The 72,089-nt window shown below is 40.9% G+C and overlaps 2 protein-coding genes across 3 annotated transcripts; both read left to right on the forward strand.

Annotated features, from left to right (window-relative positions):
- The first annotated feature begins 24,634 nt into the window (after nucleotides 1-24,634).
- On the forward strand, nucleotides 24,635-34,769 carry LOC122834482. 2 transcript variants are annotated; one of them, XM_044122964.1, is made up of 13 exons: nucleotides 24,635-25,099; nucleotides 25,187-25,349; nucleotides 25,452-25,644; nucleotides 25,901-25,996; nucleotides 27,030-27,119; nucleotides 27,699-27,770; nucleotides 28,855-28,944; nucleotides 29,959-30,064; nucleotides 30,442-30,503; nucleotides 30,584-32,651; nucleotides 32,884-33,066; nucleotides 33,152-33,199; nucleotides 33,933-34,769. In XM_044122964.1, exons 1-13 carry the CDS (start codon nucleotides 24,994-24,996, stop codon nucleotides 34,175-34,177), a joined length of 3,522 nt encoding a protein of 1,173 aa, XP_043978899.1. In that variant the 5' UTR covers nucleotides 24,635-24,993; the 3' UTR covers nucleotides 34,178-34,769. The 2 variants fall into 2 exon arrangements, with proteins under 2 accessions (XP_043978899.1, XP_043978900.1); XM_044122965.1 differs by lacking the exons at nucleotides 27,030-27,119; nucleotides 27,699-27,770.
- Nucleotides 34,770-36,255: 1,486 nt separating this feature from the next.
- Nucleotides 36,256-47,945, forward strand: LOC122834481. The gene is made up of 18 exons (XM_044122963.1): nucleotides 36,256-36,961; nucleotides 37,050-37,212; nucleotides 37,315-37,507; nucleotides 37,764-37,859; nucleotides 37,980-38,069; nucleotides 38,649-38,720; nucleotides 38,892-38,981; nucleotides 40,467-40,538; nucleotides 40,710-40,799; nucleotides 41,378-41,449; nucleotides 41,621-41,710; nucleotides 42,283-42,354; nucleotides 42,936-43,041; nucleotides 43,419-43,480; nucleotides 43,561-45,628; nucleotides 45,866-46,057; nucleotides 46,146-46,193; nucleotides 46,926-47,945. The coding sequence occupies exons 1-18, from the start codon at nucleotides 36,856-36,858 to the stop codon at nucleotides 47,168-47,170; spliced, it is 3,927 nt and encodes a 1,308-aa protein (XP_043978898.1). The 5' UTR covers nucleotides 36,256-36,855; the 3' UTR covers nucleotides 47,171-47,945.
- Nucleotides 47,946-72,089: the final 24,144 nt, after the last annotated feature.

The following is a 72,089-nucleotide window of genomic DNA, read 5'->3' on the forward strand; positions in this document are numbered from 1 at the left end:
GAAGAAAATTTGATGTTTTCTAAAAACCTGTTTTCCTTTTTGACCAAATTTGATAAAATCTGCTAATAAATATCAAGAGGAAAGAAAGCAGGACGAGTCCAGAGCCGCTCTTCCTCCAAAGTGTTGAAATCGGCTCTGATGGACGCCGTTCATGTCATAAAGCTGTGATTCTGTCAATCCTGTCCGGACTCCAGGTCCGGTCCAAATGCATCACAGACTCCCTGTGAGGAGTCCTGTGTGTGACGACGCTGTCACAGCTTCCTTTAGACAGGCTCTTTATTAAACGCCATGAAAACTTTAGAAATAAAGACGAAGCTTCAGACATAAATACAGACAGACAGACAGACAGCGACTCCTGCTTTAACAAAGGTTCCCTCCTGACCTCCTGCCACTTCGGAGATCTTTCTGTCATGAGGTGGTGTGGTAGGCGGTGAGGGAAACGCAGCAGACCCAAAGTAGAAATGAATTGATGATTTTAATCCCAAACACAACGTCCAAAAACCAGGCAGAATCCAGGGCTCAACGCAGGTAGCAACTGGCTACATGAATGGACCTGAACACACGACAAGGACCCGACGAGGAACAAAGGACACAGGTGGGGTTAAACACACAGAGGGTAGTCACGGAAACGAGACACACCTGGGAAACGATCAGGGGGAGACGGGACAACAGAGAGACTCAGAGACACAGGAAACTCGAAATAAATACACAGAAAAACACGGAACATGACACTAACAGATTAAATTAACACTCTAAATTAAAATATTAAGTAATTAGAGCACCATAACCAATAAATTTACTAAATATTACTAACATAACAGCAAAATACCTTAACAGCTACAGGACACGATGCTGCTACGTGCAGCTCTGCTCCTTCTCTGTTTAATCGAGTCTTAAAAACGTGAACCAAAAACTTAAAATACATTATCCTGACTGTTAGAAATAAACCTGCATTTTTCACAACATAAATCATTTTAGTGACTCTTGCACTGTGATTGTCAGGTTTGTTCCTGTGTTTTACACACATCGTGTTGACGGTCCGTCCAGATTATCTCAGAGTCTCCAACTCAAATCAAAGTCAGGAATGTGATAACAGAGCCAGTTATACTAAAACACCTCAATAAAACTTCCCATCAAACTGTAAAAACATGAATAATGATGAGTCCTTCTTTCACATAGCAGCTCCTCCCGTGACGCTGCAGCCTCAGTCTGCTCGTCTCCTGGTGTTTGTTCTCTGGATGGCTGCTTGATTCTGGTTCTGATCCATTTTACAGATGAAAACTGCTTTGATTTTTTTCATGATATAAATTAATATTTAAGCACACAAATGTTTTCTTTCCAGTTCTATTTTTGTGTCTCTTCGTTATAGAGCTAGAGCCCTGTAGGGGGCGCCATCTGCAGATGGAGGTCCCTGAACTCGTCTTTGTTCACGTGTGTCAAACTTAAGGCCCGGGGGCCAAATCTGGGCCGCCATAGTGTTTTATGTGGCCCCCAGACTCCATGATGTTTTTCAACAGGTTGTTGAAAATTTGAATTTATTCTCATTCAACTTACCTGGTTAAGTGATAATCAAATCTAAGAAAAAACGCTTCCAGCTTTCCTCTGAGTGTTTCAGGGTGTGTGTGTGTGTGTGTGTGTGTGTGTGGGTGTGTGTGTGTGTGTGTGTGTGTGTGTGTCACACAGCAGCTGCTTTAACTCTCTCTTTTGCTGTTTGTCCGCCTGCAGTCAGAAACTGAGGTGAGACGCAGCATTAAGATGTAAAACGAGGGAAGAGGAGAGAAACCGTGGGAGCGACGGCCGGCCATCGACTTTCTGCAGCCGATGAAGGAGGGAAGAAAAAAACCTGGGAGAGAAGAGAGGAGGATAAAAGAGGGACCTCATGTTGATCAGCCTGAGCAGACATGAATACTAACGAACCAGCAGGAAAACCTGCTGCTGCTGCACAGAGCTGCAGCTGGACAGCAGGAAGTTTAACTGAAGCTTAACCTCTGACCTTCTGGCATCTCCACCGAACCGCAGGCCACGCCCACTGCACTCCGATCACAGGAACCACAGAAGAAGAACTCTGGATAAGGAAGCTTTGATTAACTGAGTTCAGTCCCAATGAGGCGAGTGAATCTGAACCAGTGGGGAAACTGGTGAACTGGGAGGGAAACTGGGGAACCGGGAGGGAAACTGGTGAACCGGGAGGGAAACTGGTGAACTGGGAGGGAAACTGGGGAACCGGGAGGGAAACTGGTGAACTGGGAGGGAAACTGGGGAACTGGGAGGGAAACTGGTGAACCGGGAGGGAAACTGGGGAACTGGGAGGAGAACTGGGGAACCGGGAGGGAAACTGGTGAACTGGGAGGGAAACTGGTGAACTGGGAGGGAAACTGGTGAACTGGGAGGGAAACTGGGGAACTGGGAGGGAAACTGGGGAACCGGGAGGGAAACTGGGGAACCGGGAGGGAAACTGGTGAACTGGGAGGGAAACTGGTGAACCGGGAGGGAAACTGGTGAACTGGGAGGGAAACTGGGGAACCGGGAGGGAAACTGGGGAACCGGGAAGGAAACTGGTGAACCGGGAGGGAAACTGGGGAACTGGGAGGAGAACTGGGGAACCGGGAGGGAAACTGGTGAACTGGGAGGGAAACTGGTGAACTGGGAGGGAAACTGGGGACCAGGGAGGGAAACTGGGGAACCGGGAGGGAAACTGGGGAACCGGGAGGGAAACTGGGGAACCAGACATGTTGGGAAGAAACCAGGAAAAACTTCAGCCTCCTGGTGACACAACAATTTTCCAAATTCAGTTCAGTAACAAGACAAACCAAGGAGTAAAGTCAAAACATAAAACATTAAAAACATAAAATCAAACAAAGAAAATAAAAATAGCTGATCATCTCTGGGACTAACGGCAGTAAAAAGAGATTAATAAACAGGAAGTGAAGATTTCCGTTTAATATTCAAAGGCAGCGAAAGGAGGCGTGTCAGAAACGTTTGATCGTTTTTCTTCTTCTTCTTCTTGAGTTTCCTCCAGAGAAAAGCTGCAGCTCCTCACATCCAGGAAGCCTAAACCGTTTCCAGGAAGTCCATGTGGAGCGGTTCTGGTCCGGAAAGGTCCAGAACTTTCTCATATAAAAGCCTTGTGGTTCACTTTGTTTCAACGTGTCTGTTATTATAATTGTTAATAATGTTGGATTGGATTAAACCGTTAGATTTTCTTTGATGTCCGCCATTTTGACTGTAAAAAAGTAAAATCCCATCATGATAAATTTTTCCCTCAATTTTTAAAATAATGATAATGACATATTCAGCTGCTTTTAACTTTCATTCAGTTTGATTAAAATTAAAAACAAGCTGACCAGAGAAACTACACAGTTCAAATCAAACCAGGAGGAATCAGTTTTTACAGTTTGTTCTTATAAACTAATAGTTTAAATGTTTGTTTTCCTGGTTTCTCTGTCATCAGCTTCCTGTTGCAGCTTTGCAGCACACAGAGCCGTTCCTCTTACAGAGCCTCACATTTAAACCTTTAAAACTGCAGAGACGGTTCATTAAGACAGAAAAGCAGCGAAGGAATGAAGCAACAAATGGAGTCGCAGACGCTGCGGCTCTCCAGGTATAATTAGCTGCATTGATTGCAGAGCACTCCACCACTCCTCCAAATGGCTCCAGCTAACATCCGTCTCTTCCTGCGACTCGCTCGCTGAAATATTTTAAACGCTCTTTGTGTTTCCTGTTTGTGTTTGCTGAGCATCGTCATTTATATCCTGACATATGGATGCAGAGAGGATCCCTGCATCAGCAGCACAGAGGTCGTCTGAGGCCAAACCTTCAGACAGAATCTTCATCGTCTCTGCCACAACAAACAAACCCACACGAAGGTCCAAAGACGACGGGTTGAACAGGAAAACTGAGTCCTGAATGTGACCAGAGTGAATTCTCAGCGCAGACAGGAGATGTTTGGGTTTCAGCTCATTATTACCAGATTTCTGTCTCTGACAGGAGTTTAATAAAAACAGTTCAGGCCGACATCTGTCTTATTATCTCTTATTTTTATTAAATCCATTTCTTAGATTCTGACTGAATATTTTTCCTGAGAAAATAAGTGGAACTAATACAATTTGTTTCAAATTGATTGTTTATTTAAATAACAGAGACAGAAGTTACATCTGTTAGGATCCTGACTGTTTTGTGGTTTTTTCATTATTTTATTTCTTTCAGTTTTTTTCTTTTATTTTTAGTTCTTCTTAGTGATTCTGGTTATGGTCTTTTCTTATTCACTGTATGTTTTATTCTGTTTCTTATGTCTAGTTATTCATTTCCCAGTCCCACTGAAACGCCTCTTTCTCAGTCACTCCTTGTTGGTTCCTCCCAAGCTCCCCCAGTTTCCTTGCATGCTCACCGTGTTTTCCTTTGTTTCTTTGTTAATTATTTTTTTGTCTGACATTGGCTTCATGTATTTTTGTAAGTTTTGTTCTTTATTTTTCTCATTAAATTTGCAACTCAACATCTTGATCCTGCTGCATTTGGATCTGTCTGTAAACACTCATCATGTCTGCACTGAGGTTTAACCAAATCACGCAGCAAAAAGTGAAAATAATATAATTTATGATAAGAATCCAGTGAAGTGCAGGTCATCATCCCTGTCCTCCGTGTTAGATGCTTCTCTACGGGCCGTTTGTAAAGTTATATATCGATATTAACGTCAGTCATTTTTGCTATTTAGCCTTAAAACAGGAAAATGGAGGTTTCACCATGATATTCATTCATTTATACATGTCAGTTTCAAACTGAACATTTAGTCCTAAATTAAGTGTTTAGCTCCAAATTCAGTATGAACTAGTTACGTATTGTCAGGACTATAAGCTGCTACTTGTTCCTCACACTCTGAACCCTGTGCGGCTCTTTTTCTTCAGCCACCAGGGGGCTCTGTAGCAGGAAGTGAATCATGGGAAGTCAAAATTGGAAATCAAAGAAGAAAGTGCTGCTTTTCATTTGGAACCAGTACATGCTAGCAGCAGGCACGACGGAGGAATGTTTTCAGACTCATCATAACACGAAGAAGTTCATATGATGCAGCGTTTAAGTTGAAGGCTGTAGATCTGGCAGGACACGTCGGCAGGCTGCAGTAAACTCGGCGTGAACAAATCCACGGTTCGGCGTTGGAGCTGCGTCGTTAAAAGCAGATTTAGTCAGGGTGGAAAACCGAGAGACCAGCAGCTTATAGCCGCTTATATATGAACGTTTCCAGTTTTAAAAAAATCTTTGTGGGTGCGACTTACAGTGAGGTGCGCTCTGTAGTCCGGAAAATACGGTAGCTAATATGAAACTCCCCTTGCTGATAACCAGAAGTGTACTATCAAAATAAAAGCTTGGTGTTGGGAACCTCTTTGTGAACTCCTGCTGAGTTTGAACCCCTCGGCGCTGATTCGCTGTAAATATCAGCGATGCCTTTAAAACGGCTCATCATTTGTTTTCAAGAAAAGAAAAGAATCGATGATGAAGAAGAGAGGAAGATTCAGCTTTTATTTTGGTAGTCCACTTCCATTTATCGGCAAATGAAATTACATATTAGCTAAATATTTAGCCAATTAAATATCTAGTTTGAAAATGAGACAACAATAAATAAATGATCAACCTGTTTCTCTTATGACTAAATAATCCAAATTATTGCCGTTAAATTATGACTGCAACTTCACAGATCATCACACCTTCCCTGTTGCTGCACGTGACAAAAATCAGATTTAAAGCATTATTTCATTTTATTTGACCAGAATTAATTTTAATGCTTTTGTTTTACTATTTGCCTTGTACTGTTGAGCTGTTTGACTCATGGTTGTTGATATTTCTGTGAATTTGACCTGGAGAAGTTTTATTTTAACATGAATTATTATTGTGTAGCCTGTCAGCTGCAGTAAGATGGGAGCTTCAGGTCCATCTGGGCTTCATGCAGAACCCTGAGCTCTCTGGTTGTCTGGCGTTTCCCTGCAGATGGTCAGGATGTTACATCACTGATTCTTTAAGCAAACTGCCTCAGCGTGAAGCTCACACCTGAGTCTGCAGCCAGGCAGCAGTTTTGTCCGATGAAAGTCCAAACTGTGTCTCTGTGTCCTGCTGGGATCAACGGCCGTCGCTCCAAACGAACGTTGAGCAGGACAGAAGAGAAGATTTTCCAACAGGAAAAGACGTTTTGATGATGCTGCGGGCCGCCAGGATTCCTCCTCACTGAGTTCAGACCCACAGACTTTCACATTGTGACCCTGAGTTTTGCAGAATGAGTTTGTGAAAGCGATGGTTCTGATGCTGCTCAGTGAAACAAAGAGCCGACCCGGTTCAGAAACAACAACATGTTAAATATTTCACAAAGCTCTGCTGGTCCTCTGCTTTTAGCAGCAGAGCTTCATCTGAGGATCACAGCTTTTAAACAGGATGTTTGTGTTTCTGATGTGAGCTGAGATCATTTGCAGCTTCTGTTTCCTCTGTAAACATCATTATCCCAACAGCTCTGAAAACAACACAGAGATGCTTCAAAATGTGTCAAACTTTACAAATATCACAACTAATCAGTGAAAATGTTCAGTTATGGTCATGTTATTATTACCCAGAGTTCCTCAGGTTTCAGGTCCAGAGTCTTTGACGTCTTCCCTCAGTGACACATGAGCAGGTTATCATGTTATCTCCATGAACAAATGGTCGGCTCCGTTTTCATCTGCAGGTGTAAGTTGTAGTTTTTTCTTAAAATATTTGAGAAAACTCAGGATCCTCGTATCTGTAACTTCTAACCTGGAAGCTGTGTTGATTTGCTGCTTCCAAATTAAAGGTATTTTAGTTCCTAACGTCCAAACATGTAGATGAACCTGACTGGATTCTGTCAGATGAATTATCTGCGGTCTGAGACCCGACTGAGGAGTTTCAGTGGGAATGAAGGAGAAACGCAGAGGAAATGAGAAATGAAAAAGCTGGAGGTGAAGAAATGAGATACAGACAAGGGAGCAAGTCTTTCTGCATTGATCCGCACACAATGATCTGGGATTTCTCATATGTACAGACATCAGATACCGTATCTCCTCTGAAAGCCAAATAATGTGTCACATGTTGGAGATACGGCCTCCAGTCAGCTGTGAATGAGAGTCAGAAAGATGAACAAGGGAAGTGAGGAGAGGAAATGAAAAACAGAGGGAGGAAGACCAAGTGTCAGAAGGAAGAAAAATGAAGCAGAAGAATAAACAAAACAATAACGGAGCGACAAAAAGGGAGAAAGTGAGAAATATGAGTCTGCTGGGAAACAAATGGGAGAACATCAGAGGTTTCTGCAGAGTTCAGATCTTAAAACTTCACAAGTTTGAAAGTTTCTAACAGAAAGGCTTCATGAGGAGGGAGTTTATTGGAGCGGCGCGTTACTGCGTCTTCATTACCAACTCTGAGTCTGGAGTGACCTCACTGGGAACCAACGGGAATCACCATGGAAACCAGAGGAAAGGTGCTTTCCGTTCCGGACGGTTGGACCTGGGAGTGCTGGGATTGGGAATGTTGGGTTTCTGCTCAAAATAGTCAGAAACAGTCGCTGTTTAAAACACAAGTTTTAAACAGCGACTGCTTTTAAACTGCTTCAAAGAGTTTCCTACTTTCTCTCTTCCGACACACAAAGGCTAAATATCTGCTATCCAAAGATATCTTAAAATATAATTATGACTGTTGGGTCATAATTATATGAACATTATATGAATTATATAAACAGAATGTTTATAATAATGTTTATATTTATATAAATATTATATATTTATATAAATATAAACATTATATGAATTATATAAACAGTAAAAGAAATGACTGCAACGTACTTTATAACTAGTCAAAATGTTATTGTTTTATCTGAAATGACCAAAATAAAACAGGAAGTGAGACAGAACCAGTAAACGGACCCAAAGTCTTTTGTTTTTATGTTAAACTCATTTTTATCTCTCTCCTAATACTCAAACTTTGATGTAACAATCCAGATTTCCTTTTTAAAAAGGGTACCAAACAGATCTACAAAATAAAAGCACCAGCAGATTAAAGCCACAGAAAACCTGAAGCCAGGACTCTACATGTATTTCTTCATTTCCTCCTGGGATCTCATGTTGCTCTGTGTTTTGTGATATTTTAAATCTACTGAGAATCTTTAATCATCTGTTTCCTTTTTCAAAAGGATACCAAACAGATCTACTGGATAAAGCTCACGCTGCAGCGTCCACAGCCACAGAAAAGATTTTAATTCTGATCATTTGTCACAGGCATGTTTTCTAATTTAGTGATGTAACGGTGCTGACTGCAGGCGAGTGGGATGCTTTTAATCTGAAACTGAAAATGACAAAAACCGACAGAGAAGACAAGAAAAATGTTTATTCTGTAGGAAAACTTCCTGGTCCATCCAGAACCTCCCAGACCGGGTCAAGCTCCGGGATTCTTCCTGTTGGGCTTCATCATCTCTCCACGGTTCTGGAGGAACGTCTTGATGCTTCCTGGTGGGAAAATCCTCTTTCAGACTCCCAAATAACGATCAATTTGATTACAACATTCCCTGCATAGATGCTGTTTATCGAGACAAAATGTGGAAGTAGGAGAAACACCTGATTATCATCACAGTTTCCTGGATTTCTGCTCATTTTATTTTTGTCTTGATGAAGGTAAAACAACAAGAGCGCACTGCAAAAACAGAAAATATAACCAAATATTTCTTCTCTTGCTTCTAAACCAAATATCTCAGCACACTTGAAGTAATAAAAACTTTTCAGAAATAAGTAGGAACTTGTTTTTAGTCAATAATTTCTTAATATTTTTGAAAAGGTTTTATTTCCAAAGCCAATAATTTCACTTAAGACATTTTCCTCATTATTGGTGAAATAATCTGCCTGTGGAACCAGAACTTTTCATCAATATTAAGGATTTATTGACTAACCAATCCTCTGTTTCTTGATGAAAAGTTCTTTCTTGTAAGTTCTTATTTAAGATACTTGCAGTAGAAACTAGACAAAAATATTTAGTAAAATTTTGTGCTTTTGCAGTGCAGGATTCTAGTCAAAGCTCAAAATGTTAAATACCTGTCATCAGACTTCAGGTGTGTAAATGAAACATTTTCTCTTCACCTCTGTGCTGCAATTATGTAGGTTTCTGCTCCTGAAGGATCAATAGTCAGTTTGGATCAATAGTTGGTTTGGATCAATAGTCAGTTTGGATCAATAGTCAGTTTGGATCAATAGTCAGTTTGGATCAATAGTCAGTTTGGATCAATAGTTGGTTTGGATCAATAGAGTCAGTTTGGACCAATAGTCAGTTTGGATCAATAGTCAGTTTGGATCAATAGAGTCAGTTTGGATCAATAGTCAGTTTGGATCAATAGTCAGTTTGGATCAATAGTTGGTTTGGATCAATAGAGTCAGTTTGGACCAATAGTCAGTTTGGATCAATAGTCAGTTTGGATCAATAGTCAGTTTGGATCAATAGTTGGTTTGGATCAATAGAGTCAGTTTGGACCAATAGTCAGTTTGGATCAATAGTCAGTTTGGATCAATAGTCAGTTTGGATCAATAGTCAGTTTGGATCAATAGTCAGTTTGGATCAATAGTCGGTTTGGATCAATAGTCAGTTTGGATCAATAGTCAGTTTGGATCAATAGTCAGTTTGGATCAATAGTCGGTTTGGATCAATAGTCAGTTTGGATCAATAGTCAGTTTGGATCAATAGAGTCAGTTTGGACCAATAGTCAGTTTGGATCAATAGTCAGTTTGGATCAATAGAGTCAGTTTGGATCAATAGTCAGTTTGGATCAATAGTCAGTTTGGATCAATAGTCAGTTTGGATCAATAGAGTCAGTTTGGACCAATAGTCAGTTTGGATCAATAGTCAGTTTGGATCAATAGTCAGTTTGGATCAATAGAGTCAGTTTGGACCAATAGTCGGTTTGGATCAATAGTCAGTTTGGATCAATAGTCAGTTTGGATCAATAGTCAGTTTGGATCAATAGAGTCGGTTTGGATCAATAGTCAGTTTGGATCAATAGTCGGTTTGGATCAATAGTCAGTTTGGATCAATAGTCAGTTTGGACCAATAGTCGGTTTGGATCAATAGTCAGTTTGGATCAATAGTCAGTTTGGATCAATAGTCGGTTTGGATCAATAGTCAGTTTGGATCAATAGTCAGTTTGGATCAATAGTCAGTTTGGATCAATAGTCAGTTTGGATCAATAGTCGGTTTGGATCTTCAGAATTTGCTGAATCAGAGAAACGTGTGAATCATGCAGAAAATGACCCAATTAAATGTTTTTCTTCTTTTCAGAAACATTTCATGAGTGAGTAACTGGAGGTCATGTGACTCGTGGGAGCGGGCTTTGACTGGTCCGGCTGGCTGTGGACGCTCGGTCTGAGCCGCACAGCGACGGCTAATGGCTCATGTAGAGGTGAATTTAGATCGACTCCAGCTATTTAATATTTCAGAAGCAGTTTTTATAGTTGTGAAAGTGTTGAGTTCAAGCTCATTATGCGCCAGCGTTTGTCTGCAGTTCTTTCTTCAGAGCTGCATTCGTTGTTGGAGGCACTTAAAGCCCATTAGTTACCTGCTGGGTCAAACATTCCTCCTAAACCAGCAGGCTTGATTAAAACGCAGAGAGCTAAAAATATTTTATTACATACTCTGCAATAACTTCAAATTAAAGAAGAAATGAAGAGATTGCCTGTGAAAGTTGGAGAGTTTAACAGAAAGGTCCAGAAGAATTTCTTCAGAACCTGCAGGTTCTGCGGTTTACTGTCCAGCTGATCCAGGAGCGAAATCATCACAGGCAGAAAATCCTGAAAAACAGAAAGAAGATTTAAAACCGGATTGTTTCTGTACTGAATGAAGAAACTGAATTTAACAGAGAAAATAACCACTAATAATAATCACCCTGTTAATAATAATAATAATAATAATAATAATAATAATAATAATAATAATAATAATAATAATAATAATAATAATAATAATAATAATAAAGTGTTATTAATAATAATCACTCTGTTAATAATAATAATAATAATAATAATAATAATAATAATAATAATAATAATAATAATAATAATAAAGTGTTATTAATAATAATCACTCTGTTAATAATAATAATAATAATAATAATAATAATAATAATAATAATAATAATAATAATAATAATAATAATAATAATAATAAAGTGTTATTAATAATAATCTCCCTGTTCAGATGTGATGTGGTTTTAGGAAAAGTTAAAAACTCATATTTCAGATATCAGCTGCTGTTTCTCCAGATTTTTGGGGCGAACTCCCAGAATCCTCCAGGACTCTGCTGAGCTGCTCCAGGGTTCGGTTCCTGACTTCATCTGTAAACTGATATAAACTGGATTTAAGAGTTTTCTGCTTGTTTCTGGTTTCTGTGAACCTGGTTGCTGCGCTGCAGCCTCTGACAGGATCTGATTTAAATATCCTGATAAACAGACCGGATGTCGCTGCAGCAGTTGCAGACGGTGATGAAGATCTGAATCTCACCTGAGGTTCTGGTGGTTCTGGACCTGAACTGAGCCGGGAGGTTCTGCCTGCTCCTTGTTCTGCTTCCCTACAGATGACTTTCATCTCTCTGATCTCCGACAGAAACAAGCCTAAAAATGCATCTGCAGATTTTTAATGAAAGCGCCGACAGATGATGCAGCAGGCGCTGGATTTACCGCCGCTCCCCAACTGTTCCTCTCTCATAAAACATGAAATATATCCTCGGTGTTCTCACTGCTAGAACAGCAGCAGGAGTCGCAGTCAATCAGCAGTGTTTACTAATGCCGATTGTTGCTGCGGGCTGCAGATAAAACTGTTTGTGTGAATCAAAGCGGAGGCTTAATTCCCCGGGTGGATCCGGTTCTGCCGGCCCGGCCGTTGAGTCGTCGCTCCAACTTGTTGCTGCTGCCCTGCAGCTTCTGGCCGACGTCCAGATCTGGGAATGAAAGGGCAGAAACTTCAAATGAAGGGAAAGTGGATGTGGGAGCGTCCTGAAGCACGGCCTCCTACGGATCAGAACCAAACAGAACCACCGCAGGCTCCCAATCTGTTTCACTTCCAAGCAACAAGGAAGCAAAAAAACCAGGCGGGTGGCTCAACTTTAAAACTAATCACTGGATTTATTTGAACTACAGCATGGACTTTAGCATGTTAGTTTCAGTTAATAATTTTCTAAAATTCTTATTGTTATTTACTTATTTATTTTACAAACAAAAGTTCCCACCAGAACCTTTATATTTGATTGTTTCTGGTACGCCCATAAATCTGACGGACAAGATTATTAAACACATCAGATTTAAACCGACTGAAACATTTCACCTCCACCTGAAGATCAGCAACCCCACAGCATGATGCTGCCCCTACCATGCACAGCCAGCCTCACGGTGTCACATGGCCGTACAGAAGAATCCTCTTGTTTACGTATTATGCAGTTACATTTGCTTTGTTTTATGTTGAAAATGTTTAGTTATGTTTTATTAGAGGAATTTGGTTGGTCCTGAGATGAATGCGGTTGTGGAGTGCGCCACCAGGGGGCAGCGTAGCATGAAGGCAGTGGGTCCGCCAGGTGGCGTTAACAGTGTTGATTATCATCATTTCTCCTGTTCGTTCAGGTAATATTGCTTGACATTCTTACAAAATCACACATAGCAGGGCTGTATGTGATTCAGATGTTTTATATTTAAGTTTTATGTGGTTTTATTAAAGTTAAACCCGGTGAACTGAACGGTTCGGCGCTGCTAATGGCGGCGCTCCACTTTAACTGATACCAGAAACTCAAACGCTGTTAAAAAGTTCAGACATCGTTTTCATTTGAAAATGGTTCTGGTTGTATTATTGGCTTTATTTTTATGTGTCGCTATTGTTTATTATTGCTTTGGGAAAACATAAAAGTATTGATCTGAAGGTTGGCTGATTATTTGAGTTGATGTCATCGCTCGGTAAGCTTCTGTTATTTTATTCTGCTCTCATGTTGAAAATAAAAATGAAAGATAATGGCTCCTCTCATGGATTGCAGAATTCCTCAGATCATTTTGTGCTTCAGTTTTTTGGACAGGATGAAAGTTTGATGTTTTTACGTCAGAATATCAGCTGATCCCGACGGTCCGTCACCCACCGTTTCCCACCAGTTTTATCTTGGGGTAAATCTTTAGTGTTCTTGTTCTGTCAGCCCGTCAGCTGACCTTTGACCCCGGTCGCTCGGATTCAGGGAGCCGTGCTGCAGACGGACGGACGGGTCCCATGTCATCCTGACCCGTCAGCAGGTTCTGGTGTCAGTGTAAAGCCGGTTCCTGGTTCTGAATGGACCTTCCACTGAGGAACCGGGTCAGCTGAACGGAACCAGAACCACTTCCTGCTGGCCTCTTTACACCAGCTTATCATGGAAAACCAGAACCTGGACTGTTTGTTTCCTGGTGAACGTTCAGTCACCTCAAGGCAGAACTTTTACCCAGAATGCACCGGTACAGAATTAAGTCTTTCTGAAATCCTGTTTACTTCGCCGTGTCGAAACAAATGTTGTGTTCAGGGTCCAGTGGGAATGTGAGCTGCCATCCGGATGTGGCGCTCCGGATTCTTTCTCTGAATCCCTTTTCGATCTGCTCGACCAAACAGGATGGATTCTGGTTTGAGGTTTCGTTCTGCAGCCGGAGCGTTTTTATCTGATTAAAAGGTCCAGTTCTGTGGAAACAGACGGTTTTACTGTTGATCAACGACAAACAACCAATTCATTTACAGGAACAAAGAGCTTCAAGCTCATCCAAAGATGTTTTCTCTCAGGAATCTGAAGGCGGTGAAGGAACGTGTCTGGAATCTGGAGAATCCCCTGCAGCTCAGCCCTTTGCTTCCCTCCTGCCTGGTTCTGGTTCTGGTTCTGTCAGCTGACCGGTGGATCAGACGGACGGGCAGGCCCTGCGGCGCCGAGGCGACCAGCGGGTCGACGACCGCAGCCAAACTTTCTGCAGGATCCAAACATGCTGGAGGATTTCAGCAGTTTGCATCAAACATGGAGGGAAAAACTCACCTGGAAAAACTTCTTCCAATTCTTTTCTATATTCACTGTTGAAGTTTAAAAAGTTTAAAATGACTGTAAATTGCTTCTGCTTACAAATCTAATTATTTTTACCCATAGAAATGGTGAAAAATAATTTTTTTGTTATAAATATTTGTAAAACATAGTTTTGAAAATAAAATCTGTATTTTAAAAACAGTTTTTAATCACCAAGAATTGTGTTTTTCTAATTTTTGAATAAAATCCTTTTTGGATTTGTTTTGCTTTGTTTTTGATGGCATTAGATAAGTTTAAATGAAATATTTTGGAGGTAGAGATGTTTTATTACTTACTGCCTGAAAGCAGAGCAGCTGTATTTAACACATAATGCAACACTGCAAAACAAACACAACAACAATAAGTTCATATTAATGATAAAATGAAAACAATCTGCTATGAACCTGATCATGTTTGATCCAGACATTCATTCAGCCTCCAGGTTGGTTTCTGTTGATCAGGAGGAAAATAATCTGCATTTTCATCATCATATCAGAGCTCATGCATGCAGAGTCCGTCCAGCCACAGAAAGGACACAAACACATTCGCCTGTTATGCTCGGCGCCTCTTTTGTTGTCTTCTCTTTGTTGGGTTTCTCATCAGTCCCGATGTGTCGTTGGTTTGCCTCACAGACTGAATGTTTAATGGACAAAAAGACGGCAGTAAAACACAAAGGCAGGCGAGTGATGGAGGAGAAACGATCCGTCCGGTCTGCAGACTGGAGCAGCACTTCCAACACGTCACTCAGGATTAATGAGGACGGGAGTCGAGTTCTGCCTGCTTTAGTTTTATTAAACCTGATTAAACCTGAAGCAGCTCCTCCACATGCTGATTGGTCCGTGTTGGTTCGATGAGGCGGCGCTGAAGGAGCTTCAGACCAAACATTAATCTCTCCTGACGTCTGATCAAAAGCTGGCTGTCTGCTGAAGCTGATCCGTCTTTTGATTCCAACTCAGGCGAAGCATTAAAGGCTGAGTGGCAACATTAGAGCGATTACAGGAACACGCTGCACAACAACAGTCAGGAGGGAAACCTGAAGCTGAGTTTTCCTTCTGTCATATGATGAGCTGGTTGCATCACCATCATCCTCTCTCCGTCTGATCAGGAGCCGTTTGCAGCACAAACGCTTCATAATAAAGTAACGCTGGATGTTTCAGAGCATTTCTCTATTTATTGATAATTAAGGATTTATTTTGAAGAAACGGTTTTCTTTCCCTCTTATGTTCTCTACATACAGAAACAGAACACAGAAAGTAGAGAACATAATATCAGCATAAATATAATATTTAGGTGACTATAGAAAAAAATTATAATGTCTGGCTGGTTGTAATCTTTCAAGAGTGAATATAATTTGAATTGAAGTTGAGGCTTTAGCATTAGCTTCCACTAAATGCCATGTTGGTGTTTCAGCCTTTTAGCGATGCTAACGTTTTGGTTAGCAGTGCTAACGTTTTGGTTAGCGATGCTAATGTTTTGGTTAGTGGTGCTAATGTTTTGGTTAGCGATGCTAATGTTTTAGTTAGCAATGCTAATGTTTTGGTTAGCGATGCTAACGTTTTGGTTAGCGATACTAATGTTTTGGTTAGCGATGCTAACGTTTTGGTTAGCGGTACTAATGTTTTGGTTAGCGGTGCTAATGTTTTGGTTAGCGGCGCTAATGTTTTGGTTAGCGGTGCTAACGTTTTGGTTAGCAATGCTAACGTTTTGGTTAGCGGTGCTAATGTTTTGGTTAGCGGTGCTAATGTTTTGGTTAGCAATGCTAATGTTTTGGTTAGCGGTGCTAACGTTTTGGTTAGCAATGCTAATGTTTTGGTTAGCAATGCTAATGTTTTGGTTAGCGGTGCTAATGTTTTGGTTAGCGGCGCTAATGTTTTGGTTAGCAGTGCCCACGGCTCCCTGCGCCCAAATCCTCCAGGAAGACGTCCAGCTGGTGCTGGTTTCCTCAAACCTCCACGGCAGCATGAACAGCTCCACCTGCAGGTCCGAGTCGGACGGAAAACAGGGAGCGAGGAGCCGGCAGGCTGCAGCAGAGAGAGCAGGAAGTTCAGACATCTAAGCTACCAGCACTGACCCAGTGAACCCATCTGGGTCACGAGAGCGACTTGCTCACACGAATCCGACCCGTCGTTTGTAAAAACCTTCTGCAGTGTTCCCTCCCTCCGCCTGCAGCTTCTCCTGGCCTTTTTCTTCCATTTTATTCTAAGAAAAAGCCCCAAAGTGAGCAGAATATTCAACAGATTGTCCTTTTTCTTTAATCATAAAACGTTTGTAATTATAACAGTGAGGAGTTTTCGGGCTGCTGACCACTTCTGCTCTGCAGCAGGTTTTACTGCAGCCATTAAACGCTTCTTTTGTTTCCGTCTGTAGAAAGTACGCCTAGCTCAGCGCTTCTGCGTTCATCTGTGTGAAACTGCTTTCATTTACTGAGCCTCATTGAAAGAGTTTTTCAGATTTTGTGTCAGAATGAGCAGATTTATCCACGACAGAGACAAAGAAACCAGGAGCGGCTAACAGACTCCATCTGTCTGCAGAACCACAGGAGACGGTTCTGAAGGATTCAGATGCGACGCGCCCACATGGTCACCCCCAGAATGTATTTCCTCTCATTTCCATTTTACCAGGCTGCACCGTCCTCGGCCGCCGCTGGAAGCCGCTTCCCTTTGCGCTCTAAATGTGAACGCATGATTCTGCTTCACACCTTCCTGCTGAGGAGGAGACTTGATGTGGCAGCGAGATGCATGAGAGCATCCTCAGTCTCACTGTGTTACCTTCATCTGGCGGTAGCCTGACACTTACCGGCTCTTTGGCCGTGTGAACAGACGTGTGATGTCTTATGGAAAGTGTCAGTGAGGAAGAAGTTTGTTGTTGACGCTCTCCAGTCGTTACATCACTTCCTCTGGTAAACAGTGAAACGTTGAGCCTCAGTCTGTTTCCTGGCTCTTCTGGAGGGATTTTCCTCCTTCCCTGCTGAAGAAGCTACATTACCTCCCACATTTCCTACATTTTGTGTGTGTTGTTCATTTTGTGTTTTCTGGTTCTCCTGAACATTTTTCCTTTCTGAGAGACAAAGAGCTTCGCTGGTTTTTACAAAGGCTAAGCAGCTGTGTTGACAGAAGAAACTGATTCTCTCTTCTCTTCTCTTCCATCCTTCTTCTTCCGTTTAGTTACACACACACACACACACACACACACACACACACACACACACACACACACACACACACACACGCACACACACACACACACACACACACACACAGCAGTGAACTCATCCACCTAAATCCCCACACACTCACCCACAAACACATTCACCAAGACTTGACAATGAATCTTGTCAGTTTTAATAAACAGTTACATCTCTCAAGCTGCTGACGTTGCAGCGAGAAGAAGATCACAGACGGAGAGAAAGGAGGCAGCAGGGAGACGATGCGACGACGACGACGCGACGACGACGCGACGGAGACGACGACGACGCGACGTCCATCGACGTCCACCATGACCTCCAGGACCAGGAGTGCCCCCCCCACAGTTGGATAAAAGGTCCATTTAAACCCAAAGATTTCCTGACTCAGTTTTATAAAAAGCAGAAATGGAGTCAACCCCAGTGTGTTTGGCAGATGAAAATCTGCTCCATCTGTTCCCAGCAGAGCGTCTTTCAGAATCAAACTGGGAATAATTCTTCAGGTTAATGGATGAGGAAGAGAAAACCTTTTCATAACAGCAGTTTGGTTTTAAAACCATCCTGGTTGTCCTGACAACCGGCTGGAAACAGGCGGTGAACTGATGGAGGCATGTCTGAAAGGCCCAAGCTGGTCCTGGCTTAAAACATCGCCATGGCAACCATTTGGCAGTAATTGGCTGTGTCCAAACAGTTTTTTACTGCATAAAATTCCACATTTACTGTCCTGAAGGGTTTAAAAGTATCAACTCAGATGTGGAAAAATGGAAAATAAAACGTTTCAACGTTCCTGTAACATTCACAGCGTCGTCTTCAGCGGGAATCCGTGGTTTTCTCTCCTTCGTTCTCTCAGGCCATCAGAGAGTAAATCTACTGCATGGATGGAAAAACGTCAGCAGCACGCATTCACTTCCTGGTCAGGGAAACGCTGACGCAGCGCCGCCAACGATGCTAACGATGCCAACGATGCTAACGATGCTAACGATGCCAACAATGCCAACGATGCTAATGATGCCAACGATGCTAACAATGCCAACGAAGCTAATGATGCCAACGATGCTATCGATGCCAATGATGCTAACGATGCCACCTATGCCAACGATGCCAACAATGCCAACGATGCTAATGATGCCAACGATGCTATCGATGCCAATGATGCTAACGATGCCACCTATGCCAACGATGCTAACGATGCCAATGATGCCAACAATGCCAACGATGCAAATGATGCCAACGATGCTAACAATGCCAACGAAGCTAACGATGCTAATGATGCCAACGATGCCAACGATGCTAACGATGCCAACGATGCTAACGCTGCTAACGATGCTAATGATGCCAACGATGCTAACGATGCTAACTATGCCAACGATGCTAACTATGCCAACGATGCTAACAATGCTAACGATGCTAATGATGCTAATGATGCCAACGATGCTATCGATGCCAACGATGCTAACGATGCTAATGATGCCAACGATGCTAACGCTGCTAACGCCGCCAACGCTCACCAGGTCACACTTCAGTGTGCAGAAACACATCGCTGTCGCTCCAAATCTTTGCTTCATATTCGTTTAAATCTTAATCTGGACTTTCCCAGATTAAGTTCTGTGAAGATCCCTCTCTTGTCTTTGTGATGCAGATTAAAATGTCCGTCTGGCAACACGCAGCATTAAACTCATGGCGTGTTTCTGCTTTGACGTGACTAAATGAACTCCTGATAAAAATGTCAGCGATCTCATCCAGTTGGAGTCTCGTCCTTCATCTCTCTCCTCTTCCTCTGGTTCGGTCTCCGCCGCCACCATCTTTCTTCTCCGTCTCTTTGAAACGACTGACCGCTCCGGCTGTAGTTATTCTTCCTCTCTCCTCCTCAGAGCCGACGTTGGGACGGATCAATAAGCCATCAGTTGCATATTGAGAGCCGATAGTTTCAGCCCTGCCCAGGAGGCGAATGCTCCTCTTCCTCAGTTTGCTCTTCTCTGCCCATATTTGTTCTGCTGTTTGGATATGAATATCGATAAATGTTCTCTATTTGTCAGCTGGATGATGGGATAATTAGTAAGTGGAAGCTGTGAAGCTCAGACTCTCAGATCTGATTGGACGGCAGCTGCAGCTGCTGCGTCACCTAAACTCAGTTCTGCAGGTTTTCAGCTAAAATATTTCTGCTTTTATGGCTCAACATGAGAGACGTTGATAAAACCAAGCAGTGGTTTTGCTTTGCTGCAGCAGTAGAGTCTCATCTAGAGGCTAATCGCTCTCAGTGCTAACGCTAACAGGGTCAGTCCAAACCTCCAGACGCTGGACGGAGGCCTTCCTCCTTCCTCCTTCCTCCTTCCTCCTCTTCCTCCTCCTCCTCTTCCTGCTTTATTCAAGCTTTAAAGTCTTCTTCCATTTTAATACTTTTTAAAGTAAAATGTAACATTGGAAATGTTCAGAACGCCATCAAACATCTGATCTGTGTAAACATCGTCCACTGATCTTCTGTATCCCAGGTCGGGTCCAGATCTGGTCGGGTCCAGATTCCAGACAGTACTCTTCATAGCAAGACATGAAAAACCGTCATGGTGAGTTTAAAGGAGATGTTAAGTTCTCCAGGACACTCCGGGTCAGGACCGGGTCAGAGGAAGAGGTCTCCTCCCTGGGTAACCGTAAAGACCGGATCAGATTCCTGAACCATCTGATCCGATTCCTTCCAATGAAAGGAGAGTCCAAGTCAGAAACAAACTTAATTCAGTTTCTGTGATCAAGGATCTGGTTCTTCTCATCACGGCCCAGTTCTGATTCTGAAAGAACAAGATGGATCATTTTTAGTGTTTTCAGGGAGAAGCTTTCAGATGTGAATACCCAGAGCAGGAGGAAGCCTCCAAAGCTTTTAACGTCGAACAAATCAACCATCAGCTGATCTGAGGTTCATTCAGCAGCAGGAAGACGCGGCGCAGCGACGCTCACTCCTCTTCCTGAAGATGCTTCGTTGCTGCTGAAATCTCCTCTGTGTTCCTCTGACGTGACGCGTCGTTCCAGAATGAAGCAGCTGAGATGAGAGCAGCTCAGATTCCTCACCCATCGTCTCAACCCAGGATGGACAAAGGCTTCAGAAAGTTTCCACAGCAGAAAAACATTGTTCTTCTCGTCTTTAATGGCTTTTGTATGATTTTGCCTCCTGTGTTGATGTCAGGAGAAAAAATCAATAAAACATGTTCGGCGAGATTTTGCACACCCGAAAGAAAATCAGTGGAGCTCCAAATCATGAACCGTGTGAAGCTTCATGGATCTTTCCTGGAAAGATGCGCCGATTTTTCTACATCACTGCTTTCTCATTTGCTTCTTAGAATATAAATGTGCCATTTCAGATGTTCTGCACTCTGTTTAAAATGGATTTTCAAGCTTCGCTCACAATGAACACTTCATCTGAAAAGTCCCCATAACAGGAACGAAACTCTGCTGTGGAGTTTCATGTTCAACACGACAGAAAAGATTTCCATGAGAAAAAAATAGATGTAGAAATGAAATGAAGTGAAGTGAATGGGAACAGCTGGGGAAGATGGTGAACTGTAAAACTGATAATCAGACAGATGTAGACGAGGAGAGAGGAGTGTGAGCGGAGTGAAGTCTGATTCCAGCCTGGCGGCGCTCGGCTGCTTTAACACACTGAACCTCACTGCTAATATGAATGCTAACAGCTGCAGGCAGGATGGAGGCCTTGTGTGCAGCTGAACGAATAATTCAATAGAGAAAAGATAGTAAGCTTTACTGAACAAGGCAGGTCAGGATTTTAACCAGCAAACACGATGTTAACAACATAATTATAAACACTGATGAGTTTCACGTTTCTACACACTGTTAATGTTTATAAAGGGACAGTATTATGCTTAAATTGACTTTCTTGAGCTTTCCATCATGTTACAAGCCCCCACGCCACTCCTTCAGACTAGCCAGCAGCAATTAGCAAACATCTGCTGAGCTGCTGCTCAGAGCAACGCTGGTAAAAACATTAAAGGGTTAATAGAGGAGCCATGTTGGGGCGACTTCCTGGAGGCGGAGCTTCAGAGAGAACAGGAGCTTCTTAAAGAGACAGAGGCCCAAATTCAAGGTGTTAAATATTGAAGTCATGTCTGATTTTCTATAAAATGTGTATGGAAAACACACGATACTGGCTCTTTAAAAAAGGCACAATTAAAAGTGTTTGTCTTAATTTGTGATGCTCCACAAAACGTGAGAAGAAAATATATGAATCAACTTCTGATAAAATATTGATGTTTGATATTTTTCTAAATTTAAAGGCATTAAGATAGAAAACATTTAAAGGTTTCTCTTGATTATCTGTCACTCATCCACAAATTATTGGTTGTCATGGAGACAAACTTACTTTATTATGCTGATGATGCTCGTCTAATAATCACTCAGCCAATCAAACTGAAACACAGAAAACCTGAAAGTTCTTCAGGTTTTCCTTTCAGTGTCATTTTCAGGTTTCATGAGAAAGATTTCAAGTTGAAAAGCACAAAAAACATTTTCTTTTTCATGTTTTGTAATAAATTAACCCTTTCCTGAGGATTTCTCCTTTCTTCCAGCGTTCCACCACACCCTGAGTCGCTGTTCAACTCGCGGCTGCAGGGTGCCTTGCTCAGAGGCACCCTGCAGGAAAACTCTGTCATGTTCTATACTAAAGTTTCCCCAGCCAATCAGCAAGGTCTGAAAACCAATTTTGGTCAACACTGCCCTCAGTGTTTAGAGCATCTAGCAGCACAAATCTGATTTGAAGAGCCTCTTCAACAGTCTGGCGGTTCTTGACCTTCCATTTCAAAGTGGCTGCAGCTGCTGCTGTGACGCCTCTCTGAGTCCAGCCGCGCCGCTGGACTCACGTTTCTGTAAATCTGTTATGACATCTCTGAATTTGTCAACAAGCAGCTTTTCCTGCATAAAAAGGAAGAAGTGTGTTCATGCTGAGGACGTTGTTCACAGGAGCAGCTTTGACTGAAGAACGGCTCCACTGCCAACAGATGTTCAACACGCCGGAGCTTCTCATGGTTAAACTTACAAGTGAGGCGAAAGAGAAGAAACCAGGAAGAAAAGGAAAGTGAAGAAATAAACTTGATTCAAGACTGGAACTGATCAGCTACTTCACCTCCTCCTGCAGCAGGTGATGCAGCCAAACTTAGTCTAACATGAACGTGTTTGAACCTCTCAGGCTGTGCAGCTCTCTGGGTAACTAGGATCCCAACCTGATCACCAATAATCGACTTTGGGGGCCCCTGGGTTAACCAGTTCTTTACACTTCCTGCTGTTTGTTTCCCTCCTTTTCTTTTTATCTCCGTCTGCCAGGAAATTTCCTTAAAAGCAGCTTAACGTAGAGTCTGATTTCAGGAAACATTTTGCTTCCTGATCTCTGCAGAAAGGTTGAGCTAAAATCTGGATCATGAGAATCTGATCCTGAGTCGGGTAACTGCTGAACACCGGAGTGTTTATCCTACAGGAAAAGGTCCAGGGATTATTCTTATCACTGTGAGGAAAACACATCCTAACTGAATCAAGCTGGATTTATTTCCACTTCACAGGCTGAAAACGACTCCTACATTTTAAAATCTCATTTGACTGTGTGTGTGTGTGTGTGTGTGTGTGTGTGTGTGTGTGTGTGTGTGTGTGTGTGTGTGTGTGTGTGTGTGTGTGTGTGTGTGTGTGTGTGTGTGTGTGTGTGTGTGTGTGTGTGTGTGTGTGTGTGTGTGTGGGTGTGTGTGTGTGTGTGTGTGTGTGTGTGTGTGTGTGTGTGTGTGTGTGTGTGTGTGTGTGTGTGTGTGTGTGTGTGTGTGTGTGTGTGTGTGTGTGTGTGTGTGTGTGTGTGTGTGTGTGTGTGTGTGTGTGTGTGTGTGTGTGTGTGTGTGTGTGTGTGTGTGTGTGTGTGTGTGTGGGTGTGTGTGTGTGTGTGTGTGTGTGTGTGTGTGTGTGTGTGTGTGTGTGTGTGTGTGTGTGTGTGTGTGTGTGTGTGTGTGTGTGTGTGTGTGTGTGTGTGTGTGTGTGTGTGCGTGTGTTGGTATATATGGTTTAGCCTGCCTTTTCACCTGAATACGCACTTACGTTACGCGGACCTAAGGGTAATACAAGGACACCTCCAATGTCCGCATAAACCAAGGAGTGTATTTTAAGTTTTGAGTATCTAAACAACATTTTTTCTCATAAATATAAAGTTTTATAGGAACTATGCCCGAGTTTGCATGATTTGGACCATGTATTTGTACTTTTCAGTGAATAAACAGCGTGATATCTCACTTTCTTTAATTGTCCTTTTATACCATGTAACCTGAGTTTTGTGTATTCCAGTGTATAACACAGCGCCTCCTGATTTCAGTGTATGAATTGCAGTTTTACACACATTTTCATACACTACCCGCGCTTTTAGCCGGTCATCATCTGATTGGCTGTAACAAAAACTGTGGGCGTGTCTTATTACCAAAACATCCCAGACGCAAGGTCTTTAAAAACTAAATCCTCATTTGAACCTGCAGCCCTCAATATGGACGTGTTGGTGGAATAAATGTGCACAGGTAAGCATTAATGGTAAATTAAAATAATTTTTGCCTAGATGAAGTTATTTACAAGTAAATAACTGCAGATGCAAGAAACGTTTTTGAGCAAAATGAAATAATTTAGATTTTAATTTAGGTGACATTAAAGCTAAGCAACTTATTTTGGATATTTGCATCAAGTAGCTTAAATATGTATGCTTTTATGACTGAAAAGACTTACCTGAAGCATTATAGTTTTTATTCCGAATGTGTTAAAGTAAGACACTAGCTTGGCTAGGAGAGCTAGCCTCCTAGCTAGTCACTGCTGTTTGACAAGTTGACGATATTTGGGGTAGGTGGTACCTGTGTGGTACCTACCCCAAATAGGTACCACCTAGCTTTTGGTGATAAGAGCTGGGTGATGAACTGTAAGGTTTTCATAATTATATTTAACAATATTGGCAAACTGCTTGCTTTATGTTAGCTAATTGCACCATAGTGACGCTTGTTAAGCTCGTTAAGCTTGATTACAAGCAGGAGATTAATAAAAGTAAACTCACAGGTTTCTGTGAAACTTGTTTATCTTTTGGAAAAAACACCAATGGTTGAAAGTTTTAATAATTGGCTGCAATAGGGCTGGTGCACCAATGACTTTAAAGCTGTGTACTGTAATCACTTACATGACTTAAATGCTGAAAGTGTAAACCAAGAGTCCTCAAATTTAGGCACATATCGGTGTCCTTCAACTTTTAAATGTGCATTTGTACCTGAATCAATTAGCTGAACAACCTCCTCATATACAGTCAAATTCTCCAGATTTCTGACCTCATTATTTGACTTAGGTGTGTTGAAGCAGAGATGCATCTAAAAGATGGAGGAGACTGTCCCTGGAAGACTGATTAAAACTGTTTAATTAAAGATGAATAGGACTTATCTAACAAAAGTCATTTGTGCAACAAACTACCATTTTTCCTTTAAGTATGGCTCAAATTTCTTGTAAGGCTGTACTACTGGCTGAACATCAATATATTGAACACTGATAACTGTATGAACTATTTGTAGATGGTAATGCACTTTTTAAAATCAGTGATTAAATAAATTATAGTGTTGGTGTTTTATCTGAGCTGTGTCTTGCATGCAAAACATGTTTCCATATTTATAATTACATTTTTAGCTTTAAAGCTTGTAGGAGCTACAAAGAGGCTTGTAATTCCTTCTTTGACTGTGTTAACTTTTCATACATGCCAGTAAAACATGCAGAGGCGAAGACGAATAAATCCAAAGGAAGATGCCAAATATTATATTGATACCAAAACAGACAAAGTGGGACTTGATGTCAAGTACATCAATGCCTTTAAAGGTATGGGAAGTTTTTGGAGTGGTTTTAATTACAATCAAGCTTTTGTACATTTTCACATTTCTACTATTATTTTGCTTTCTTCTTTAGGTCGTGGTATCTTTGCCACAACCTCTTTTCAGAAAGGGGACTTTCTGTGTGAGTATCAAGGTGAACTGATCAGTAAAGAGGAATGTGAGAGGAGACAGAAAGTTTACCATGACAAGCTTAAAGTGTTCTTGTTTGAATTCTACTTTAATGGAAAACTCTGGTGGTGAGTATGTTTGTATCAGAAGTCTAATTAGAACTAAATGGCATCTATATTATATATAAATGAATATTTTAATATGTAAAGTTAAATGTTATGTATTTGCAGTGTTGATGCAGCAAAAGAAGATTGCTCTCTTGGAAGGCTTGTAAATGATGACAATATCAGTCCGAATGCCAAAATGAAGTATCTGACCGTGCAACAGAAGCCACATTTGTGTTTATTTGCAACTCGAGATATCAATCAGGGAGAAGAGATTACGTACAATTATGGGGACTCAGACTGGCCATGGCGACTCAAGGTACTAAAAAAATAAAAATTGACAATGTTTATTTAAGAAATGCACTAATAATGAAGATTTACAACCTGAACCTTCTTTTACCATTCTTTTCACAACAATAGATGGCTGACTGTACAAGTCATTACTGGGCAAATTAACCAGTTGCCCACAAATGTATAACAAATAATTACAGTATCATAGTATTTACAGTAGTATTTTATGTATTCTCAAAACATTGTAACATCTACCTTATATTTTTATTATTTAAATTCAACAGAACTCAAGTGGGATGTCTTCAACTGGGCAAGATGTTGAGGTGCCATCCACATCACAGTTGGTTTCATACTATGGAATGGTATCAAGCAAAGACCAGGTGTGGGCAAATGATATTATTGAAAGTTTTAATAAGACAAAATCTGAATATAAGTGAGAGTATCTCTGTGAATTAGTCAAGGGCAGTATGGTGTTGACTTGTATTTATTTTCTGTTTCAGATCAGAGCTAAAAATGACCAGGATCAGATGTCAACCAATGTCCCAAATGAGACAGATCCAGTACTGGATTCACTCCCCATCAATTCAGAGGTATTTTATTTTTAAGGTGCAGCTAAATGATGTCAGTCAGCCAACCTGTTCAACTTCAGTGTGTCTGTGTGTGGACCTGAATGCCATGTGGTTTATCTGGACATTGGTTTCTAAGGACAGTCTCATGTCATGGTTTTCAGTTTGTAAGCTCAGTGTGTGTATGTGTGTGTTTCATGGTCACATGCACCAATGTGATATAGGAGGACCATATTGTATATGGGGACCTTGCGTAATTGAATTGATAAAAACATATGTTTTGGTTCTTGTGACCTTATAAATATTGGTTGGAACTCTCATAAATGTAAACTTGGCATCACAGAATATATTGGGAGAGTAAATATTGAAATTTCTTTTAGGTTACAGAAAATATATTTTGTTTTGGTGATTTTAATCTAACAGAATCAGACTTCAATTTGGTCAGTGCTGGTGAAACTCTAATAGTCATCTTGTTTCGTGGCGTTTGTCTTGCAGACTGTTTCCAGAATTCAAAACACTTGCGTTAACCACCAAATTACTTTGTTTGCTACATCAGAAAATCTTCTGTAGGAATAAAGCAATCAATCTTTCTTCTTTTTCACAGGAATTGGAAGAAGAAATGTCCCAAAGTCCTGACTGTATTCATACAACTTCTATAGCTGGCAACACAGAACAGGTACAGAGTTTGGGTTTTCATTTTGAATTTACCAAACATTTTGGCTGGATTTAAAATTAGTTTCCTTCCATGGGTGTTGGCTGTCACAGAATGCAAACATTTAAGTGAAGATATCTCTGTGAATTAGTCAAGGGCAGTATGGTGTTGACTTGTATTTATTTTCTGTTTCAGATCAGAGCTGAAAATGACCAGGATCAGATGACAAGCAATGTCCCAAACAAGACAGATCCAGTACTGGATTCACTACCCATCACTTCAGAGGTATTTTATTTTTAAGGTGCAGCTAAATGATGTCAGTCAGCCAACCTGTTCAACTTCAGTGTGTCTGTGTGTGGACCTGAATGCCATGTGGTTTATCCGGACATTGGTTTGTAAGGACAGTCTCATGTCATGGTTTTCAGTTTGTAAGCTCAGTGTGTGTATGTGTGTGTTTCATGGTCACATGCACCAATGTGATATAGGAGGACCATATTGTATATGGGGACCTTGCGTAATTGAATTGATAAAACATATGTTTTGGTTCTTGTGACCTTATGAATATTGGTTTGAACTCTCATAAATGTAAACTTGGCATCACAGAATATATTGGGAGAGTAAATATTGAAATTTCTTTTAGGTTACAGAAAATATATTCCGTTTGGTGATTTTTAATCTAACAGAATCAGACTTCAATTTGGTCAGTGCTGGTGAAACTCTAATAGTCATCTTGTTTCGTGGCGTTTGTCTTGCAGACTGTTTCCAGAATTCAAAACACTTGGGTTAACCACAAAATTACTTTGTTTGCTATGTCAGAAAATCTTCTGTAGGAATAAAACAATCAATCTTTCTTCTTTTTCACAGGAATTGGAAGAAGAAATGTCCCAAAGTCCTGACTGTATTCAAACAACTTCTATAGCTGGCAGCACAGAACAGGTACAGAGTTTGGGTTTTCATTTTGAATTTACCAAAGATTTTGGCTGGATTTAAAACTAATTTCCTTCCATGGGTGTTGGCTGTCATAGAATGCAAACATTTAAGTGAAGATATCTCTTTGAATTAGTTAAGGGTAGTATGGTGTTGACTTGTATTTATTTTCTGTTTCAGATCAGAGCTGAAAATGACCAGGATCAGATGTCAACCAATGTCTCAAATGAGACAGATCCAGTACTGGATTCACTGCCCATCACTTCAGAGGTATTTTATTTTTAAGGTGCAGCTAAATTATGTCAGTCAGCCAACCTGTTCAACTTCAGTGTGTCTGTGTGTGGACCTGAATGCCATGTGGTTTATCTGGACATTGGTTTGTCAGGACAGTCTCATGTCATGGTTTTCAGTTTGTAAGCTCAGTGTGTGTATGTGTGTGTTTCATGGTCACCAGCACCAATGTGATAGAGGAGGACCATATTGTATATGAGGACCTTGCGTTATTGAATTGATAAAAATATATGTTTTGGTTCTTGTGATCTTATGAATATTAGTATGACCTCTGATAAATGTAAACTTGGCATCAGAGAATATATTGGGAGAGTAAATATTGAAATTTCTTTGAGGTTACAGAAAATATATTTTGTTTTGGTGATTTTAATCTATCAGAATCAGATTTCAATTTGGTCAGTGCTGGTAAAACTCTAATAGTCATCTTGTTTCTTAGTGTTTGTCTTGCAGACTGTTTCCAGAATTCAAAACACTTGGGTTAACCACCAAGTTATTTTGTTTGCTACATCAGAAAATCATTTGTGGTGATAAAACAATTAATCTTTCTTCTTTTTCACAGGAATTGGAAGAAGAAATGTTCCAAAGTCCTGACTGTACTCATACAACTTCTACAGCTGGCAACACAGAAAAGGTAGAGAGTTTGGGTTTTCATTTTGAATTTACCAAACATTTTGGCTGGATTTAAAACTAGTTTCCTTCCATGGGTGTTGGCTGTCATAGAATGCAAACATTTAAGTGAAGATATTTCTGTGAATTAGTCAAGGGCAGTATGGTGTTGACTTGTATTTATTTTCTGTTTCAGATCAGAGCTGAAAATGACCAGGATCAGATGACAACCAATGTCCCAAATGAGACAGATCCAGTACTGGATTCCCTGCCCATCAATTCAGAGGTATTTTATTTTTAAGGTGCAGCTAAATGATGTCAGTCAGCCAACCTGTTCAACTTCAGTGTGTCTGTGTGTGGACCTGAATACCATGTGGTTTATCCAGACATTGGTTTGTAAGGACAGTCTCATGTCATGGTTTTCAGCTTGTAAGCTCAGTGTGTGTATGTGTGTGTTTCATGGTCACATGCACCAATGTGATATAGGAGGACCATATTGTATATGGGGACCTTGCGTTATTGAATTGATAGAAATATATGTTTTGATTCTTGTGACCTTATAAATATTAGTATGACCTCTGATAAATGTTAACTTGGCATCACAGAATATATTGGGAGAGTAAATATTGAAATTTCTTTTAGGTTACAGAAAATATATTTTGTTTTGGTGATTTTAATCTATTAGAATCAGACAGCTGGCAACACAGAACAGGTAGAGAGTTTGGGTTTTCATTTTGAATTTACCAAACATTTTTGGCTGGATTTAATACTAGTTTCCTTCCATGGGTGTTGGCTGTCATAGAATGCAAACATTTAAGGGAGAGTATCTCTGTGAATTAGTTGACCATATAGTGTATGGGGACTTTGCATTATTGAATTGATAAAAACATGTGGGTCGGTTCTAGTGAGGTTGAGAATAATGGTTTGACTTCTAGTAAATGTTGACTTGGTGCCACAGAGTATAATATTAGGGAACATTTTTAAATGTTGTCAAAGTTAAATATACATAAATTTTGTCTTCCCTTGTATTCATCTACATCTTGATCACGCAATATTTTTAATTCAACAATTTAACAATTTGCAGGAAAAGTTGTTTTTTTATGACTTTAACCCTCTTTAAATATTTTTCTCATTCATTATCCAATATAGAGTAGAATACTTGTTGATCCCCAAGGGAAAATTGCTTATTCATTGAAAAGCTACTTCATCTGAGTTAATTTATATCAAAAATACAATATGTATATATATATGTATGTATGTATATGTGTGTGTTTAAATGTGTTTAATGTGTTCTTTGTAGTGTCAAAAACATCACCTGATGTGCACAACAGTATCCTCTTTAGAGAAGTGTACTCAGTGTTTTGGACCTTCTTCTTCATTCAAGTGGGTTGGTTACCAGTGCAAAGGTAAGATATTTTATTAATTTGTACCATGAATTAATTAATTTTAATAGGATGTATGTCTTTGTTGAACTGTCCACCATGAACAAATTACAGTTTCAGAATTGAGTATATAGATTTCAATACAATGAAATTTATGTCATCATAGTGACTTTCAAAGCAGTGGAAGTTTTCAAAGTACTCTAAAGCCTTTACCTTTGATCTTTATTTAAAACAGAACATAAAATTTTATCTAGAAAGTTCAGTTTTGCACTTTTGAAAAAAAATTTGTTAATCCATATATAACTTTTCCATCTGATCTTAAAGTAAGGTGTAGTGGTTTATTTGAGATTTTGGATTTTGTTTGTCTTTTGTGGGTTTTTTACATTTAAATATTTTCACAGGTTGTTCAAAAATCTGGCATTCATACTGCCTTAAAAAAATTACAAAGGATGACAGATCTCAGGTGAATAGCCACATACGTTCTTTTCAACTTTGCCTTCTAAATCTCCATTATAACCTAAACTCTATTTCCCACAATTTCAGGCAAAAGAACTTTTTAAGTATTCGATAGCTGACTCCTCATCAGATAACAACACGTCACCTTCCAAACAATGTGAAATGTCAGATGAGGACCATGCATCTGATATTGACTACATACCAAATTCAGAAACTGCAGAAACTGATGAAGACTCAGACATTAGCATTCCCCTTCAGCCCATCAAGTCTAAAGTTGGACAAATTCAAGGAAACCCAACAATACCCGATCTCACTTCATTTTTGCCAGACTCAAGTTCCGTGGTTGAACCTTGCACATCAAATTACTGGCCTCCTTTTCACACAGATGATATGGGTGATGGCACATTCAAAACATTCAGCCCAGCCAAGTCTACCAAAGACTCAAACGATAAACCAAAATGTCAAAAGGAGCCTCACAAACAGGAATCCTCACAGCATATTATGAGTGCTAAGAACTACTGCTTTGTGTGTGGTAGGCCACAGACCAAAATTTCACGCCATTTAAAAACCCACAAGACACATGCTGAAATTGCTTATGCCTTTTCCCTTCCGGAAGACTCAAAAGAGCGCAAGGTTCTTCTAGAAAAAATGAGAAACAAGGGGAACTTCAAACATAACTGTGAGGTTTTACAAAGTGGGAAAGGATCGTTGAAAGTTAAGAGAAAGCCAAAAGCAAAGACTGGAACGTTTATACATTGTATGTACTGCCAAGGTATGTACATTCGAAAGGAACTGTGGAGACATGTCCAAAGATGCCCCTGTAAGCCACAAAATGAAGATTTGAACCAAAGACATGGGAGAACCAAAGTACTGGGTTTTGCTATGGCTCAAGAGTCTGCATTCTGTCAGGAGATTTCAAGTGGGGTTTGGAAGCTCCTTGGTCCCATGAAGCAGGATGATGTAGCCACAGTTGTGAGAAATGACCTGACCATTATTCAGTTGGCCCAGTCTCTCTACAACAGACATGGACAAGACCCTACCAAGTACGAGTACATCCGACAGAAGCTCCGTGAAATTGGACGTCTGTTAATATGTCTACGGTCTGAATTCTCTGTACATAACTTGGAGGAAGCTGTGAAACCTGCTAACTTCCAAAGAGTTGTCCAGGCAGTAAAGATTGTCTGTGGTTTTGATGAAGAAAAGCATTCATACCAAACACCAAGTCTTGCACTAAAACTGGGACATACACTTCAGAAAATCAGTGACATTATCCATTGCCGAGCACTCATGGCAGAAGATGAAGAACTGATTAAGTCAACAGACACTTTCAAAAAGCTGTATACATCCAAGTGGTCTGAGTTAGTGTCACATACTGCCTTGAACACTCTGAGTCATGCCAAATATAATAAGCCATTAACCTTACCATTCACAGAAGATGTTCAGAGTCTTCATAGGTATCTTAAGGAATCTGGAGAAAATGCATTTTCTAACTTGAAAGATGAGGTCAGCCCCCAGAATTATGCCAAACTTGCAAAAGTTACGCTTGCACAGGTCATTGTGTTCAATCGAAGACGAGCTGGAGAAGTCTCAAAGATGCATCTCAGAGGTTTCCAGCAGAGAGATGACTCAAAGCTCCATGAAGATGTTGCTGCTGGATTGTCTAAGGTTGAAAAAAAGCTCTGTAGCTACTTTAGTCGTGTTGAAATAATTGGAAAAAGAGGTCGAAAAGTTGCAGTTCTCCTTTCTCCAGATGTGGTGGATGCTCTGACTCTGCTGGTCAGCAAAAGAGAGCAATGTGGTGTTTGCTCCACAAACATCTTTCTTTTTGCTCGACCAAGATCTCAAAGTCACTACAGAGGCCAAGACTGTTTGCGTGTTTATGGAAGCCAATGTGGGGCGAAGCATCCAGAGTTCCTCAGGTCCACACAACTCAGGAAGCATGTTGCCACATTGTCACAAGTCCTTAACCTCAAAAATAATGAAATTGACCAGGTGGCTGACTTCCTGGGACATGATATTCGTGTCCACAGGGAATTTTATCGCTTACCTGTGCCAACAACACAACTGGCAAAGATTTCTAAGCTCCTTTTGTCCATGGAGAAAGGACATGTATCCACCCTGCAAGGAAAATCCCTTGATGACATCGAAATTGAAGGTTATTGCTGATTTTTTTTTTTGTGATCTTATTTCCATTAGTATGACTTGTCTGACATCACCAACATTTGTAAAACTGATGGATTTAAATAAATGATTATTATTGGAAAAACACTAGTGATTCTCTGTTAGAAATACTACTAAATACAAAATGTGTTTTAAGCCTCATTCTGGTAGTGCTTAGATATCATTATATGTATGGCATTCAGTTGTATTCTTATAATGCCTTTCAGATGAAATAGAACTAAGTGAGGATGAAGAAAAAGAAGATTTAAGTGATTTGGATGACTGTGATTCTGTGGAACCTGAGGAACCTGTGGAACCTGTTGAACCTGTGGAACCTGAGGAACCTGTGGAACCTGTTGTACCTGTGGAACCTGTGGAACCTGACCAAAGCAAGAACATGGATAATTTGTGTATGTTACTTGATCTAAAGATGCTATAACCTTTTGTCTACCTGTTTTTTTTGTTTTGTTTTTTAACTTTTGTTGTTTGTCTTAGTGGGAGCAGTGTCATCGACAGCAGAGGAAATTGTTCCTTCTGTTGAAGGCAAGTCATGTTTCCTTATGTGTTTGTGTTTTGATCCTAGCTACATTTAGTTAAAGCATATATCTACTGTGCTGATCATATTGACTAATTCATGCTTAAGGCCATGCGGTCTAGATGTCCTCAAACTATATGCCATTTGCTTGAGACGTGCCAACCTAGTGAAGAGTGTTATGACTGGCTCTTTGAGCCATAACAAAGACAGGAAGACATGGAGTTCGACAATAAATAAGCTCTTTATTGAGCACGAGCTTGAACTAAAACTAAACTGAAGCAACTTATTTTTTGTCCACATGCCTCCATTTGGGAGATTGCTTTTCTTTATGCTTGGACATTTCTCATTGTCCTTCTTCTCCACTCAATTTCCAGTAATTTCACATATTTGAAGCATTGTATTCCAAATTTTTGTCCACTTTCTCAGTTAGTTGATTAGTAGAGAAACTAACAAACATGCTTGGCCAGCAGCCATTGTGATACAACTGGCCGCTAATAATGCTCTCTATACACAGCTTATAAACCCTCTATGCTCTCTATCTAGTAGAATGTTAAGATTACTACAAATGTTGAGAGCCTTTTTCATTAATAGCTATCATGATGCTATTGCTCATTAATTACTTTACATTGTCTGGTTTCATTTCACTGCAGGTTGTTAACTTGTGTAAAGGTGGCATGTTTTAAATTTTTTGCTTTAATAAACTGTTTTAATAATTTTTTCTCTTTACTGTTTTCCCTTCAGAGACCTCCTCTGTTGCACCCAGAAGACAACCAAAAAAACCATGGTCAAGTGCTGAGATTTCTGCTGTTATGAGGCATTTTAAAGCTCACATAGGTAAAGGAAAACTTGCCACTAAAAATGAGTGCAATCACTGCAAGTTGGTGGAAGGTCCTGTGCTGGCTCAAAGAACAGCACAAAACATCAGGGACTTTGTGAGAAACCGTGGAATAACTGCTAAGAGGCAGGCACAAAAGAAAAGGCTCTAGATTTTATGTGAAGCAATTACTTGTTCAAAAGAGTTCTGTTTAGCTCATGCTACTAAAACAATTTTCTTCATTGCCTATCGAATAATATTATCTGTAAAGTTCCATGACTTAAAGGCTGTTTAAATGTAGTTGTGTTGATAGGCAGAAAAATGTTTTTCTAATGGTGAGGCATTTTTCTGTTGTCCAGCATAAAAATGATTGGAAAAGATGGCAGAATTTTAATTTAACATTCTTTTACTTATTTTTTTTTATATTTATAATACATGGCAACATTCTGCACCCTAAAGCCCTTATTTTACTTCTCTGTATGTTTTGTTGAGCCACTTAAATTTGACTTTTTTGTTTTGGTAATTTCAATTTCAGGCATACTTTTACTTTTTAAAGAAAAATAATTGAATTATTTGGTCATATTTGCCTAATAAAATATGTTCTGTTAATGCTTTGTGCTGTCAGGTTGTGTATTTATGCTAATCAGCAGGTTTTTAAATATGACGTAATTGTCCGTAATTGTCCCTTTAAAGTCCTCACAATACTTTGTTTTGTTCTTATAAACCACCTTTTGCTGATGTCCATATAAGCCACCATGATGTCAGATTGCTGTAAAAAAGGTTGTGTAGCTGCTATCTGAAGCCTAAAGGGCGCTAAATTTTTTTCAGATTTTTTGCAGTGTTTTAAACCACCTCCCATTGCTCTAGCTGCTTGGGAAAGGGTAGTCCATCTAAACCACCTTCGGGCCTGTTTGGCGAAAAAGGCAGGCTATACCCTATATACCTGTATAGGTGTGTGTGGGTGTGTGTGTGTGTGTGTGTGTGTGTGTGTGTGTGTGTGTGTGTGTGTGTGTGTGTGTGTGTGTGTGTGTGTGTGTGTGTGTGTGTGTGTGTGTGTGTGTGTGTGTGTGTGTGTGTGGGTGTGGGTGTGTGTGTGTGTGTGTGTGTGTGTGTGTGTGTGTGTTGGTATATATGGTTTAGCCTGCCTTTTCACCTGAATACGCACTTACGTTACGCGGACCTAGGGGTAATACAAGGACACCTCCAATGTCCGCATAAACCAAGGAGTGTATTTTAAGTTTTGAATATCTAAACAACATTTTTTCTCATAAATATAAAGTTTTATAGGAACTATGCCCGAGTTTGCATGATTTGGACCATGTATTTGTACTTTTCAGTGAATAAACAGCGGGATATCTCACTTTCTTTAATTGTCCTTTTATACCTGTAACCTGAGTTTTGTGTATTCCAGTGTATAACACAGCGCCTCCTGATTTCAGTGTATGAATTGCAGTTTTACACACATTTTCATACACTACGCGCGCTTTTAGCCGGTCATCATCTGATTGGCTGTAAAAAAACTGTGGGCGTGTCTTATTACCAAAACATCCCAGACGCAAGGTTTTTAAAAATTAAATCCTCATTTGAACCTGCAGCCCTCAATATGGACGTGTTGGTGGAATAACTGTGTACAGGTAAGCATTAATGGTAAATTAAAATAATTTTTGCCTAGATGAAGTTATTTACAACTAAATAACTGCAGATGCAAGAGAGGTTTTTGAGCAAAATGAAATAATTTAGATTTTAATTTAGGTGACATTAAAGCTAAGCAACTTGTTTTGGATATTTGCATCAAGTAGCTTAAATATGTATGCTTTTATGACTGAAAAGACTTACCTGAAGCATTATAGTTTTTATTCCGAATGTTTTAAAGTAAGACACTAGCTTGGCTAGGAGAGCTAGCCTCCTAGCAAGTCACAGCTGTTTGACAAATTGACGATATTTGGGGTAGGTGGTACCTGTGTGGTACCTACCCCAAACAGGTACCACCTAGCTTTTGGTGATAAAAGCTGGGTGATGAACTGTAAGGTTTTCATAATTATATTTAACAATATTGGCAAACTGCTTGCTTTATGTTAGCTAATTGCACCATTGTGACACTTGTTAAGCTCGTTAAGCTTGATTACAAGCAGGAGATTAATAAAAACTAAACTCAGAAGTTTCTGTGAAACTTGTTTATCTTTTGGAAAAACACCAAAGGTTGAAAGTTTTAATAATTGGCTGCAATAGGACTGGTGCACCAATGACTTTAAAGCTGTGTACTGTAATCACTTACATGACTTAAATGCTGAAAGTGTAAACCAAGAGTCCTCAAATTTAGGCAAATATCGATGTCCTTCAACTTTTAAATGTGCATTTGTACCTGAATCAATTAGCTGAATAACCTCCTCAAATACAGTCAAATTCTCCAGATTTCTGACCTCATTATTTGACTTAGGTGTGTTGAAGCAGAGATGCATCTAAAAGTTGGAGGAGACTGTCCCTGGAAGACTGATTAAAACTGTTTAATTAAAGATCAATAGGACTTATCTAACAAAAGTCATTTGTGCAACAAACTACCCTTTTTCCTTAAAGTATGGCTCAAATGTTCTTGTAAGGCTGTACTACTGGCTGAACATCAATATATTGAACACTGATCATTGTATGAACTATTTGTAGATGGTAATGCACTTTTTAAAATCAGTGATTAAATAAATTATAGTGTTGGTGTTTTATCTGAGCTGTGTCTTGCATGCAAAACATGTTTCCATATTTATAATTAAATTTTTAGCTTTAAAGCTTGTAGGAGTTACAAAGAGGCTTGTAATTCCTTCTTTGACTGTATTAACTTTTCATACATGCCAGTAAAACATGCAGAGGCGAAGACGAATAAATCCAAAGGAAGATGCCAAATATTATATTGATACCAAAACAGACAAAGTGGGACTTGATGTCAAGTACATCAATGCCTTTAAAGGTATGGGAATTTTTTTGGAGTGGTTTTAATTACAATCAAGCTTTTGTACATTTACACATTTCTACTATTATTTTGCTTTCTTCTTTAGGTCGTGGTATCTTTGCCACAACCTCTTTTCAGAAAGGGGACTTTCTGTGTGAGTATCAAGGTGAACTGATCAGTAAAGAGGAATGTGAGAGGAGACAGAAAGTTTACCATGACAAGCTTAAAGTGTTCTTGTTTGAATTCTACTTTAATGGAAAACTCTGGTGGTGAGTATGTTTGTATCAGAAGTCTAATTAGAACTAAATGGCATCTATATTATATATAAATGAATATTTTAATATGTAAAGTTAAATGTTATGTATTTGCAGTGTTGATGCAGCAAAAGAAGATTGCTCTCTTGGAAGGCTTGTAAATGATGACAATATCAGTCCGAATGCCAAAATGAAGTATCTGACCGTGCAACAGAAGCCACATTTGTGTTTATTTGCAACTCGAGATATCAATCAGGGAGAAGAGATTACATACAATTATGGGGACTCAGACTGGCCATGGCGACTCAAGGTACTAAAAAAATAAAAATTGACAATGTTTATTTAAGAAATGCACTAATAATGAAGATTTACAACCTGAACCTTCTTTTACCATTCTTTTCACAACAATAGATGGCTGACTGTACAAGTCATTACTGGGCAAATTAACCAGTTGCCCACAAATGTATAACAAATAATTACAGTATCATAGTATTTACAGTAGTATTTTATGTATTCTCAAAACATTGTAACATCTACCTTATATTTTTATTATTTAAATTCAACAGAACTCAAGTGGGATGTCTTCAACTGGGCAAGATGTTGAGGTGCCATCCACATCACAGTTGGTTTCATACTATGGAATGGTATCAAGCAAAGACCAGGTGTGGGCAAATGATATTATTGAAAGTTTTAATAAGACAAAATCTGAATATAAGTGAGAGTATCTCTGTGAATTAGTCAAGGGCAGTATGGTGTTGACTTGTATTTATTTTCTGTTTCAGATCAGAGCTAAAAATGACCAGGATCAGATGTCAACCAATGTCCCAAATGAGACAGATCCAGTACTGGATTCACTCCCCATCAATTCAGAGGTATTTTATTTTTAAGGTGCAGCTAAATGATGTCAGTCAGCCAACCTGTTCAACTTCAGTGTGTCTGTGTGTGGACCTGAATGCCATGTGGTTTATCTGGACATTGGTTTGTCAGGACAGTCTCATGTCATGGTTTTCAGTTTGTAAGCTCAGTGTGTGTATGTGTGTGTTTCATGGTCACCTGCACCAATGTGATATAGGAGGACCATATTGTATATGAGGACCTTGCGTTATTGAATTGATAAAAATATATGTTTTGATTCTTGTGACCTTATAAATATTGGTTTGAACTCTCATAAATGTTAACTTGGCATCACAGAATATATAGGGAAATTAAATATTGAAATTTCATTTAGGTTACAGAAAATATATTACGTTTGGTGATTTTAATCTAACAGAATCAGACTTCAATTTGGTCAGTACTGGTAAAACTCTAATAGTCATCTTGTTTCGTGGCGTTTGTCTTGCAGACTGTTTCCAGAATTCAAAACACTTGGGTTAACCACCAAAATACTTTGTTTGCTACATCAGAAAATCTTCCGTAGGAATAAAGCAATCAATCTTTCTTCTTTTTCACAGGAATTGGAAGAAGAAAGGTCCCAAAGTCCTGACTGTACTCATACAACTTCTACAGCTGGCAACACAGAAAAGGTAGAGAGTTTGGGTTTTCATTTTGAATTTACCAAACATTTTGGCTGGATTTAAAACTAGTTTCCTTCCACGGGTGTTGGCTGTCATAGAATGCAAACATTTAAGTGAAGATATCTCTGTGAATTAGTCAAGGGAAGTATGTTGTTGACTTGTATTTATTTTCTGTTTCAGATCAGAGCTGAAAATGACCAGGATCAGATGACAACCAATGTCCCAAACAAGACAGATCCAGTCCTGGATTCACTGCCCATCACTTCAGAGGTATTTTATTTTTAAGGTGCAGCTAAATGATGTCAGTCAGCCAATTTGTTCAACTTCAGTGTGTCTGTGTGTGGACCTGAATGCCATGTGGTTTATCTGGACATTGGTTTGTAAGGACGGTCTCATGTCATGGTTTTCAGTTTGTAAGCTCAGTGTGTGTATGTGTGTGTTTCATGGTCACCTGCAGCAATGTGATATAGGAGGACCATATTGTATATGGGGACCTTGCGTAATTGAATTGATAAAAACATATGTTTTTGTTCTTGTGACCTTATGAATATTAGTATGATCTCTGATAAATGTTAACTTGGCATCAGAGAATATATAGGGAAATTTAATATTGAAATTTCATTTAGGTTACAGAAAATATATTACGTTTGGTGATTTTAATCTAACAGAATTAGACTTCAATTTGGTCAGTGCTGGTGAAACTCTAATAGTCATCTTGTTTCGTGGCGTTTGTCTTGCAGACTGTTTCCAGAATTCAAAACACTTGGGTTAACCACCAAATTACTTTGTTTGCTACATCAGAAAATCTTCTGTGGGGATAAAACAATCAATCTTTCTTCTTTTTCACAGGAATTGGAAGAAGAAAGGTCCCAAAGTCCTGACTGTATTCATACAACTTCCACAGCTGGCAACACAGAACAGGTTTGGGTTTTCATTTTGAATTTACCAAACATTTTGGCTGGATTTAAAACTAATTTCCTTCCATGAGTGTTGGCTGTCATAGAATGCAAACATTTAAGTGAAGATATCTCTGTGAATTAGTTAAGGGTAGTATGGTGTTGACTTGTATTTATTTTCTGTTTCAGATCAGAGCTGAAAATGACCAGGATGAGATGACAACCAATGTCTATAATGAGACAGATCCAGTACTGGATTCACTGCCCATCACTTCAGAGGTATTTTATTTTTAAGGTGCAGCTAAATTATGTCAGTCAGCCAACCTGTTCAACTTCAGTGTGTCTGTGTGTGGACCTGAATGCCATGTGGTTTATCTGGACATTGGTTTGTCAGGACAGTCTCATGTCATGGTTTTCAGTTTGTAAGCTCAGTGTGTGTATGTGTGTGTTTCATGGTCACCAGCACCAATGTGATAGAGGAGGACCATATTGTATATGAGGACCTTGCGTTATTGAATTGATAAAAATATATGTTTTGGTTCTTGTGATCTTATGAATATTAGTATGACCCCTGATAAATTTAAACGTGACATCAAGGAATATATTGGGAGAGTAAATATTGAAATTTCCTTGAGGTTACAGAAAATATATTTTGTTTTGGTGATTTTAATCTATCAGAATCAGATTTCAATTTGGTCAGTGCTGGTAAAACTCTAATAGTCATCTTGTTTCTTAGTGTTTGTCTTGCAGACTGTTTCCAGAATTCAAAACACTTGGGTTAACCACCAAGTTATTTTGTTTGCTACATCAGAAAATCCTTTGTGGTGATAAAACAATTAATCTTTCTTCTTTTTCACAGGAATTGGAAGAAGAAATGTTCCAAAGTCCTGACTGTACTCATACAACTTCTACAGCTGGCAACACAGAAAAGGTAGAGAGTTTGGGTTTTCATTTTGAATTTACCAAACATTTTGGCTGGATTTAAAACTAGTTTCCTTCCACGGGTGTTGGCTGTCATAGAATGCAAACATTTAAGTGAAGATATCTCTGGGAATTAGTCAAGGGAAGTATGTTGTTGACTTGTATTTATTTTCTGTTTCAGATCAGAGCTGAAAATGACCAGGATCAAATGACAACCAATGTCCCAAACAAGACAGATCCAGTCCTGGATTCACTGCCCATCACTTCAGAGGTATTTTATTTTTAAGGTGCAGCTAAATTATGTCAGTCAGCCAATTTGTTCAACTTCAGTGTGTCTGTGTGTGGACCTGAATGCCATGTGGTTTATCTGGACATTGGTTTGTAAGGACGGTCTCATGTCATGGTTTTCAGTTTGTAAGCTCAGTGTGTGTATGTGTGTGTTTCATGGTCACATGCACCAATGTGATATAGGAGGACCATATTGTATATGGGGACCTTGCGTTATTGAATTGATAAAAACATATGTTTTGGATCTGGTGACCTTATGAATATTAGTATGATCTCTGATAAATGTTAACTTGGCATCAGAGAATATATAGGGAAATTTAATATTGAAATTTCATTTAGGTTACAGAAAATATATTACGTTTGGTGATTTTAATCTAACAGAATCAGACTTCAATTTGGTCAGTGCTGGTGAAACTTAATAGTCATCTTGTTTCATGGCGTTTGTCTTGCAGACTGTTTCCAGAATTCAAAACACTTGGGTTAACCACCAAATTACTTTGTTTGCTACATCAGAAAATCTTCTGTGGGGATAAAACAATCAATCTTTCTTCTTTTTCACAGGAATTGGAAGAAGAAAGGTCCCAAAGTCCTGACTGTATTCATACAACTTCCACAGCTGGCAACACAGAACAGGTACAGAGTTTGGGTTTTCATTTTGAATTTACCAAACATTTTGGCTGGATTTAAAACTAGTTTCCTTCCATGGGTGTTGGCTGTCATAGAATGCAAACATTTAAGTGAAGATATCTCTTTGAATTAGTTAAGGGCAGTATGGTGTTGACTTGTATTTATTTTCTGTTTCAGATCAGAGCTGAAAATGACCAGGATGAGATGACAACCAATGTCTCAAATGAGACAGATCCAGTCCTGGATTCACTGCCCATCACTTCAGAGGTATTTTATTTTTAAGGTGCAGCTAAATGATGTTAGTCAGCCAACCTGTTCAACTTCAGTGTGTCTGTGTGTGGACCTGAATGCCATGTGGTTTATCTGGACATTGGTTTGTCAGGACAGTCTCATGTCATGGTTTTCAGTTTGTAAGCTCAGTGTGTGTATTTCATGGTCACCTGCACCAATGTGATATAGGAGGACCATATTGTATATGAGGACCTTGCGTTATTGAATTGATAAAAATATATGTTTTGATTCTTGTGACCTTATGAATATTAGTATGATCTCTGATAAATGTTAACTTGGCATCAGAGAATATATAGGGAAATTTAATATTGAAATTTCTTTTAGGTTACAAAAAATATATTTTGTTTTGTTCATTTCAATCTATTAGAATCAGACTTCAATTTGGTCAGTGCTGGTAAAACTCTAATAGTCATCTTGTTTCTTAGCGTTTGTCTTGCAGACTGTTTCCAAAATTCAAAACACATGGGTTAACCACCAAATTATTTTGTTTGCTACATCAGAAAATCTTTTGTGGGGATAAAACAATTAATCTTTCTTCTTTTTCACAGGAATTGAAAGAAGAAATGTCCCAAAGACCTTACTGTACTCCTACAACTTCTACAGCTGGCAACACAGAACAGGTAGAGAGTTTGGGTTTTCATTTTGAATGTACCAAACGTTTTTGGCTGGATTTAAAACTAGTTTCCTTCCATGGGTGTTGGCTCTCATAGAATGCAAACATTTAAGTGAGAGTATCTCTGTGAATAAGTTGATCATATAGTGTATGGGAAGTTTGCGTTATTGAATTGATAAAAACATGTGGGTTGGTTCTAGTGAGGTTGAGAATATTGGTTTGACTTCTGGTAAATGTTGACTTGGTGCCACAGAGTATAATATCAGGGAACATTTTTAAATGTTGTCAAAGTTAAATATATATAAATTTTGTCTTCCCTTGTAATTTATCTACATCTTGATCATGCAATATTTTTAATTCAACAATTTAACAATTTGCAGGAAAAGTTGTTTTTATGACTTTAACCCTCTTTAAATATTTTTCTCATTCATTATCCAATAAAGAGTAGAATATACTTGTTGATCCCCAAGGGGAAATTGCTTATTCATTGAAAAGCTACTTCATCTGAGTTAATTTATATCAAAAATACAATATATATATATATGTGTGTGTGTGTGTGTTTAAATGTGTTTAATGTGTTCTTTGTAGTGTCAAAAACATCACCTGATGTGCACAACAGTATCCTCTTTGGAGAAGTGTACTCAGTGTTTTGGACCTTGTTCTTCATTCAAGTGGGTTGGTTACCAGTGCAAAGGTAAGATATTTTATTAATTTGTACCATGAATTAATTAATTTTAATAGGATGTATGTCTTTGTTGAACTGTCCACCATGAACAAATTACAGTTTCAGAATTGAGCATATAGATTTCAATACAATGAAATTTATGTCATCATAGTGACTTTCAAAGCAGTGGAAGTTTTCAAAGTACCTTAAAGCTTTTACCCTTGATCTTTATTTAAAACAGAACATAAAATTTTATCGAGAAAGTTCAATTTTGCACTTTCGAAAAAAAAATTGTTAATCCACATATAACTTTTCCATCTGATCTTAAAGTAAGGTGTAGTGGTTTATTTGAGATTTTGGATTTTGTTTGTCTTTTGTGGGTTTTTTACATTTAAATTTTTTCACAGGTTGTTCAAAAATCTGGCATTCATACTGCCTTAAAAAAATTACAAAGGATGACGGATCTCAGGTGAATAGCCACATACGTTCTTTTCAGCTTTGCCTTCTAAATCTCCATTATAACCTAAACTCTATTTCCCACAATTTCAGGGAAAAGAACTTTTTAAGTATTCGATACCTGACTCCTTATCAGATAACAACACGTCACCTTCCAAACAATGTGAAATGTCAGATGAGGACCATGCATCTGATATTGACTACATACCAAATTCAGAATCTGCAGAAACTGATGAAGACTCAGACGTTAGCATTCCCCTTCAGCCCATCAAGTCTAAAGTTGGACAAATTCAAAGAAACCCAACAATACCCGATCTCACTTCATTTTTGCCAGACTCAAGTTCCGTGGTTGAGCCTTGCACATCAAATTACTGGCCTCCTTTTCACACAGATGATATGGGTGATGGCACATTCGAAACATTCAGCCCAGCCAAGTCTACCAAAGACTCAAATGATAAACCAAAATGTCAAAAGGAGCCTCACAAACAGGAATCCTCACAGCATATTATGAGTGCCAAGAACTACTGCTTTGTGTGTGGTAGGCCACAGAGCAAAATTTCACGCCATTTAAAAACCCACAAGACACATGCTGAAATTGCTTATGCCTTTTCCCTTCCGGAAGACTCAAAAGAGCGCAAGGTTCTTCTAGAAAAAATGAGAAACAAGGGGAACTTCAAACATAACTGTGAGGTTTTACAAAGTGGGAATGGATCGTTGAAAGTTAAGAGAAAGCCGAAAGGAAAGATTGGAACGTTTATACATTGTATGTACTGCCAAGGGATGTACATTCGAAAGGAACTGTGGAGACATGTCCAAAGATGCCCCTGTAAGCCAGAAAATGAAGATTTGAACCAAAGACATGGGAGAACCAAAGTACTGGGTTTTGCTATGGCTCAAGAGTCTGCATTCTGTCAGGAGATTTCAAGTGGGGTTTGGAAGCTCCTTGGTCCCATGAAGCAGGATGATGTAGCCACAGTTGTGAGAAATGACCTGACCATTATTCAGTTGGCCCAGTCTCTCTACAACAGACATGGACAAGACCCTACCAAGTACGAGTACATCCGACAGAAGCTCCGTGAAATTGGACGTCTGTTAATATGTCTACGGTCTGAATTCTCTGTACATAACTTGGAGGAAGCTGTGAAACCTGCTAACTTCCAAAGAGTTGTCCAGGCAGTAAAGATTGTCTGTGGTTTTGATGAAGAAAAGCATTCATACCAAACACCAAGTCTTGCACTAAAACTGGGACATACACTTCAGAAAATCAGTGACATTATCCATTGCCGAGCGCTCATGGCAGAAGATGAAGAACTGATTAAGTCAACAGACACTTTCAAAAAGCTGTATACATCCAAGTGGTCTGAGTTAGTGTCACATACTGCCTTGAACACTCTGAGTCATGCCAAATATAATAAGCCATTAACCTTACCATTCACAGAAGATGTTCAGAGTCTTCATAGGTATCTTAAGGAATCTGGAGAAAATGCATTTTCTATCTTGAAAGATGAGGTCAGCCCCCAGAATTATGCCAAACTTGCAAAAGTTACTCTTGCACAGGTCATTGTGTTCAATCGAAGACGAGCTGGAGAAGTCTCAAAGATGCATCTCAGAGGTTTCCAGCAGAGAGATGACTCAAAGCTCCATGAAGATGTTGCTGCTGGATTGTCCAAGGTTGAAAAAAAGCTCTGTAGCTACTTTAGTCGTGTTGAAATAATTGGGAAAAGAGGTCGAAAAGTTGCAGTTCTCCTTTCTCCTGATGTGGTGGATGCTCTGACTCTGCTGGTCAGCAAAAGAGAGCAATGTGGTGTTTGCTCCACAAACATCTTTCTTTTTGCTCGACCAAGATCTCAAAGTCACTACAGAGGCCAAGACTGTTTGCGTGTTTATGGAAGCCAATGTGGGGCGAAGCATCCAGAGTTCCTCAGGTCCACACAACTCAGGAAGCATGTTGCCACATTGTCACAAGTCCTTAACCTCAAAAATAATGAAATTGACCAGGTGGCTGACTTCCTGGGACATGATATTCGTGTCCACAGGGAATTTTATCGCTTACCTGTGCCAACAACACAACTGGCAAAGATTTCTAAGCTCCTTTTGTCCATGGAGAAAGGACACGTATCTACCCTGCAAGGAAAATCCCTTGATGACATCGAAATTGAAGGTTATTGCTGATTTTTTTTTCCGTGATCTTATTTCCATTAGTAGGACTTGTCTGACATCACCAACATTTGTAAAACTGATGGATTTAAATAAATGATTATTATTGGAAAAACACTAGTGATTCTCTGTTAGAAAATACTACTAAATACAAAATGTGTTTTAAGCCTCATTCTGGTAGTGCTTAGATATCATTTTATGTATGGCATTCAGTCAGTTGTATTCTAATAATGCCTTTCAGATGAAATAGAACTAAGTGAGGATGAAGAAAAAGAAGATTTAAGTGATTTGGATGACTGTGATTCTGAGGAACCTGAGGAACCTGAGGAACCTGTTGAACCTGTTGAACCTGTGGAACCTGTGGAACCTGAGGAACCTGTGGAACCTGAGGAATCTGTGGAACCTGACCAAAGCAAGAATATGGATGATTTGTGTATGTTACTTGATCTAAAGATGCTATAACCTTTTGTCTACCTGTTTTTTTTTGTTTTTGTTTTTTAAACTTTTGTTATTTGTCTTAGTGGGAGCAGTGTCATCGGCAGCAGAGGAAATTGTTCCTTCTGTTGAAGGCAAGTCATGTTTCCTTATGAGTTTGTGTTTTGATCCTAGCTACATTTAGTTAAAGCATATATCTACTGTGCTGATCATATTAACTAATTCATGCTTAAGGCCATGGGGTCTAGATGTCCTCAAACTATATGCCATTTGCTTGAGACATGTGCCAACCTAGTGAAGAGTGTTATGACCGGCTCTTTGAGCCATAACAAAGACAGGAAAACACGGAGTTCGACAATAAATAAGCTCTTTATTGAGCACGAGCTTGAAATAAAATTAAACTGAAGCAACTTATTTTTGTCCACATGCCTCCATTTGGGAGATTGCTTTTATTTATGCTTGGACATTTCTCATTGTCCTTCTTCTCCACTCAATTTCCAGTAATTTCACATATTTGAAGCATTGTATTCCAAATTTTTGTCCACTTTCTCAGTTAGTTGATTAGTAGAGAAACTAACAAACATGCTTGGCCAGCAGCCATCATGATACAACTGGCCACTAATAATGCTCTCTATACACAGCTTATAAACCCTCTATGCTCCCTATCTAGTAGAATGTTAAGGTTACTACAAATTTTGAGAGCCTTTTTCATTGATAGCTATCATGATGCTATTGCATATTAATTTCTTTACATTGTCTGGTTTCATTTCGCTGCAGGTTGTCAACTTGTGTAAAGGTAGTATGTTTTAAATATTTTGTTTTAATAAACTGTTTTAATAATTTTCTCTTTACTGTTTTTCCTTCAGAGACCTCCTCTGTTGCACCCAGAAGACAACCAAAAAAACCATGGTCAAGTGCTGAGATTTCTGCTGTTATGAGGCATTTTAAAGCTCACATAGGTAAAGGAAAACTTGCCACTAAAAGTGAGTGCAATCATTGCAAGTTGGTGGAAGGTCCTGTGCTGGCTCAAAGAACAGCACAAAACATCAGGGACTTTGTGAGAAACCGTGGAATAACTGCTAAGAGGCAGGCACAAAAGAAAAGGCTCTAGATTTTATGTGAAGCAATTACTTGTTCAAAAGTGTTCTCATGCTACTAAAACAATTTTTTTCATTGCCTATCAAATAATATTATCTGTAAAGTCCCATGACTTAAAGGCTGTTTAAATGTAGTTGTGTTGATAGGCAGAAAAATGTTTTTCTAATGCTGAGGCATTTTTCTATTGTCCAGCATAAAAATGATTGGAAAAGATGGCAGAATTTTAATTTAACATTCTTTTACTTATTTTTTTATACTCATAATACATGGCAACATTCTGTACCCTAAATCCCTTATTTTACTTCTCTGTATGTTTTGTTGAATCACTTAAATTGGACTTTTTTGTTTTGGTAATTTCAATTTCAGGCATACTTTTATTTTTTTAAAGAAAAATAATTGAATTATTTGGTCATATTTGCCTAATAAAATATGTTCTGTTAATGCTTTGTGCTGTCAGGTTGTGTATTTATGCTAATCAGCAGGTTTTTAAAAATGACGTAATTGTCCCTTTAAAGTCCTCACAATACTTTGTTTTGTTCTCATAAACCACCTTTTGCTGATGTCCTAATAAGCCACCATGATGTCAGATTGCTGTAAAAAAGGCTGTGTAGCTGCTATCTGAAGTCTAAAGGGCGCTAAATTTTTTTCAGATTTTTTGCAGTGTTTTAAACTACCTCCCATTGCTCTAGCTGCTTGGGAAAGGGTAGTCCATCTAAACCACCTTCGGGCCTGTTTGGCGAAAAAGGCAGGCTATACCCTATATACCTGTATAGGTGTGTGTGTGTGTGTGTGTGTGTGTGTGTGTGTGTGTGTGTGTGTGTGTGTGTGTATTAGCCCTGCACGGCGGCAGCTGCAGGACGGATAATGTGCGGAGCGCGGAGCCGGCTGGCCCTCCTCCAGATAAACTGCTGGCTTCAGAGACACTTTGCAGGTTTCCTGCTTCTTCCTGCTGGTCCTGAAATCACAGCTCAGAAAATCTAAATCATATATTCCTGGAATTATTCTCAAAGTTTTCTCATTTGAAAGAGATAGAAAAGTTGTTAGAATGAGATTTTTATCTCATTAAAGCTGAAATATTTCCACAGTAAAACAGCAAAACCTTTAAAGAATCTAAAAGAACCAAGTTGACAGAAAGGAAAACATGAAAACATGAATCTCTGTTTTAAAACTCAATCTGTCAGATTAGCGTAATTTCATAACTTGTAACAAGAAAATGTCTACAATGAGATAAAACTTCTTGTTTTATTATTAGCAATTAACTAATAAAATGTTGCCTCCATTCTGAATAATCTCCTTTTTTTAACCAGTTTTATTTCTCAGTCAGGTGAAGAAGTTTCTGGTTCCAGATATAAAACGTCTCGTATTTCATCTCTACAACGATTTTCTGCTCCTCAATTCATTTCCAGCCTCCGTATGATTGTGATTTTAAAGCCTGAATATTTTGAACTTCTCTCAGTTGTTGGTATCTGTGTTGTTTTCAGTGACGATCAGATTTTGTCTGGTTTGGTTCCAGTTCAATAACTGATGATCTGCTGAATAAAACCTGAACCTGCAGAGCAGTTTGGACTGAGAGGCTTTTATCAGCTTTGGTATTTCTGTGTGTGTGTAGGGGTGTGTGTGTGTGTGTGTGTGTGTGTTGGTGTGTGCGTGTGCGTGTGTGTGTGTGTGTGTGTGTGTGTGTGTGTGTGTGTGTGTGTGTGTGCTCTTTAGCACGTCCCTGACTGCTTGTTAATTCATAACGAGAGTGTTTGGCTGCAGAAAGCCCGTTTCTACTCCATCATCTCAGCAGGGTTATCATTCTCGCTCCTCTTCCTCACACATGGCTGCTGCGCCTGGGGAGCAGCTGCTCAGCGCTCTCCGCCTCTCTGAGCGCCGCGCCTGCTTCGCATTCAGGCGGCGGCACCTGGGAGCGTCCCGCTGCAGATCGTCGCGCTGCAGCTCGGCTCTCCGTGTCGTTTGTGGCCCCATCGAGGATAACGGCTCCTTAAGCAAAGCCTCTTCTTGACTTTCACTCACAGAAGAAATTAACTGGCAGCGCTTCCCTCACTTTGCATCCTGCAGGGCTGGAATAAACGAATCAGAGATGTGACAGGCTCTCCAGGTTTACCGTGTTAAAATATCAGGCTGAAGTTGAGCAGATACTCTATAAGAAAGTAAACAGTAAAACCGTGAAGTAACACTGGAGTTGAGTCTCAGTCAAACACAAGCAAGGAGCTGTTGACACTCTGCAGGTCATGGAGGCTTTCAGCGTCTTTAAGGATGTAATAAAACACAATCTGACATCAGAACCGAGAGGTTCTGATGGACAGAAATGAACACCAGATGGAACTGATGTGTCTTCTCAATTTGTTTCTGCTTTAATTGTTTGATTTATATCTTAAAACTGTTTTGTCTCTGACTCCTGGTTGTCATGAATATCTTCCAGACTTTTGATTCCTCAGAAGGTCAGATGAAAAGATTTTAGACATTAAGGGACTTTCAAACACAGCAGGTGTTTGTATAGCTGTAATGTGTTTTCCCACTGATGGACCCGGTTCTACTGGAACCAGAACATCTGCTCCACCTGCAGCTGCTGTGGTTCTGAGTCAAACCAACCTGTTCCCCTCCTGGCCTGTGGGGGCGCTGCACCAACAACCACTGAAGGAAACGACACAAAAACCTCTGAAGACACTGAGAGCAACTTCCTTCTTCACCAGATGGAAACAAAATGGAGGCGTCAGATTTTAGTGTTGGAGGATTTCTCTTTAGTCTTTGGCTGAAGACCAGGAGACATTTCTGCTGCTAGCGCTAGGCTAACATGTTAGCTTTGGTTGGATTTACCCAGAATGCCCTGCGCTGTAGTCCACTTATAGCATATATTTGAGATTTTGCTTGCATGTTATTTAAAGTATGCTGCACAGGAAGCTTGTTTTTCCTCATGCTGCTCTGCTGCTGATCATTTTGAAGTGAAGAAATAAAAACTGATGTTTATTACTTATAAAATGAAAGTTTATTTGATCAGATGTAGCTGGTAGAAATCCTGGTTCAGTCCAAACAAGCAGAACCAAGCAGGCTGTCCATGTCTGGAGGTGATTATTTTTGGTGTGGAACCGTTTCAGGTGTTGCGTTTAAACTTGGCATTTGAAGCGTTTGAGTCCAAATCCAGAATCTATTTTAAATCTCCACTGAACAAAAGGCTGCTGCTGATTGGCTGGCAGCTCCATGTGATGACAGAGCGCCATCTGTTCTGATCCACTTCCTCCTACTTTTCCCTCTGATTACAACTTTCAAGCTGCTTTACAGCAAAGTTGCATCATGAAGGTTTTATCACTGGGATCAGATTTTCATGATGCAACAAGAAGACACGGGGAGCAGAGGGAGGAGTGCTGCAGCCGCCTGCTGCAGCCGCCTGATGCAGCAGGCGGCTGCAGCCTTTCATAACTGTTTCCATGCAAAGGAAAGACCAGCCTCAGCTCTGACCTTTGACCTGTGCAGCTACTGCATCAGGGTTTCATCAGAGGAAATCAAAACGGTGCATCTTTAGGTTGTTTTATCTGTTTTAAACCTGTTGAACTGTGGAGTTCAATATTCAGTTCAGCTTAGAACGAAAAATAATTTAATAATGTCACAGAAAAAATAGATTTTGTTGTAACTGACATTAAATAATTATCTTAGTTTCCTCCAGCAGTCCAGTCTGCTGTCCAGATGAACAACAAGGTGTTTCTATTCTTCTGTCATTCTGAATGTTTGACCTTTGACCCTGTTTCTCCTGACGAATGTTCCCAAAGCTCAGCTTCTTGTTCATCTCTAATCCGCCCGACGACTGCTGAGTCATTACAGTATTTCTGTGGATGACAGAAGTTGAATTTGAAAGGAGAGGAGAGAGCAGAGCCCTGAGGAACACCCCCTGCTGTGCTGCTGACCGCCTGCCTGGACGCTCATCAACGCGCTGGTTTCCATTTGGATTGTGGGAAATGTAAACTATCTGTACTCTGGGCCTCATTAGATCTGATTCCTGTCCAGACAGAGAAAATGTCTCTTCTGCACAAGTTGGAAAGGTGAGTTAGTTTCAGAGACTTTAATGTTTTGTGTTTCCAGAGTTTAGGAAACGTTCACTTCAGCTTCTTTAAACACAACTTTTAGAAATCTGGTTTGTAATCAGAAACAGGAAACATAAAAGAGCTGGAGCTCCAGTAAACGGGATTGAACAGGACTGGGTGAACTGGGTCCCACGTTGGGACGGTTTGACCTGCAGAGCGTTGGACAGCGCCACCACCTGCCTGCCTGAGGCAGTACAGGTTGAGCTGCCTTCAACCCGGAGAGGCAAAGAAACCAGACGAGGCTTTTACTTCTCGGTTGTTTCTTAGATCTTCTCTTCCTGTGAACTTAACAAAGCCTAAAACAATTAAATTCATCCGTCAGATTCCTGACTCCTTCACGTCTCTTCAGTCTTCAGGGTCTGGAATCCAATTTTTGGTTTTTGCAGCAGAAGAAAATCTATTGTTGAATTTTGGAGGCGATGTGAAAATGTTCCCTCTGGAGGAGGAATTAGCTGCAGAGTGAAAGATTGAGGACAAACTGTCAGAATCTCAGCTAATCTTTAGAAGTTCCTCCGTGAAGCCGTCCGTCCCGTTCCTGTGGAGGACACGTCTTCTGTCCTGCTGCCTGGTTTCTGCTAATAAACCATTTTACACTCCACTGAACAGCCGGGTAATAACTCGTCTCTTCATTTCTGGGATGAGAACAAAAACCTCCCAGTTGTGCTCATTAATGTGCAACAATGAGAAAAATCCAAAGTGTGACAGCGAGCCTCCGGCGTTCTGCAACTGGACCCAGAAATGATTTCTGGTTTAGTCCGGCACGTTTTCACTGGGCAGAGCAGAAACTGGACCAACGTATCGACTGCTGTTAAAACCTCAAGGTAATAAAATCATTTCCTAAGATTATTCTTTAACTTTACTGGATACAGCAGCTAGGCTAGCTAGCCAAACGCGATGCTATTTAGCCTCGCTAGCTTGAACATTGGCTAATCTGTTTGGCTGCTTGTTTCTTGTAAAGCTGCAGATGCATTTATTCTGCTTTTTGTCTTGTTGTTTGTTGTTGCAGTTTATTAATGTGTGTAAAGTTCAAACTAATAAAACAGGTCGACTGCAAACAGTCAACAGGATTATTATTATTGCACTCTCATATTTTATTGCCTTGATGGATTTTGCATTTACTGTGATGATTTTAATCTGTTTTAAATTGCCTCTGAAAATATATTGTGTGTTTTATCTCTATAGTAAAGTGAACATTAAATATTTTATGCCTCATTTTGACACATTTAATCCCTAAATTCTCCACCGAGCATCAAACACTTGTTAAGGTTTTGAGGAAAATAAAATCTGAAGGCAGAAAGTTGTCAGACTGTTAACCTTAATGAGCGTTAAGAGTTTCAGGTCTTTGTTTCGCACCTCGATCCTTCGTGCTTTGTCGTGTTTTCGGCGTTGCAGCGAACCGTTTGGAGACAGGATATCTGACAGGTTGCATAAAATACGAACCTTAAGGCTCTGCTGCAGTCTGGTTCTGATCCAGCAGCGCAGCTTGAGAATACCAGAGATTTCTAACTACTTTTAGTCAGGAGTGTTTGTGGCCCAGCTGGTATTTGGAGCGACGCTCCAGTGAAGACGTCTCATTTAAATCCTGTAAACTCAGTAATGAGCTGCTGAGCTGAAGCATCGTCTGACCTCTGCTGGAAAAACACTCATTTTCCTCCATAAACTTTCTGATTCAGATCGTTGCTGCTTCATTAGAATAATCACCTATAATCTCAGCTCATTTTGATAATGGCATGCATCATTTTTCCTATTATTCTGCATTGTTGTGCTGTTATATTTGTACCTTCTTCTGTGTGAAACACCTTGTGATTAGAAAGGTAGGCAACTAAAAGGTTTAAAGCTTTATTATTATCTAAATATCAGAATGAGACATGAGGGTTAGGATTAGCATCATTACGCTCGATTCAACATCCTCTAAAGATTTAATCTGGACCGGCGCTGGTCTCAGTCAACCATGACATTATTCTTCACATTATTCATCTAAATCAAATAGTTCCAGTTTAGCAGAATGAGGAAAATCCTTCCTGTTGAAGCTCATCAAACAAACAAAGAGTTTATTTTAATGAAAAGATCGACCAGCATTCTGCTGTTCATCATGGAGGCTTCATGTGAAAGACGTTAAAAATAATCTTCAGCTTGGTGACAGAAATCCTCCTTAAAACGAGGATGTGAGGTTCGGGACTCAAGTGTCCATCAAAGGCTTATCGGTCCAAGAGAAGATGGTTCCGACACGGAGCCGGCCGGAAATGTTCCAGATTCCACGATGAGATACAGGAGAACACAGAGAGGAGAGGAAATGATGGAGAATTACAGAGAGGAGAGAGAAAACATCCAATTCCTGTCATTTAAAAATGACTGACAGGAAGTGACAGAACACAGTGATTCCCTTTCCATCCACAAAAGCTTCATTATTCCTCCAGGCTGCGCTTGGCGCTGCAGGTTCTGCATCGTCTCCTGTGTCGAACTGCGACTGTTTGATCAAAATCATCAGAATGCAAACCCCTGTGATCAGATGAGACACTTCATTAATCCTTGACATTACAAAAACATCCAGAACGATATGACAGCAAGAAACAGATTAAAGATTAAAAGAGGATTTTTCCATTAAAGGGGCAGCATCGTATAAAATCACTTTATTGTTAGCTTCCCATCATGTTATCATGTTAATCCCTCATCAGAAACTCACCTGGATTCTTTCATTCGTGGTTGAGAAATCCTGTAATCGCCATGGCAACCATTCAGCGGTGCAAAACGTCTGGGTGGGCCTGGCCCCGCCTTTTAAATGCAGAGCTTCAGCCTCACAGAGCAGCTCCTTCAGACTAGCCAGCAGCAATTAGCAAGCAGTTGATGTAACAGTAAGTAACTAGCTACTTTATTGAGCTATGAAATGACACTAAATGGGTCGGGTCGGTCCCAGTTGGTTCTGAAGTACTGGGGTGACCCAGAAGCCTTACATACAAGGAATCAAGAACAGAGCAACAATGATGATGATGATGATGATGAGGATGATTATGATGAGGAGGATGATAATAATGATGATGATGAGGATGATGATAATGAGGATGATGATGAAGATGATGATGATAATGAGGATGACGATGATGAGGATGATGAGGATGAGGATGATGATGAAGATGAGGATTAAGATGAGGATGATAATGAGGATGACGATGATGAGGATGATGATGATAATGATGATGATGATAATGATGAGGATGAGGATGAGGATGATGATGAGGATGACGATGATGAGGATGATGATGATAATGATGATGATGATAATGATGAGGATGAGGATGATGAGGATGAGGATGATGAGGATGAGGATGATGATGATGATGATGATGATGATGATAATGATGATGAGGATGAGGATGATGTTAATGAGGATAATGAGGATGATGATGATGATGATTATGATGATGATGATGAGGATAATGAGGATGATGATGATGATGATGATAATGATGATGAGGATGAGGATGATGTTAATGAGGATGAGGAGGATGATGGTGAGGATGATGATGATGAGGATGATGATGGTGATGATGATGATTATGAGGATGATGATGGTGATGATGATGATGATGATGGTGATGATGATGAGGATGATGATAATGAGGATGATGATGATGATGATGATGATGATGATGAGGATGATGATGGTGATGATGATGAGGATGATGGGGATGATGAGGATGATCAGGATGATGATAATGAGGATGATGATGGTGATGATGATGATGATGATGAGGATGATGAGGATGATGATGGTGAGGATGATGGGGATGATGATGGTGATGATGGGGATGATGATGATGATGAGGATGATGATGGTGATGATGATGATGATGATGAGGATGATGATGGTGATGATGATGATGAGGATGATGATGGTGAGGATGAGGATGATGAGGATGATGATGAGGATGATGATGGTGATGATGATGATTATGAGGATGATGATTATATTTCTATATAATCTATACATCTCTGTTCTCAGAGATAATTTCATTCTAGATGTCACAGCTCAACCAATAAATGAATAAAAATGCTAAAAATTAAAAACACTAATGCAAAACTAGAGAAGAGTTTTTATTCTAAAAGTAAATTTGCATGTTTGATTTGCATCAGCAGATGGAAACAACCTGCAGACCTGAACGGCTGCTGCAGGTCCAGAGAGACAGAAAAGGTTCTGGACAGAAAACATCATTCAGCTGTTCAGCACCGATTCTTTCTGGCCGCCATCGGATTTTTAAATTTGTGAATTGTTGTCCGTTTTGCAGTCCGGTCTGCGGCTCGTTAAATGCTTGAATTTGTTTCGGGTTCTGTAAATCGATATTGATTGATTTCCTGTCAGTATTGATGAGTCAGCGTTCGGCAGGCTGACGGCCGGGTCTGACTGGTCCAACTGGTCCTACTGGGCCGGAGACGGACCGTCACTACTGCACACACATGACCTCTGACCTCGCCTCCAGCTAGCTGCTGCAGCGCCTCGTTTCTGCTGTCAAAGTTTTTTCACAAACTGCATATTGATTCTTTTTCATATAAATAATTTTCTCATGAATGAACAAACAGGAACCATCTTCCCTCCACAGGTTCAGTTTGTTCCTAGAAACTTGTGTCTGCTAACATTCAGCTAGCGAGCTAAATAACTAGTTAGCATGCTAAATATTACATTTAGTTCTGACTGTAAATACTAGCTAGCGGCCTTAATATTTAGATTGGAGAATATTTATTTTGGACCTAAATATTTATTTTTCAAACTAAATATTTACCTTGTGAATTAAATATTTATTTGGGAACCATGACATTTATAAATGTATGAACAACGTGAAAATTTCCATCCATCTATTTTCTGTTGACCCTTGTCCCTTACAGGGGTCAGGAGGGTCGCTGGGGTCTATCTGGGAATCGAACCCATGACCTTCTTGCTGCAAGACAACAGCTCTACCAACTGCACCACTGTGCAGCCCTATGGGGAAAATATGACTTTTAAAAATGAACCTCTATTTTTTCTGTCTCTGACAGGTTAAATAAACCTGTTCTTTTTTACAGTGTATCTTTACACCTCAGAGTTGTTCGGAGTTATGAGACTAACTGGATCCACATCCTGTCAGAGTTTTGTTTCATCTCCAGAAGCTGGTGGTTTCTGTTTCCAAACGTTTCTGCGCCACAGAAATGACAGGAAATCCTCTGGAAAACCTTCTGGTGAAGAGCAGAGACTTCAGATGAGTTGGTTCAAATAAAGGCCAGTTGATGGACAATGGATCAGGATTAGAGCAGAAAGAAGCCTCAGGAACTTTCTGCTCGTTTATCTGGCGTCTCTTTCATCTGGCGTGGAGAAGATTAGTCCAGCTGCTGGCGAGGAACATCGATTAGCGTCAGCTCGCATTCCTCATGCAGCAGCGGCTGCACATGCAGCATGCCCTGCTGGACCAGAGGAGATTATTTCTGAACGCTGCTCTGGCAGCTGATGACTCTTCACAGCTAAAATGTTCAAACAGCAGAAACTTTCATCTGAGCTTTTATCACAAAACATGAGAATTAATCTGGTAATAAATCAGACACTTTGACTGCAGGTCAGCAGCTTTTTATTTTTACAATAATTACGCAGAAAGAAGACTTTGTGCAAAGTTAAACATGGAAAAATGTTGGTCTAAGTTTGCTATTTTAATAATAAATGTCATAGTAAGTCACATTACTGCCTTTATTACATTTAGAAACTTCTAAATTAAAGCTGAGCTTCTTTCTGAAGATGATTTTCTCTGATCGGGTCTGGTTTATTCTTCATGAGGAACTGAATTCACAAGCAGGAAAAGTTCAATTTTTACCAAACTGAGTTCTTACAGTTTTCATTTACAACTAAACTCTGACTGACACAAAGTTATTATTTATTACAATCAAGAGGTAAACTGGTTTCAGCTCTCAGACAGAGAGAAAAATGAGATTTATTAGAACATGTTATCATCTCTGTTGCTCATTATAAATGATCCCACTCAGTTGCGCTACTTTAAAATTCATTACTTTTAAAAGTTTAATAGTTAAACAATGTTTTATGTAATAATCGGACTGTTACTCTTGATTTTGACCTATTTTAATATTTTTATTTTTATGTCAGGACTCGATGGTTCGTCACTTTGCGGCTAAATTTTCTCCACTAAGGGACAAAAAATGATATTTTCTTTTTATTCAGATTGAGATTATTAATGTTAATAAATATTTGTTGGATCTTCAGCTGTAAGAACATCCTGGGAATTTTCCTCTGAAATGTTTTTATTCATGTACAGCTGTGATTCTGACATATTAGGTAACTTCTAAATATGTTTATGCTAAGCAGAAGATTTTAAATTCACGTCTTGGATGATTCTTGGATGTAAAACCTGAGCTGTTTCGTTCCTGTCGAGGTGCCGTAAAGCGGCTGGCAGTGTGGTAAAAACCCGTCGGTCTGCTGCGGCTCATTAAGGCGAACTGAACTGATCCTGATGTTCTGGTTCAGCGGTTCTCCCACCGCGTTCCGAACCCGGCTGGCCCTCCTTCAGGACGTCCAGCTGGACGAGGAGATTCACGGCTCCCTGCGGACAGAACCGGCTTTCAGAACCCGTCCTCCGCCCCCTCCGCCTCCGTCCTCCGCCCCCTCCGCCCTCCGTCCTCCGCCCTCCGTCCTCCGCCCCCTCCGCCCTCCGTCCTCCACCCCCTCCGTCCTCCGCCCCCTCCGTCCTCCGCCCTCCGTCCTCCGCCCCCTCCGTCCTCCGCCCTCCGCCCCCTCCGTCCTCCGTCCTCCCCCCCCTCCGCCCCCTCCGTCCTCCGCCCCCTCCGTCCTCCGCCCCCTCCGTCCTCCGCCCTCCGCCCCCTCCGTCCTCCGTCCTCCGCCCCCTGCGTCCTCCGCCCCCTCCGCCCTCCGTCCGCTCCGTCCTCCACCCCCTCCGTCCTCCGGCCTCCGCCCCTTCCTCCGTCCCTCCGCCCTCCGTCCTCCCCCCCCTCCGTCCTCCGCCCCCTCCGTCCTCCGCCCTCCGTCCTCCGCCCTCCGTCCTCCGCCCCCTCCGTCCTCCGCCCTCCGTCCTCCGCCCTCCGTCCGCTCCGTCCTCCACCCCCCCCGTCCTCCGTCCTCCGCCCCCTCCGTCCTCCGTCCTCCGTCCCCTCCGTCCTCCGTCCTCCCCGTCCTCCGTCCTCCCCCCCCTCCGCCCTCCGTCCTCCGTCCTCCGCCTCCGTCCCTCCGCCTCTCCTCCGCCTCCGTCCCTCCCCTCCGCCCCCTCCCTCCGCCCTCCGTCCGCTCCGTCCTCCACCCCCTCCGCCCTCCGTCCTCCGCCCTCCGTCCTCCGTCCTCCGCTCAGGCCTGAGAAAACCTCACAGCCAGGGAGGTTTTGTGTAGCAGTGAGAAGCTCGTTAAAGTGTTTCCTCCGTAGGTCCAGGCCAGAAGCTTCAGGGACCCGAACCGGCACCACTGATGGACCAAAGAGAAGTGGATTAACTGAAGGTCTGATGGCTGGTCAGGAAAACATCATAAGCAAAGAGAAGAAAGGTTAAGAGACGAACTTCCGTTTTAATGATCAACCCGTTTTTTCTGTCTTTGTTTCCAGACTGTCAGCTAAATTTGGTTCATAAAATTTTGTCTGCAGCAGGAATTAATCCTTTAACCCAAAACAACCGGATCTGAAAGTTCTGAACATGTCGCATTTTATCGACTTTTTATGTCATAATTCAACAGAAAATGATCATGATGAAGTGATGGAATCAGACTGAGTCAGTGAACGCATCACATCCCAACCCCACCAGTCCTGGTTCGACTCCAAACAGAACCGGGTCAGAAGCTGCAGCTCTACCTCTAGCTCTCAGCAACTTTACAATCCACCCAGAGACGGCGGCCATCTTTACTGTGGCGGCCATCATCTTTACTGTGGCGGCCATCTTTATTGTGGCGGCCATCATCTTTACCGTGGCGGCCATCTTTACCGTGGCGGCCATCTTTACCGTGGCGGCCATCTTTATTGTGGCGGCCATCATCTTTACTGTGGCGGCCATCTTTATTGTGGCGGCCATCATCTTTACTGTGGCAGCCATCATCTTTACTGTGGCGGCCATCTTTACTGTGGCAGCCATCATCTTTACTGTGGCGGCCATCTTTACTGTGGCAGCCATCATCTTTACTGTGGCGGCCATCTTTACTGTGGCGGCCATCTTTACTGCAGCGAACAAAGCGCTGCTAGGAGACGGAAAGCGTTCCCAGAACAGTCTGACTGCCTCGCATTGAATTAGTTTCAGAAACAAAGAATTTCTTCCCAGCAGTGAATCTGATGCTGAAGGATCAGCGACTCCAACTAGAGTCGGTCAAACGTTCCTCTGGTCCTCCAGATTCCCTGAAGGGGTTTTAATTCATCTGAACACAATTAGATTCTTTCATAACATAAAAAGATTTGCATTAATAGTTAGTTTTCATCCAGAACAGAAAATAAAAAACTGAAGCAGAAAACATCAAATTAGTTTTAAAAGGTTTATTAATTGAGACCAGATTCATCTGCTTTTATTCCTGACAGACACCATAAATATTTCACGCTGTTAAAATCCATGTGTGCTCCATTTATTTCTGATTATGACAGAAATAAATGAATGTCTGTTTCACATGGAGTCTGATGTGGCTGGAAACTCTGATTAATTTGATCAGTTCTTCTAATCAGCCTTAAAAACAAATTTGCACATTTATTTTAGTCCTAATGTATAAGCAAAGTGAGGCTTGAATCTCCTGGACCCGGTCCAGTCCGGTCCGGTCCGGTCCGTCCATCGTTTCTTGAACACAGACAGGACCATGAGGCTGTTTCTTCCCTGCAGCAGGAGAATCAGGCAGTTTAAAGACGCAGCAGCAGCAGCAGCATTAAATGTACGATGTCTATAAAGTGATGAAGCAGCGTGTTGCTCAGTTTCATCCCTTCCATCCAGATCTACAATAAACAGAACAACAGCAAACCCCCGGGTCTAAACAAACAAACAAGAAACAGCAAATCAACAAAGTAGCTAATTATGAAGATCTGCGTTGCTGCTGGAGATCATTAGTGGAGGGATATTAATGCAGATTACTGTTTGCAGCTTTGAACACAGGAAGCGTGTTGCAGCGTTAATAATGCAGGCGCCGGCCTGGGAGCCAACCTCCAGGACTGCAGCACAATTCTTCTCAATATTTGATATCTGCAGAAAAAAATGATGTTAGAGATGTTTATGAGAAATGAAGCAGACAGGCAGCAGATTACTGATCAGTTTAAAACCAATCAGTTCTGTTCATCAGAAGCTGCAGACATTTTGTCCCACTCTGGTTCTGGAAAAGGTTTTCTGATCCGAGTGTTTCTGGACTCATCATGTTGCTGCACAATCAAAATGATCTGATTGAGCTTTTAAATATTTTTTTTTCAAAGCACAAGTTTTTTTTCCTGTCAGGTCTGAAATTTCATTCATGATTTTCTTAGGAGTCTTAAAAAGTCTCAACTGTTGGTCTCTTCAGACCCAGTTCAGGTCCGGTTGGCTGTCCTGTTGCCCATCTGAACCGTGTAGCAGCAGCAGACGCTCCTCCATGAACCTGAAGGAGCTGAGAGCCCGTCAGGATTTCACGCCCTGCAGCGTTTTTCTTTTCACCGAAGCTGTTTGAAATGTGAGCCTCTTGTCCTTGAACTTCTTGTTCTTTGGTTCAGCTTCGTTCTCAGACCCGATAATCCCGAACACGGCGCACAAAGAGACGGATAATTCATCCGCCGATGGCCTGGCGCTTTCAGGAGAGACCAGAGGTTAGTCACTGCGCTGCGTCTTCCTCTGTTTGTGGCAAACATCAGGAAACAAACATGAAGACGGGATGAAAGGGAGGAGAGGAGGAACGACTGGAGCAGGTGGAGGAGGAGAAGGATGAACTGATGAGAGGAGGAAAAGAACAGAGGACAGATGGCTGGGAGGAGAAGGTGAGGAATGACAAGAGGAAGAACGGCGAGGATGGAGGAGAAGTTGGAGCGAAGGACGGATGGGAGGAAAGAACAGATGGTGAACAAACAGACCCGGTTCTGTTTGGACCGCAGGTTCTGTCAGAACATCAGAACAAAAACCTGGACCTGGAAAAACCAAACATGAAACTGAAAGTCACTTTGTGCAGAACTTTGATTCTGCTGCTGATTGAAGACAGGGGGCGCTCTAACGGAGCCGGACAAGTTTCAGGAAGTTACTGAAAGCTTTGGACCCGGATCCAGATTCACCCGATTCCCCAAAACAGGCTTTTTCAGGAAAATAAACTTTATTTCACCAGCAGGGAAATTCAAAATGCTTTACATGATTAAAAGAAAATAAAGCAAAAAGCAAAACATGAAAATAACAACAAGTTGGAAAACAGACGAATCAACCGGAACAGAACCAGCTGCTTTCCAGCCTTGATTCAAAGAAACTCCGTGTTTCCTCTGTTTCCTGGGACGTTATTCCAGATCTGTGGAGCATAGATGCTGAATGCTGAACCTGGAGACCTGAGAGATCTGAAGGTTCTGAAGAAGAACCTGCATCCTTAGTCTCCATCCTGGTTCTAGTCAGAACTCCAGCAGCAGCGTTCTGGACCGTTGGGTTGTCAATCAGACCTGTGAAGACGCTGCTGCAGGAATCAAACGCCTGGATGAGTTTCTCTGATCGGAGACTTTAGTCTCCGGTTCTGGAAACCTGGGCCGGTTCTAGAAGGCCCACTGTGGAACCGGCTTTATGTGGCTCTGGATGTGAGCCTGTTCTCCTCAGACTCCTTGTGCGCCCAGCTGGACTTTAACTGGACCAGAACCAGTCGCTGCAGCGTTAAAGTCCCTGACATTATTCTCAGACTGAATCTGTTGAAGGCAGAAATAAACGGATGTCGTTAAATGTTGCTTTGATGCACTGAAGCATGAAAAATTGATTTGTAATTAATAAAGTTGTTATAGAAGAAAATAAAACAGATAAAAGTTGTTTTTGTTCTCTGACACTAATTTGTATAGAGTGAGGAGAAACAGCTGGCTGTTGATGGGAAACATTCAGTTGCTGAGTTTGTCTTCCAGTTTTATTCATGTCTCTAATTTTCCCACATTTTGTTACAACCAGAAAGTTTATTTTATTGGCATTCATGCAATAGAACAAAAACAAAATAAATCCTAATTATGACGCTGAAGGAAGCAGATAAACACGCCACATTTCATCTGATGTTAAAGGAGATTATTTATTCACTGAAGGAATTAAAGAGAAGAAAAACAGGAGATCAAGAAGCAGCTTGGAACAAAAAGAAACAAACATGGAGACTCTGAGACGAAACAGGAAATGTGACCCAAAGAAACAGAAAAACAACAAAGTGAACTCCCCTTTACTCTGATACCCATAAATACAACTCCATCCTTCCAGCTGAGTCTACCTGCAGATGTTCTGGTTCTGTTAGTCAGTCCCTCCAGTTTTTCATGTCAAACTTTTTTGGGTCTAAGTGATGCTAACTCCAGGCTGCACAGTGGTGCAGTTGGTAGAGCTGCTGCCTTGCAGCAAAAAGGTCCTGGGTTCGATTCCCGGCCGGGGTCTTTCTGCATGGAGTTTGCATGTTCTCCCTGTGCATGGTGGGTTCTCTCCAGGTTCTCCGGTTCCTCCCACAGTCCAAAAACATGACTGTCAGGTTAATTGGTCTCTAAATTCTCCCTAGGTGTGTGTGTGTGTGAATGGTTGTGTGTCTCTGTGTTGCCCTGTGACAGACTGGTGACCTGTCCAGGGTGACCCCGCCTCTCGCCCGGAACGTTAGCTGGGGATTGGAACCAGCAACCCTCCCGACCCCATTAGGGACGAAGGGTGAACAGGAAATGGATGGATGGATGCTAACTCCCACCTGCAGGTGGCGGTGTTTGTTACAGTTCTGGTCTGATGTGGAGAATAAAAACTGAGCTGTTTCTGTTTGTTAGAGAATGAAAATGTTTGTTTTCCATCAGAATCCTTTTATTTTCTATATATGAATTTTGGACAAAATTATTTGCTAATATTTCCAGAGTAGCACAACATCTGTGATTTTGATTACAAAAAAAATCCCAAAATGTTGTTTGTGTTGGTTGTAATTACCCAGAATGCCCTGCTCTGTGGTCCACTTCCTGTTTCTGGAGCGGGTCCGGTCTGCTGTTTGCTCACATCCAAACCGAACCCAGACGGATGTTTGGAGGACCAGAGTTCGTCTCGGAACCGGACTCGAATTAAAGCGACTGAACTGGGTTGGTGGGAATCACTGCAGCCATGTTGACTGGACCACTCCAGCCACTGGGTCAGGTACACTCTATGTTAGTATTTCTACATGTTGGGTCGTTCTTCAATGCTTAATTATTGCAGATCTTTCTGTATTTGCTTCTGTCAGACGGTTTCAATGCGTGGAAATTTAAATCCTGGCTGCAGCTGCAATGTGACTCATGAAAGAAAATCCACAAAAGCAGAAATTTCCTCTGTTTGGAAAAGACGCACTAATGAGTTTCCATATCCTGGATGGCATTAGTTATTATCGGGGAGGTGCAGGGAGCAGCACGGCTGCAGGCCGGGGCTCCTATTGTTGTTCAGGATGGAGGGAGGTTTACACAACAACACGCGGCGCGGCGCTGCACTGTCATCATGTCATAAATGCAAATGAAAGCAATCACTGGCTTATGAGCTTATATAAGGTTAGACTGAGGTGGGCCGGCTGTAAGAGCTTAATTTCCCTCTGTGGATGAGGAATGTGTTGCCAGATATGCTCCTTTTATCATGCACCATATTTTAAAGCCATGCTGGGAAAATGGGCTCCTTTATCAGCTCATATCACACAGCGGGCTGCAGAGCCAGGCTCCCATTTCCTCTAATTAAGTTGCCTCACTTCACCCTGTTTGCTCAAGCCACTGCTCCTGCAAGGTGGAGGTAAATTCCTCAGACAGGAAGTGAAGAAATGAAGCTGAAATAAAGAAAACACAGAGTGAGTCAGAGTAATTAAGCAGCAGCTCTGAAGGAGCGTCTGCTTCAGAGAGCCTCGTTTCCCTCCAGCTTCACAAAGTTTCAGCTGTTTTCTGTCAAAATACGAAAGAAAAGCAGGAAAAACAGGAACTAATTTAATAAGATCACAGAGAAGCATCGCCAAGCTTCACCTTAAAACTTCCATTAGTCTTTGCATTAATAAAAGTGTTAAAAATGGGTCCAAGGTGAGAACATTTCACCCCAAAGCCTGATGACAACTTCTGGTTTATAAAATATCTCTGCAGACGGAGAAGTTTCGCCGACGCTGCAGCTCTGACTCTTCAGCTCCTCCATGATTTCTAGAGTCCAGCTAGACAGGGAAGGACCAGGGTGGTGTGATGGTCTAGTCAAAGTCCAGACTTTTGTTTAAAGGCAGAACGGCTGTGCAGAAACTGCAGATACTGCTTACTACTGCTTACCCTGAGAACCCCCATCGTTTTAACCTTAGATAATGTGAATGTTGAATATTTTGATGCTTTTCAGAAAGTTTTCAGGAATTAACCTAAAACCTTTTAATAACTTGTAGCATGTAGATTTTTTGTTGAATGAATTTTTCCAGCTTTGTTTTCACAAGAAGTTTTTGTTTTTCAAATTACAGCAGAGTAAATGAAAATAAGATTCAGATTTAATGAAATTACAGAAATCCTCCGTCGTGTCGTCGTCAGGGATTCGTGGGAAACGTTGCCGTCTGGTGAGACGAAGGAGGCCAATCTGTGTGAGAAGCTCTGCGCTCCGAGACAAGAGCTGAAAACAACAAGCAGCAGTTTATCATCAGTTCTCATATTATTAAATCCATCCACTGACAGGAAGCTGTGAAAAGGCTGAAATCAGACCTGAGATTCAGGAAACAGGAGCAGCAACTTCAGACGATGACCAGTGAAAAACTCCACATCTGGATCTCAATCTGGATCTGGATCTGGATCTCAATCTGGATCTGGATCTGGATCTCAATCTGGATCTGGATCTGGATCTCAATCTGGATCTGGATCTGGATCTCAATCTGGATCTAGATCTGGATTAGGAATAATCCTCCTATGGACGCTTCAGGTCATGCAAATGAAATGAAAGAGCTTCAGTCAGCAGGAAGGATGGAAGGTTACGTCTTCACCGAGCGCTTTGCTCCACTCCCCCAACACACACACACGTACACACACACACACGTACACACACACACACGCACACACACACACACACACACACACGTACACACACACACACACACACACACACACACACACACACATCGTGGTGAACCATCAAGCTGCTCAGAGACTCTTGCAGAACCTGCTGAGTGAGAAGGAAGCCCACGTGGACGTTCAACTTGTAAACACATTAAAGGCTGAACTCCTGCAGCTCCTCCGATGCTCCTGACTGTTAAACAAGCCCTTAAATCATCTCTGCCAGATGGAGGGATCAGAGGAACGCCAGAGCGGGAGAGCAAGAAGCCATTTCCCTGGCAGGCAAAAAGCCGAAATATCTGTATTGTTTTTCATGGTGAAAACCTGGAATCCAACCATCGACTCCCCAGAGGAGCACGGCTCACTCTTCTAAGCTGTTTGCAATTTCAAATAGATTTCTGAGTGAGCTCGCCTTGAAATATGCATGTGAGAGGAAGATTGTTGGAAAAGGAAGCGGAGAGGGAGGCAGGGGACCGTTGAGGGGAGGAGAGGCAAAAAAAGCAGCAATTATATTCTCTGCTTCGTTTTAATGAAGTGCAGAAGTAATTCCCTGGTGAAAGCTGTGGTAATTGCCCAAACAGTCTTATTATGTGACAATCATACTTAGAACAAAATGCAGTATGAAATGGGGAGAGATTTCATATCAAATAGCATCATTTCCTGCAAAACGCCTGACAAGCAAAGATAATGAAAAGAAATGTGGTTTTATTTTGGGAACAGATCGACTCTCTCTGTTGTCTTCATGTTCAACTCGTCTCACTGGCAGCATCATTAAAGTCCACAAAGAGATTTGGCTCAGACGGTGCAGGACGTCCTGCTCCCCACCATGTGTCCTGCTGGTCTGACTCTAATCTGGCGTCTGGACAAAACGCTGCAAAGGGCCAGAGAAATGAGACGCTCACAGTCTGTCCGGTCTTCACACCTCACAGCTGCACAGCAGGAAGTCAAGATATTTAGACAAGAAAATGCTGAAAAGTCACATTTTCACTTATAAAAGTTTTCAACTAAATAACTAGTTAGCAACTTAGCTAACTTTGCACAGACTCAAATAGTTTGGAGCTAAATATTTAGTTTGAAGTAAATAAAATGGTGAAATTGTGACTTTAAAAAAATCAACCGCAATTTTTTCTCTAAATCACCAAATGCTCTGTAAGCTTCATACTTATCTTTAAAATAAATATTTATTTTAAAGATACATATTTAGTTTGTAGCTAAATGTTTATCTTCAAACTAAATATGTAGTTTGTTAATTAAATACTTAATTTCAAGCTAAATATTTAGTTTAGGGATAAACATTTAGCTACAAACTAAATATTTTGACGCTTCCTAAATAGATTAAATATTTAGTTTGAAAGTAAATGTTTTGCTGGTAATCAGCTGAAACAGTTTCATTTATAAATGAATGAATAACACGATGAATACATGAAGTGAAGTAAACTTTATGACAGCAGACTGTAATCTGTTGAATCTGCTCCTGTTAGACATCAGAGGAATAATCTGGATGTGAGCAGGAAGCTGATTACGATTCATCCTGCCACCGACCACCAGAGAACAACGAGCCGTTGGTCTCAGCTCTGGATTATTTTAGTTGGTCGAGGGAGAAATTAGAGACCATGCCTGTCGCAGCACCGTCTGCCAGAGTCACACAGGAAATGATTCCCTTCCTCTCAGAACTGGGAAGTTCAGGGATTCATTACTGAGAGGAAACGCTGAACGTCCGACAGACACTGAAGCATTTATCATTCATGTTCAGGTGGAAGGAGATCAGGTGATTCAAGCTGCAAAACAACTGGGAACCAGTAAAACAACTGGGAACCAGTAAAACAACTGGAACCAGTAAAACAACTGGGAACCAGTAAAACAACTGGAACCAGTAAAACAACTGGGAACCAGTAAAACAACTGGGAACCAGTAAAACAACTGGAACCAGTAAAACAACTGGGAACCAGTAAAACAACCTGGAACCAGTAAAACAACTGGAACCAGTAAAACAACTGGAACCAGTAAAACAACTGGGAACCAGTAAAACAACTGGAACCAGTAAAACAACTGGAACCAGTAAAACAACCTGGAACCAGTAAAACAACTGGAACCAGTAAAACAACTGGAACCAGTAAAACAACTGGAACCAGTAAAACAACTGGAACCAGTAAAACAACCTGGAACCAGTAAAACAACTGGGAACCAGTAAAACAACTGGAACCAGTAAAACAACTGGAACCAGTAAAACAACTGGAACCAGTAAAACAACTGGAACCAGTAAAACAACTGGAACCAGTAAAACAACCTGGAACCAGTAAAACAACTGGAACCAGTAAAACAACTGGGACCAGTAAAACAACCGGGAACCAGTAAAACAACTGGGACCAGTGAAACAACTGGAACCAGTAAAACAACTGGAACCAGTAAAACAACTGGGACCAGTAAAACAACTGGAACCAGTAAAACAACTGGAACCAGTAAAACAACCTGGAACCAGTAAAACAACTGGAACCAGTAAAACAACTGGGAACCAGTAAAACAACTGGAACCAGTAAAACAACTGGGAACCAGTAAAACAACTGGAACCAGTAAAACAACTGGGAACCAGTAAAACAACTGGAACCAGTGAAACAACTGGAACCAGTGAAACCAGGTTCAGGTGGATAACGGGGGGGTCAGGGGGGGCTGTAGCCCCCGTTCCATAACCTGCTCATGTTATTGATGCAAAGTGGTTTTTGGCACCGTTATTCCCCCATAATTTCCTCTGATGCAATAAATGCAGCTGTTCTGATCCCCGAGTCGTTCTCAGGTCCTGCAGCCAGAGCCTCCCGTCGCCCGGGGCAACGACCCACAGGAAATTATCGCTGGGGAAATATATCAGAATCATTTGTGGAATGATGAACAGTATCTGGCAGGTGGGCGAGTTTTTAACGAGGCCGCCGAGTTTCTGAAGGTCACAGAAACACATCGGAGAGAAAACAGGAAAACCTGCAGAGTGAAGAGCAGCAGAAGACATGAGGACTGTTAGTCAGATGATTTATTAATGTCAACTTTATGCAGAACATCAGCTTTAATGGATATTATTCTATATTTTTATTGCTTTTTGCTGATCAGTGACTTCAGAGACGCTGCAGCTCTCTGACTCCGACTTAGACTGACTTTAATGTCGTTCTGTATTCACAGGGTGAATACAGAACGTTGCATACGGCTCAGGACAATGTTTTGAGGTTTCAATGTTATTTGGTTACTCCAGAATAAATAAAATACAATATTAAATATACATTTTAAATATAAAGTGCAGGAATGACAGTAAAATAGAAGTTATTTAACTATGTACATGTGCAAGGTATGAAGTGGATGGCAAGTGGGAAAAAGCTGTTCCAGAACCTGGTGGACCTGAAGATGTTCCAGAACCTGGTGGACCTGAAGCTGTTCCAGAACCTGGTGGACCTGAAGATGTTCCAGAACCTGGTGGACCTGAAGCTGTTCCAGAACCTGGTGGACCTGAAGATGTTCCAGAACCTGGTGGACCTGAAGATGTTCCAGAACCTGGTGGACCTGAAGATGTTCCAGAACCTGGTGGACCTGAAGCTGTTCCAGAACCTGGTGGACCTGAAGATGTTCCAGAACCTGGTGGACCTGCACCGGAGGCTGCAGAACCTCTTTCCAGAGGGCAGCAGGGAGAACAGTCCCTGGTGGGGGTGTGAAGGGTCACTGACGATGTTTCGGCCTCGGGACACACAGCGCTGGGATGAAATGTCCTGGATGGAGGGAAGGGGCCCCGATGATCCTCTCTGCTGTCCGCTCCACTCTCCTCACGGTCTTCCAGTGGGAGGCGCTGCAGCCTCCACACCACACCGAGAGTGCAACGTTTACACTTTTAGCATAAAACTAAAAACTCGTTTTCCTGCAGGCTGGGAGTCGAACGACGCCTGGAGGACGATCATCGGCTGTCAGGCTGAAAGGCCTGGCCTCCCTGGTCCCTAGCTTAGCTTAGCTTAGCTTAGCTTAGCTTAGCTTAGCTTAGCTTAGCTTAGCTTAGCTTAGCTTAGCTTAGCTTTGGATTAATGATGTTCATGTTGGCTCATTGGAGCAGCAGCGGTTTAGTTCTTTCCTGCAGCAGAACTTTGCTGTAACCCAGAGTAGAAACTGCCCCTAATGCCCCCTTTGCTGCCCCAGTGGTTAGTGACAGTGAGTCACAGGGTGCCTTCAGCCAATCACTGCATCCGGACTGGTTGTTCAGGCCTGCTCCAGTTTAACCAGTCAGGTGTGAGGGGGGAGCTGGAGACAAAGGAGCTACAGGTTTGTGTTTCCTAACAATCAGTTCATTTCTGTTTATGATGCACTTTTAAAACTCACAATATAAAAATCCTGAAGATCTGAAGATCCAGGGAGTTTGGAGCCATGAAGCCGTCAGGCACTGAACTAAATATGGAATATTGTTTATTAGCATGCTGGTAGCTAATGCTAACTGTTGATCGTCAAACACATGATCTAAGTTTTTAAATTCAATTTGTGTCTAAGATGATGAGATAAATGCTGACATCTTTATTTTTGTCTTAAAGATTAGATCGTGGATATAATTTTATTGATTTCTGTATTTAATAAATGAAACAAGTTAACTAGCAGGCTGGTAGTTAACTGGTCGTGTTTATTTCAATACAGGCCAGGTGACCCTGTTAGGGTTAAAGGATGGTGACCTTCTGACCTCTGGCTGGACCAGGAGACCCTGATATTCCCTCCATACTGGTCTGGTAGGAGGCTGATGGTCTGTACTGGTTCCCCTCCAGACTCAGTCCATGATTTATTCATCAGAAATGATTTACAGCTGGACATTTTCCTTTAAGTATCTGGACAAACCAACCATGAACTTCTAAATGTGTCAGTCAGACTCTGTGTGCATCTATATAGAAGATCTACTGCTGGACTGTATAGATATAAAGTGTTTATTTATTTGGTTTCTGTATGTTTTGTGTTTTGTGGTGTTCTCTTAATTTTTCGTCTTTGAAATAGATAGTATTGAAAGCAGTTATTCTTTTCTATTGATTGTATTGATTACTGATAACAGCTCCAGTGGATGGATTTTGTCTTCTGATATCAGATGCTATCTAGTCCTGTAGTTCTACATTATGAACACATGAAAACTCCTCTGGCTGCCATCTGATCAGAAATGCTGCAGTTTAAATGTGTAAGAAGTCGTTATTTTTATTTTCCTGCTTCATGTTGCAGCTGTGATGGAGGAAAGTGATTCTTTTACTGGGTGATCAGGTTCTGTTGGTTTCTCCCAGAATCCTCTGTGTCATCCTGATCTTTCATTTCTAACGATGTGAAGACAGAAGCATCTACAGAGACCTGAGCAGCTCTGCTCCTCCATATGAGATGTGTAATGATGGAGATTTGCTGGCAGCTGTTTTCATAATGAGCCACATGAAGAAACGTCTGGAGCCTGATTGGATGAATCAGCATGAATCCCGTCAAGCAGCTACAGAATCAAACCGCCTGGTGTCAACAGAGCACAGGCCGACACCCGGTGCTGTAACCATGGCAACGGGAGGGCTGCCTGCAGACCATAATAAGCATGTTTAGCACCACTGGTTGGAATCACCTGATTAAAACTGGCTCTGATCTCTGTCAGCATTCTGTTAGAAACGTTGCATCTCCACCTTCTTGAAACGATTAATCTGATTAATCGATTTATTGAAAAAGTTGTCAACTAATTTAGTAATTGATTAACTGGAATATACAAATTCAAAAAGCCATTTGCTGAGCGAACAATGCAGAGACACTTTCTGTAAAAACAAGATCTAGTTATTAATCAGTTGATCCATAAATAATCAATCTGTTTATGTTCAGTCCTGAGTTTTTCTCCTGTTGGTCTCCGAGTGACCAACCTGATCATGATGCTGCTACTGACTATTAAACCAGAAAATGAGTTTTAATTCATTTTAATTGTTTTGAGGTTTCAATGTTATTTGGTTACTCCAGAATAAATAAAATACAATATTAAATATACATTTTAAATATAAAGTGCAGGAATGACAGTAAAATAGAAGTTATTTAACTATGTACATGTGCAAGGTATGAAGTGGATGGCAAGTGGGAAAAAGCTGTTCCAGAACCTGGTGGACCTGAAGATGTTCCAGAACCTGGTGGACCTGAAGATGTTCCAGAACCTGGTGGACCTGAAGCTGTTCCAGAACCTGGTGGACCTGAAGATGTTCCAGAACCTGGTGGACCTGAAGATGTTCCAGAACCTGGTGGACCTGCACCGGAGGCTGCAGAACCTCTTTCCAGAGGGCAGCAGGGAGAACAGTCCATGGTGGGGGTGTGAAGGGTCACTGACGATGTTTCGGCCTCGGGACACGCAGCGCTGGGATGAAATGTCCTGGATGGAGGGAAGGGGAACCCCGATGATCCTCTCTGCTGTCCGCTCCACTCTCCTCACGGTCTTCCAGTGGGAGGCGCTGCAGCCTCCACACCACACAGAGAGTGCAACGTTTACACTTTTAGCATAAAACTAAAAACTCGTTTTCCTGCAGGCTGGGAGTCGAACGACGCCTGGAGGACGATCACCGGCTGTCAGGCTGAAAGGCCTGGCCTCCCTGGTCCCTAGCTTAGCTTAGCTTAGCTTTGGATTAATGATGTTCATGTTGGCTCATTGGAGCAGCAGCGGTTTAGTTCTTTCCTGCAGCAGAACTTTGCTGTAACCCAGAGTAGA

The sequence above is a fragment of the Gambusia affinis genome, linkage group LG07 (assembly GCF_019740435.1).
Source record: "Gambusia affinis linkage group LG07, SWU_Gaff_1.0, whole genome shotgun sequence".
NCBI lineage: Eukaryota > Metazoa > Chordata > Actinopteri > Cyprinodontiformes > Poeciliidae > Gambusia > Gambusia affinis.

Excerpts from the sequence above, each read along its gene's own strand:
- LOC122834482 (XM_044122964.1), top strand. The coding sequence starts at position 24,994 with ATGCAGAGGCGAAGACGAATAAATCCAAAGGAAGATGCCAAATATTAT. Across the intron at positions 25,350-25,451 it reads TTTAATGGAAAACTCTGGTG|TGTTGATGCAGCAAAAGAAG; the intron begins GTGAGTATGTTT and ends ATGTATTTGCAG. Across the intron at positions 30,065-30,441 it reads GGTTGGTTACCAGTGCAAAG|GTTGTTCAAAAATCTGGCAT; the intron begins GTAAGATATTTT and ends ATATTTTCACAG.
- LOC122834481 (XM_044122963.1), top strand. The coding sequence starts at position 36,856 with ATGCAGAGGCGAAGACGAATAAATCCAAAGGAAGATGCCAAATATTAT. Across the intron at positions 38,721-38,891 it reads CAGCTGGCAACACAGAAAAG|ATCAGAGCTGAAAATGACCA; the intron begins GTAGAGAGTTTG and ends TTTCTGTTTCAG. Across the intron at positions 43,481-43,560 it reads CAAAGGATGACGGATCTCAG|GGAAAAGAACTTTTTAAGTA; the intron begins GTGAATAGCCAC and ends CCACAATTTCAG.